Raw genomic sequence first — 52,831 nt, 5'->3', positions numbered from 1 at the left:
GTTACACTGAGGTCTGTCTATTTTTTGCTATTTACAGTGGTACCTTGGGTTACAGACATTTCAGGTTACAGACTCCGCTAACCCAGAAATAGTACCTCAGGTTAAGAGCTTTGCTTCAGGATGAGAACAGAAATTGCATGGCGGCAGCTGGAGGCCCCATTAGCTGAAGTGGTACCTCAGGTTAAGAACAATTTCAGGTTCAGAACAGACCTCTAGAACAAATTAAGTTCTTAACCCGAGGTACCACTGTATTTTGCGTTTCTGTTTATGCGGCTCTTTTTGTTTTGTTTTTGTGACTGTATGGAACCCAGTTCAGCTACCGATTGTGTGACTGCAACACATTGTTTATGGCTTTCATTTTATGGATCAATGATCTCATTAGATAGTAAAATTCATGTTAAAATTGTTGTTTTAGGAGTTGTTTTTAAAAGCCTGGAATGGATTAATCCATTTTGCATTACTTTCTATGGGAAAGCACGCCTTGGTTTGGGAACACTTTGGTTTTGGAACGGACTTCCGGAACAGAGAACCAAGGTACCACTGTAGTTGCAGACAGGGAGAACTCATCCCCTTTAAACATAAACACACACAAACACGAGACAACCACGGAGAAGATCTGGAGGGGGGGGGCGCGCGCCCCGCTGAACAAGGGGCCGCGGTCCCTTTAAGAGTCGAATGGAATGTATCAAAACAAAAAAGGCCGAGCACCCATTGGACGGCCAGCTGGCACGTGAGTCCACAGCTGATTTCCTCGCTTTTTTTGTGTGGTTTTTATTTTTTTGTTGCTGCTGCTGCTGCTGCTGCTGCTGTATGTCAGTTTCAGCAGGAGATTATGACGTCTCTCCCTGGTCACTGCCCTGCACTCTTTCTCAGCTGAAGTTGGCTGGGGTGGGGGGGGGTGGGGAGGCGGTGAAGGGGGAGGAAGACGCAGAACAAGCGGTGGAGGGGGCGGCAGCAGCAGCAGCAGATCCTGCCTAACTATTAATTGCTCCCCGCCGAACATTTCCCCTTTTCCTTTCTTTCTTTCTTTCTTTCTTTCTTTCTTTCTTTCTTTCTTTTGGACACATCTGGCTGGTTTGGCAGGAGCGCGCGGGGAGGGAGGGAGGGGGGCAGAGAAGGCAAGGGAGCAGCAGCAGCAGCAGCAGCAGGGGCGGCCCTTTCGCAGATCGCCCCCCGCGCGCTCACAAAAGAACCGAGCCCACGAAGAGCACGCCGAAGCGGGGCGCCGGAGGGAGGAGGCAGCCCGCCAGCCCGCGCCCGGGTCGGCCTGCTGTGCCCGCGCCACCATGGCCCAGGCAGGGCAGCTCAGCATCCTGGAGCCCGGCTGCCCGATCCAGGTGGAGCACGACCGCAAGAGGAGGCAGTTCACCGTCAGGCTGAACGGTAAAGGCGAGACCAGGTGGAGGTGGCGGAAGAAGAAGGGGCAGACAAGGGGAGCTTGGGGGGTTGGGGGTTGGCTCGTGCATGGTTCCCCTCCCTCCTTTTATTTGGCCCTGTCGGATTTGCTGTGTGTGTCCCCCACCCAAAAAAATACCCCTCCCCACCCCCGCGCAATCTTTTGTTTGGAATGTAGATAGGCGATGGATGCGCTTGCAAAAAGGAAAAAAAAAAAAAGCCTTCCCCGCAATTCTCTTTGGAGAATTCAAAGCAAATCTCTGTGGTTTTTGTTCTTGCGAGGCTTAATTTTTTAATATTAGTTTCTCTCTCTTTCCTTTACCCCCCCCCCCTTATCTTTTTTATTTTTAAAAAAACTATTGCTGCAGTGTGAGGCTGGTTATGCAACAGATTAGTTATGGTGTCAACCTCTTAGCAACTGGATACAGGGAGACTGTGGGAAGGACAAGGAGGTGGGGGAGAAGGGGCTACCCAGAAATTTTATTCCTGCTTTCTCTTCTCTTTCTCCCCCCCCCCCCGCCTGCCTTCTTCCCCTGTGTGAGCTGCGCTCTTTTGCTCCCCGTAAACTGCTGCTACTGCTGTCTTGGTTACTCTCTGGTTGGTAGGGGAACACCTGTCCTCGCAGGATCTATTTTTAAATAAGCTGTGGAGGTTGATACCAGAAGCCCCCACGCCCTCCCCCTTCCGCCTCGCTCTGTGGTACAAACTTGCTTAATTTTTAGTTTGATTGCTGCTGCCTTCTCCCCCTCCCTTTTCTCTCAATCTGCTAATTTTGAGTAAATCATGTGATGGGCAAGATTACTTTTATAAATCCGGTTCCCTACTTATTTTTGCTGCAGGGAACAGTACTTAGATTTTAAGCTGCATCTTAACAGCATGTGGGGCCTGATCCTATGCATAACTTATACCCTGCAGACTTTCCAAAGGGAGTTGCTTTCGCTTGACTACTGAAGGGATAGATTACACAGGGTTCCCCAAACGTAGGTCTCCAGCTGTTTTTGGACTACAACTCCCACCATCCCTAGCTAGCAGGGCCAGCAGTGAGGGATGATGGGAACTGTAGTCCAAAACCATCTGGAGACCCTGGATTTAAGGGGTAGGCAACGAGCAAGGAGACCCCCCTGCCATAAACCTCTGAGCTTCCAGTCAGAACAGAAAACACCGAGCTTAAATGAGCCAATCTTCTGACTCTGCAGAAAGCAGTTTCCCTTGTTTTCATGAGAAATGCTGTTGCATTCAGGCTTGTTATGGGCGTCTGTATGAACAGGACACTGGACTAGAAATGCCTTTGGCCTGATCCTGCAGGGCTGTCATGTAGGCTCCTGTCTGTTTAATGGATCAACAATATAAAGGAATGCATATTTGCTCCCAAAGCCTGTTGCATTGACTTGCATCTTCAGCAATTTGCTGGTGTTAGATATTATCAATACTATTTTGAAAAGTTGTGTGGAAAGGTACAACACCATTGCCCATTCAGCAGATGGGTTATGTGAGCAATGCAAAAAAACAAGTCCATTAAATATTAAGGGGTGGGGAGTCGAAAATGATGAAGTATCTCCTCAGAGTATCATTTGGTTTCAAGATGGTTCTGTGTCAAGTTATAAGAGTGGATAAAAGTGTCTTGCTGATGAATACATAAAACTTAACACCCTGCCCAGTCAGAGATGTGCCTCTGATAGTCGTTTATGACCCACAAATGACCTGAAAGGAACACAGAAAATCTCTTCTCCTGTTTGTATAGGAGAATCTCCTGCAACAGATTCTTGCTCACTGCAGGCGACCAGGCAGGTGCTTATTTCTGTTAACCTCAGCTGGAATATATACTGCATTGCATGGATAACTTTCTCTCAATGAAAATGCTTGCCTTTTCTAAATATATCAAGATATGTTCCATTTTTCCTCTTCTGCTTTTATTTTTAAGCTAAGAACCACCATTTTTGGGTTAAGGAAAAAAGAATCTAAGCGCTTGCTCCTAGTCAAATTGCAGGTTATATTAAAACGGGTAAACAATTTCAAAAATGATATACCCAATAGGAGACATTGTTCATAAGCTACTAAGAATAGTAACACAGAGATTTTGTTTTTCGCTAAGTACCACCACATGCTGTTTTTTTCAGACCTAACAATGGGTGAAAGTAAACCATCAAATGAATATTGCTGGGACAACTGAAGGGCTGCAAAGAAAACAGTGAAGCCAAACAGTCTCTTTAAATAGCACATGGTTAAAATAGTTTCATACTGATGGATTCCCGTAGGAAATCTGCCGAGCCGTAAATCAGTTCAGTTGCTCTTGTTGTTTTTAAAAAGTTGTGTGAGTGAAAAGGTATTGTTGCAGTAGGCTTTAATTTTCTTTAGCTCCGAAAAGAGATCTCGTAAGGGTGTGCGGAACATGATAGGGAAATATTTATATAAGGGTGGAGAGTTTTTGGGGGAAATGAGCGAGGAACAGATGTTAGTGTTCACTCTTTACAATGAAGGCAGGGTGTATAGGGAACACTGTTGAATAAGCTTGCAGCTGGTTTCAATAACATTTTCCACCAAGCACCTGAATGAAATGTGGAACTCTCTGCCACATGATGGCCAAAGGAACAGCTGCATCCCCAGAAGGGCTATACAGGAGATCATGGTGCATTTTAAATATTCAGGTTTCATTGAACAAGTGGTTCCTTTTAGGGAATAGTATGTTCTATTGTTGGACTCTTGTCACCTTTTAAAAGAATTATATTTCCTTTCAGCCCAAGAGCTCAAAGTAGTGGTACAGCCTTGTGAAGTAAGCTAGTTTGGAAGAGTAATTGGAAGAGGGTACAAAGCTATAGCTAGCTATAGAACCAGTTTACTGGCCTTGCAGTGAGGGCAGACATCTGCACCCAAGACTTGCTCTAATGATCAGATGTAACGCTAAACCTTGGCTTGCCTACTTCTCCTCTGGCACAGCTACAAGAAAACGATCAGAAACTTTTCATTTCCACTTTAGATGAACTGCAGTTTAGTATGTCACCGATCCCTAAACTTGATTAATCTTGACTGTAGTTAGTTGAAACAAGCCACTTTCACAAACTATGGCTTAAACCGCCTTCTTTCAACAATCTACTGTTCAGGGTTTGTACGACACACTAAACTGCACTTAATCTGAAATGGAAGTGGAAGCTTAAGGTCGCCTCCTTGCAGTTACATCAGAAGAGGAGAGGGAGGAAAGACAAACCCAGAGCTCACTGTAGATCAACCCCGGTTTAGTACTGCATCCAAACAAAGCCACTATCCCCATTGTAACCTGGGAACTGTAGGGATCAGCATGACTGCAATAACACATGCATAAGAGTAAAGTCCATTGAAGTCAGTGGCGACTGCAGAGGTTCAGCTTGTAAGCGCGCTAAGCTTTACCAAATGATTGTCACCAGCCAAAATGCAACCTTTAGTGTTTACTTGGAAATGCAAATGATCTTGGAAAGAAGTTCTAGGCTTTAAACCCTGGTATGAAGTGGGACTTTCATTCTCTGACTTTCTCCATTGCCAGCCTTCCCCAGCTTGGTTCCTTCCAAGTTTTTGAGCTGCATTAGCCCCCAGCCAATAAAAGGCTGCTCTGTGCTAACCCATCACAAACTTGAAAGCCTCATTATCGCCGCCTTCCCTTGCCAGAGCGCTACAAGTGGTCATAATTGCTGCTGCCCTGAAAAAAAAAGTATTGGAGCTGCACTTCCAGTCCACAACACAGCTGAACAGTAGTTTGCGGGGAGAAGGTAGGAATCTCTCTAAAGTAAAGGTAAAGGGACCCCTGACCATTAGGTCCAGTCGTGACCGACTTTGGGGTTGCGGCGCTCATCTCGCTTTATTGGCCGAGGGAGCCTGCGTACAGCTTCCGGGTCATGTGGCCAGCATGACTAAGCCGCTTCTGGCGAACCAGAGCAGCGCACGGAAATGCCGTTTACCTTCCCGCCGGAGTGGTACCTATTTATCTACTTGCACTTTGACGTGCTTTCGAACTGCTAGGTTGGCAGGAGCAGGGACCGAGCAACGGGAGCTCACCCCGTCGCGGGGAATCCCTCTAGCTTAGCCTTTTTCCTGATACACAAGCTTTGTAGTTTTAGGAAACATTTTTCTGGGGATATATGCCCATTTACAGGGGCGGAGGGCGGGAGTGTTCACATCACCCCAACCTGCAAGTCGGTCCACTCCACTACTTGATCATCTGAGGCCCTTTTTTGTGTGCCTCCTCCACAAGAGGCCCAGAAGCCAACAACACAAGAACAGGCCTTTTTGGGGGTGGCTCCCGGTTTGTGGAATGCTGTCCTTAGGGAGGCTTGCCCCGTGCCTTCATTACATATCTTCAGCCACCAGGCGAAAACATTTATCTATAACCAGGCCTTTCGTTGATTAACATTCTATGGCCTTTTAAATGTGTTTGTTATTGTTTGATTATGTATACATTGGTACCTCGGGTTACAGACGCTTCAGGTTACATACACTTCAGGTTACAGACTCCGCTAACCCAGAAATAGTACCTCGGGTTAAGAACTTTGCTTCAGGATGAGAACAGAAATCATGCAGCAGCGGCACAGTGGCAGCAGGAGGCGCCATTAGCTAAAGTGGTGCTTCAGGTTAAGAACAGACCTCCAGAACGAATTAAGTTCTTAACCCGAGGTACCACTGTATTTTGTTTTCTCATTTTGTATTTTTATGTTGTGAACCACCCTGTGATCTTCAGAGGGAAGGCGGTATACAAATTTAAGAAATAATAGTCATAATGCTTTACGGCTCTTACCATTTGCTCCATGTGTCAGGTATGGGCAACCTTTTGCCCTCCAGATGTTGCCAAACTACACTTCCCATCAGCCCCAGCAAGCATGTTTGTGGCAGGAGATCATAGAACTGTAGAGTTGTCCAACCCCTTGCAGGAATATGCAGGTGGCCCGGATGGGGATTGAACCCACGACCATGGCGTTATCAGCACTGTACTCTAACCAACTGAGCTAACTGCACTCCAGATGATGGGAGAAGTATCTAAGAGACCTCATTCCCTTCCGGAGCTACAATTCCTAGAGTGGTTTAACTATCAATCCCTCTTCACAGGAAGCTCAGGGAGTTGTAGCTCCATGAAGGGAACAGGGGTTGGCTTACAACTCTCAGCACCCTTAACAAACTACACCTCCCAGAATTCTTCAGGGGGAAGCAATGGCCCTTTAAAATGCTATTGGAGACCCTCCAAGTGTCCCTATTTTCCAGGGACAGTCCCAGATTTACAGAAGTCATCCCGGTTTCTGTTGTGATCCCAGAATGTCCTGCTTTTCCTAAGGGTGTCCCTATTTTCGTTGGACAAATGTTGTGGGGTACGGAGCTATGTGCCACCCCCACCCCCACCCCCACCCCGAGCCAAGGAGAAAAGTAACTATACAGCCTTTAGAAGACATCTGAAGATGGCCCTGTATAGGGAAGTTTCTTGATGTTTAATGTTTTATTGTGTTTTTATATATGTTGAAAGCTGTGCAGAGTGGCTGGGGCAACCCAGTCACATGGGTGCAGGGTATAAATTATTATTATTATTATTATTATTATTATTATGGAATAGGATGTCCTATTTTCATCAGAGAAATGTTGAAGGGTATGGATAACATGCTGCTTGTATTTCAGGGGGGCTAGAGAGGACGTCCCCCATTTACCTTTTTTGCTGGTCTCCTTTGTGAGTGTGTTTTAGAAGGCTATTGGGTGTGTGTGAAATAATACGTCTAAAATTAAGGAAAGTGATAGATAGAGCTTGCAGATTTTAATAGGAAACCTGCAACGTTTCTGCCCCATGATTCTTTGTGTTTGCTTTGTCATTGTGGCCTCTTCCAAACTTCCCCAGAAGATGTGAACGCATTTAATTCTTGGCACCGAAAACAAAAGCCTTCCCAGTAACTTTTCTCACTTACGTGCAATAATTGCTGTTGCTGTTTTAATTTGCCCTGCCCAGTTTGCCTTCTCTGATTTGAATTGAAGGTGAATCCCAAAGAGGAAGAAGCTTTGCATTGTCAAACATGAGCTGGCCTGTTTGCCAAGCGAGTTCTCTGGCACTCCTGTGGCTTATGCCCTCTCTCTGTGGTCTGTTTGGCGCTCTCTTTCCCTCTAGTAACATGCCAGTTGCTCGAGTTTGAGGGAAAACAACCCCCTTGTAAACAAGAGTTTTGTCCTGAATCACAAGAAAGCAGCGGCGCTCTCGGAACAAACTGTTCCTTTTAATTCTGCAACCTGCCTGGCCTCTCTGTCTCTCTCCCTTTCTTTCTCTTTCTGTGGGCGCTTGTTCAAACAGCATTCATAGCCGTTTCCTGTTGCCTAGTCCGAAGGCCAAGAAGGAGTCTCCTTATCTGCATTACCTCGTTTGCCTGTTTAAAAAGTGTGAGAGACAGGAAGGGGTGGTATGTACACACCAGAGTGTTAGTGCGCGCGTGGGTTGCACAGATCCAACTTTCCCCATGTGCATTTTTGTGCGTGTTCCTTTGCGTACAATCACATGCAATTGAACTCTTACCTCCATGTTTCCCATCCACACTAGCTATTTCGGACCCTGACTAGGGGGTGGGCCAGACCAGCGGAGAGGCTCCTATATGTTGCTTATCATGTGCAGGCATTTGCACAAGGGCCCTTCCAAACAGCCCTAGCCATCTGCCTGATTCTAAGAACGAAGGAGGTGGGGGAGCATTTATTTGCCCTGCACCAGAACTAGGGGCAACCCCCCCCCCAGCCAGCTTGCTGTAGTTTTTAGCACCTCCACAGGCAGCAAATGCTGCTGTTGCCAAACCAGCGTCTGTTCAGGGCTGGCCCGAGTCATCTTGCGACTTTCTGTAACAACTTCATGGTGAGTTCTCTGAAACTTTCAGTGGTACCTCTGGATGCGAACAGGATCCGTTCCGGAGCCCCGTTCGCATCCTGAGTAGAACGCAACCCGTGACTGCGCGGGTCGCGATTCACTGCTTCTGCACATGCACGTGATGTCATTTTGAGTGTCTGTGCATGCGCGAGCGGCGAAACCCAGAAGTAATGCACTCTGCTACTTCCGGGTCACCGCGGAGCGTAACTTGAAAACGCTCAACCTGAAGCACATTTAACCCGAGGTACGACTGTATTTTTCTTGGGAAAAAGCACTGGTCAGACCATTGGTCTGCACTGCCTGGCAGTGGCTCTGTGGGATTTCAGACAGGGGGACTTCCCTAGCCCTACCGAGAGGCGCTGGGGATTGAACCTGCGACCTTGTGCGTGCAAAGCAGACGCTTTGGCCCTGAGCTCCAGCTCTTGCCTCTTCCATATTGATTCGCCGTGAGCGCAGATTCCTAAAGCACAGCAGAGCTTAGCTAACCCACGGAAGTGATATTTGGAAATGACGTGTCCCCAAAGAAACTTCGCCATGTGGCAGCTCCTTCGCCATTGCAGTGGTTTCAGCCTGGCGACACTGAGCTGAATTGTGTGTCTGACACACTTGGCCTGTTGAGGCTGGAAAAGGCTTAGCTGACTTCCGTCATCCCTTGTTTGGGGTTGTACCAGCCTCTTCCACCTCCCAAGGACCCCCCTCCTGCCCAGTATCTTCCCAAGACTCAAAGCTGTGCCTGGGTGCTATTCAGCGCATGTATGAATTGGGGGCTTTTTATTCTGCCTGGGATGATTGACAGCTCTATGCGGGAGCGCATGTAGTCTGTGCACAGAGCCCTGCAACCCCTCCCCTCTGGCCTGACATGCTCCCATGCCTACAAGATTATGAGTCAATGCAAACCTTTCTTTCCTTTTTAATTGGAGTTTAGTCAGTCCTTACCCTGCCTCATGCGTCCTGTGCGTGAAATTTAAACCGCACAATCTCTGCGGTCTTTTGCGCCAGCTGAAAGAAAACTCGGCCCCATCTGCGCTATGAATCTGAAACTGTGTCCTACCACTTTGAACAGTCATAGCTTCCCCCCAGAAGCATCCTGGGAGCTGCAGCTTGCAAGGGGTGCTGAGAGTTGAAAAGAAACTCCTATTCCTCTCACAGAGCTACGGTTCCCAGAGGGGGTTGCAATCAATTCCACCAGTGTGGTGTAGTGGTTAAGAGCGGTAGTCTCGTAATCTGGGGAACCGGGTTCGATTCCCCGCTCCTCCACATGCAGCTGCTGGGTGACCTTGGGCCAGTCACACTTCTTTGAAGTCTCTCAGCCCCACTCACCTCACAGAGTGTTTGTTGTGGGGGAGGAAGGGAAAGGAGATTGTTAGCCGCTTTGAGACTCCTTAGGGTAGTGATATAGCGGGATATCAAATCCAAACTCCTCCTCCTCCTCCTCCTCCTCCTCCTCCTCCTCTTCTCTTCCCAGGAAGCTCTGAGAATTGTAGCTCTTAGAGAGCCACAGCTGCTCAATTTAGACCAGGTGAGTGGAACCTTTTGGCCCTCCAGATGTTGCCTCGCCGAGCATGGCCAGGGATGATGGGACTTGTAGTTTAGCAATACCCAGAGGGCCAGATGTTCCCTGCATCTGGTCTGGACATTACTGAGCTGGATAAGTGAATGGCCTGACTCAGTGGCTTCCTATCTGCAGATAGCAGGCTTAGGATGTAGAATCATAGTAGAGTTGGAAGGGTCATATAGCTCAACTCCTTGCAATGCAGGAATCTTGGAAATCTGTTGTCTTTTTCTACAATAGTGTTAGAAGAGCACTCCATTTTCACAGTGGCCAACCAGTTGCCTATGTGAAGTGTGCGGTAAGACCTGAGTGCGAAAGCACCCTCCCCACTTGAGACAGCAGACCTACTTGTGGGAGCCTGCCCCAGTTAAGACAGAAAGCAGCTTTGTTCAAACATGCTTATAAGTTGCCTTGATGTTGGCCTTCTTATTTTTTAAAAATATATTTTTTAAAGGAATTTTGCCTTGCCTTTCCGGCTCAAGAGCTTAAGCTACACATGGTGGCTAATGCAGGAAGTGAAAAATGCCTTCGTAACACGTGTACTTAACAACTAAGCAGGTGGATTGCGGAGAAAGTTTTTAGCAGAAAGAGAGACAGCAAAATCAATCCAGAGAAGCCGTGAGAGTGGGGAGTCTCTTTGTCTGGGCAGCCCAAGACATTACCATGCACACTACCCAGTCTTGCGCCCCAGAGAAGTGCTGCTAACCTCAGTGGCGTAGCGGCATTTGCTGGTGCCCGGGGTATGTACAGCCCCGGAGGGTGAATGGACCCCGTTGCACTGGCCCAGCCCTTGTCCCCAGAGCCAAGCAGGCCTGTGCTATGCTGCTTGTCCATCCACATAGGGGGGAGCCTGGCTGGCCAACATGGCCCTTGGTGGGTGAATCTTCCCAATGCCCATGGAGAGGAATGCCAGATCGGGCTACACTGGGGTCACCCCTTGCCCACCTTTGTCTGCGTCCGCTCACTGTCTGAGCGAGGAGTGAGCAAGCGCTAGCTGGGCAGCCATTTAGTGAGGGGGCCAGGGATGCTGCAGCAGTCCCAGGCCAAGCTCCGGGCCCAGCGACCCCTGGTAGCAGGCAGGGCAAGACAGGGATCCCTGTGTGGGGATGCCTGGTTTGCGCCCCTCCAAATTGTGTGCCTGGGGTCCTGGCCCCCCACACTATGCCCCTGCACTCCATTGTCCCTCAAAACAGACAGAAGCTAACAACAACAGTCCAACACTCGGACCAGAACGCTGCACTCCTTCTCCCTCTCTCCAGATGTTCGGCTTCAACCCTCATCACCCCTTGCCAGCATGCCCAATAGTTAGTGCTGATGGGAGTTGTAGTTGAACAACAACTGGAGAGGTATGGGTTTCCCATCCTCGTTTTCCATAAATACTAATCAGCACCCCCCCCGGACTGTTAAAATATTCAAGCTCCCCCCACCTGCAGTCTATTCTCTGTCCATTATGAAGACTGATTCTTTGCTAATGGGTAATACAATTCTCCTGCCTTAGAGAATTATTGAGAAAATATAGTGGTAGTAATGTAATATGAATGTACTGAAGTGCTGTATAAATAGCGTTTAGTACTCTGTAATACTGACCCTAAGATAATGGAAGAAGAAAGATGCAATCGTAGAATTGTGGAGTTGGAAATGACCCTGAGGGTCATCTTAGTCCAGAGCTTTCCCAACTTTTCATGTTGGTGACACACTTTTTAGACATGCATCATTTCACGACACAGTAATTAAATTTCACTAGCAAACCGGAGGCTAAGTGGACCGCTTTCCAGCCCTGGGAGGAGCGTTTGTGCGACACATCTACACGCTGCAGCCAAACACACTAACGTGTCGCGACACACAGTTTGGAAAGCTCTGACCTCGTCCAACCCCCTACAAGGCAGGAATACGCGGCTGTTCCATACGGGGATCGAACCTGCAGCCTTGGCATTATCAGCACCACGCTCTAACCAACTGAGCTATATAGGCATCCTGTGGAGGTCCATCCCGTACAATGTAGGAATAGAGCCTTTAGTGTTTAGTTGAGAGTGTATTAACTTATGGTCTCTGTGTGTGGTTTGGGAGCTGCATGGTCAGGGAAAAAACAATGTTGTCCAGGGTTGTAAAGACTGCGGAGAGAATAATTGGATGCACTCTCCATACCTTGGATTAAATTTATGCTTCCAGGTGTCATAAGAAAGCTGCAGAGATGGTGCGCTCCTCGGAAATGATCTCTTTCAGCTTCTGCCTTCTGGAAGAAGGTACAGGGTTATAAAGACTAGGACTAGCCGCCCTGAGAAACAGTTTCTACCCAAATGCGATTTTGGTTTTAAACGCACTGTAAGGTAGTCTCTATGTGAGTAAGGTAAAGGTAAAGGTACCCCTGCCCGTACGGGCCAGTCTTGACAGACTCTGGGGTTGTGCGCCCATCTCACTTAAGAGGCCAGGGGCCAGCGCTGTCCGGAGACACTTCCGGGTCACGTGGCCAGCGTGACATCGCTGCTCTGGCAAGCCAGAGCCGCACACGGAAACGCCGTTTACCTTCCCGCTGGTAAGCGGTCCCTATTTATCTACTTGCACCCGGAGGTGCTTTCGAACTGCTAGGTTGGCAGGCGCTGGGACCGAGCAGCGGGAGCGCACCCCGCCGCAGGGATTCGAACCGCCGACCTTTCGATCGGCAAGCCCTAGGCGCTGAGGCTTTAACCCACAGCGCCACCTGTGTCCCTTTTTCTCTATGTGAGTATACTGTATTTAATTATGGGGTATCAGAGTTTTTAGGGGGCTAACCAGGCTGGGATAGCTGGAATAGAAGGCTTGTTGGTTTCTGAATGTCTGATGTAGATTTTCAGTTTCGTTGTTCTTTATGGAACAATGACAATAAAGATGATCGTTTCATATTGTAGTGTGGTGGCACTTGCCCCTTTGGAATATTAGACAGGCACTACCTCTGTTGTCCTTTTGATGCCTACCAAAGACCTTCCTCTTGCAACAAGGCATTGAAGATGAGATCTTTCCCAGCCTGCACCTGTGTTGGAATTGTTGTAAAGTTCTTTAAAATCTATTTCTACTGTTGTTTTATCCATTGTTCTTTACTACCCTGGGCTCCTTTGGGAGGAAGGGCGGGGTATAAATTTAAAATAATAATAACAACAAGTCCAGGAGATTTTGGTTCTTGGTTTTGTTCCATATTTCTTGTAAGCGTGTGGATGCCATCTTTTCTCCCGCAGGTTGTCATGATAAAGCGGTCCTGTTGTACGAGTACGTGGGGAAAAGGATAGTGGACCTGCAACACACGGAAGTACCAGATGCCTACAGAGGAAGAGGAATAGCCAAACATTTGGCAAAGGTACGGGTTGCATATGGTGCTTCTACTTGCAGCTCCTTCCCAAAAGAGTACACATATTTGCATAAAACTTGCATCCCACAATAAGTTATACTTAGAGAAGACCCATAGAAACAAGTGAACCTGTTAATAATAATAATAATAATAATAATAATAATAATAATAATAATAAATTTATTTATACCCCGCCCATCTGGCTGGGTTTGCCCAGCCACTCTGGGCGGCTCCCAACAGAATATTAAAAACACTATAAAACATCACACATCAAAAACATTCCCTAAACAGGGCTGCCTTCAGATGTCTTCTAAAAGTCAGATAGTTGTTTATTTCCTTGACATCTGATGGGAGGGCATTCCAGAGGGCGGGCGCCACTACCAAGAAGGCCCTCTGCCTGGTTCCCTGTAACCTCACTTCTCGCAGGGAGGGAACCACCAGAAGGCCCTCGGAGCTGGACCTCAGCGTACGGGCTGAACCATGCAGGTGGAGACGTTCCTTCAGGTATACTGGGCTCACTGATTAATTTTGATAGGTCTAACTCCAAGTAGGACTAGCATTGGGTACAATCCAGAGTTTGTGGCGAGGAACCTGCAGCCATCCAGATACTGATAGACTACTACTCCCATCAGCCTCAGCTAGCATAGCCAGTGGTCAGGGATGGTGGAAACTGTAGTTCTACAGCATCTGGAGGGCTACAGGCTTGCCATCCCTGTAAGAGATGCAAGTTTGGAAATAAATTGTCATAATTTAGGGAAAGCTTTGGGGAAGACTGTGCTATCAGGTGAGTATGCAGCTTTGGGTGGGCCATCCTTTTGGGGGTTGTACTGTTTTTGGGGGACAGGAGGTGGGCGGGTGTGGAGGACTCCCTGGTCCTGAATGGGGTAACTGTGCCCCTGAAGGACCAGGTGCGCAGCCTGGGAGTCATTTTGGACTCACAGCTGTCCATGGGGGCACAGGTCAAATCCGTGTCCAGGGCAGCTGTCTACCAGCTCCATCTGGTATGCAGGCCAAGACCCTATCTGCCTGCAGACTGCCTTGCCAGAGTGGTGCATGCTCTGGTTATCTCCCGCTTGGACTACTGCAATGCACTCTACGTGGGGCTACCTTTGAAGGTGACTCGGAAACTACAACTAATCCAGAATGCGGCAGCTAGACTGGTGACTGGGGGCGGCCACCGAGACCATATAACACCGGTCTTGAAAGACCTACATTGGCTCCCAGTACGTTTCTGAGCACAATTCAATTTAAAGGTGCTAACCTTTAAAGCCCTAAACGGCCTCGGTCCAGCATACCTGAAGGAGCGTCTCCACCCCCATCGTTCTGCCCAGACGCTGAGGTCCAGCGCTGAGGGCCTTCTGGCAGTTCCCTCATTGCGAGAAGCAAAGCTACAGGGAACCAGGCAGAGGGCCTTCTCGGTAGTGGCGCCCGCCCTGTGGAACGCCCTTCCAGCAGATGTCAAAGCGATAAACAACTACCTGACATTCAGAAGACATCTTAAGGCAGCCCTGTTCAGGGAAGTTTTTAACGTGTGATATTTTACTGTATTTTTGGTTTCTATGGAAGCCACCCAGAGTGGCTGGGGAGGCCCAGCCAGATGGGCGGGGTATAAATAATAAATTATTATTATTATTATTTAGTTTGTACTTGGACTAAACTACCACTGATGTTAAAGATACAGTTGTATTGCAGGATACACGAGGATTTGGTTCCAAGGGTGGTGTGCACACACGAAAATCACGCATAGCCAAAAATTACTTTTCCCATGGCTGGCTGGCAAGGGGAGGAGGCCTTGTGGGGAGCCCCCCCCCATTGTCTCTGCTGCCTCCCCTCCTGGCAGAGAGCAGGAAGAGCGATGTCAGCAGAGACAGATGAAGGTAGAAGGGAGGAGCAGAGAGAGAGAGAGATGCAGGCAGAAGAAAAAGGCTGGAATGAAGCTGCAGCCGAGCATGTGTGGTTGAAATTGTGCATGAGAAATGCACGTCGGCTGCGACTCAACTGTACCTTCAAACAGAGGACCATCCTCTGTAAAACAGGACTTGCGGCCACCCTGAGTACTTGTGTGTGTGTGTCAGTGGCTTCTCCTACTGGCAAACTTAATTCTGGGTTTGAAATTATTCAGAAAAGCACTAGAGCAGGCTTCCTCAACCTTGGCCCCCCAGATATTTTGAGACTACAAATCCCATCATCCCTGACCACTGGTCCTGCTAGCTAGGGATCATGGGAGTTGTAGGCCAAAAACATCTGGAGGGCCAAGGTTGAGGAAGCCTCAACTAGAGGTTTCCTCAGCCAGATCTGGAGATCTGGCATAGTGACAGGGTAGGTGGGGAGACAGCGTAATTCGGGGATCGGACGCATGATTTGACTTGGAGAATTGGTGGTGGGAAAAGGTACAGAAAGGTCAGCGTTTTAGGTAGAGAGCTCTGACCCACATCTTACTATTCATGAATGACGAAAATATTTGGGGTCTGGGGGGGCAGGGGGCAAGCTACCTGTTGAGGTGTGGCTCCCCCCGCCCTTGCAACTCTGGTGTGACTTATGCTCACAGAAGATCCCAGGATCAATCCCTGTGGTGGTATCTCCGGGTAGGCTTCCTTTCTCAGACCCTGGAGAATTGTTATCTGTCTGTATAGACAATAGTTAGCTAGGCCTAATAATCTGGTTCTCTATACAGTGGTACCTCGGGTTACAGACACTTCAGGTTACAGACTCCGCTAACTCCAAAATACAGTCATACCTCAGGTTAAAGTAGCTTCAAGTTAAGTATTTTCAGGTTGCGCTCCGCGGCAACCTGGAAGTAACGGAGCACGTTATTTCCGGGTTTTGCCGCATGCGCAGACACTCAAAATTCCGTCACTCGCATGCGAGGAAGCGGCGAAACGTGACCCACAGACACGTGTTATGTTTACTTCAGGATGCGAACGGTACAGGTACCACTGTAGTACCTCGGGTTAAGAACTTTGCTTCAGGATGAGAACAGAAATCGTGTGGTGGTGGTGCGGCGGCAGTGGGAGGCCCCATTAGCTAAAGTGGTACCTCAAGTTAAGAACAGTTTCAGGTTAAGAACGGACCTCCAGAACGAATTAAGTACTTAACCTGAGCTACCACTGTAACGGTCTGGGGAAGGCTTCATCAGGTGGATGTGATTTGGGGAAAACGCGCTTGCAGGCCAAATTGGGATCTAGGCCAGGTCAAATTTAGCTCACAAGTCAAAGGTTCTCCGTCCCTATAACCAGGGTGGGGAACCGTTTTTCAGCTTGAGCACCACATTCTCTTGTGTGGAACCTTTGTGGGGGAGGGGGGCACATGCCAGGGGTGGGCAGGGCCAGGGGCAAAAGTGGGTGGAGCAATTTATACAAATTTATTCTGTACAGTAGTCTTCGTTCTTCACATACTCTATCTCTCTCCTCGTAAGCAAGAGGCATTATCAGAGTTGAAGGACACATTCCAGCTAGGTAAAAATGCTAAAGGAGGGTGTGGAGTGTGGTTGTGTGAAGGATTGTGGCTTGAGGAGAGTCCTGAGGACCAGGCAGAGAGGCTTAGAGGGGCCATATTTGCCCCTCCCCTGGGGCCTGGGGTTTCCCCTCGCTCCTGGGCAAGAAGGCAGCTTTGTGTGCTCAAGCCAGGTGGAAAATGTGCAAGGACTTCGCTGTTATCCGGGGAGCAGGTTGGAGGGGAACCAAAATACGGCAAGGGAAGGTTCGATTGAATGCCGAGCTTGGAGGGTTGGGGGTGGGGGGGGGCAGGAGAAAGCCATATGCCCAATTATAGCCTGCTCTAATAAACCCTGACGAATGTCCGCGTTATCCTTCTGCACTGCTGCCTCCTCCTCTGTCCCCTCTTTAAGCACTGCTTCTCTTCGACGCTTGCCTGCTATTTTTAGCCCTCCTGTTTTCCAGAAGCAGAACCTGGTCTCTTTGGGAGTAGTAGCACCAGGGTGGGCAAGGCGTGGAGACGGAGAAGGCTCGTTTTTGCATATTTGATTGCCCGTGATTTGCCTCATTTCCATAACGAGGGTTGGCAGGCAGCAGATGTGACCTGCTCTCCCTTCCTGATGTCCTCTCTTGATCTTCAGCGTGAGAACAAGAGATGCTCTCCCCAGGGATGGATGGAAAAGAGGCTGCCCACGTCTGTTGGCTGCTCCTCTCTGTTCAATGGTAGCCTGATGTTGACAAATGTGAGGAGGTGAAAAAGCTGGTCGGAGAAGCTTTATCTGCCACATTTCTGCCTGTCAGATTGCAGTTTAAATGGTTTGTTGTTTATTTTATTGCTTGCCCTGCTTGTCTGCAGCAGGCTGGTAGGGAATTGATTTGCATGAATGCACCGTGCTGGCAGCGCATAGTCTACCACCTTTCTAGGGATAGGGGCAAAATTTTATTTAGCTTGCATTTAAAAGCAAACCTACCTAATTCAGACTTCGCAAAACAATACAGGCACAAAACCCCAACCCTCAAAATCTCTGTTTCTTCCAATTTTGCAGTGCAATATTCCAGCCAATAAATATGAACAATTTTTCATTACGTTTTATTTATGGTTTTGGATATTATAACTTAAACTTTCTCTACCACACACACATGCGTGCTCACACACAAACAGGTAAAATGTCCATGAAAATGCCTACATCGATGAAACTTAACATCCAGAAATGCATTATATTGGGAAACTTTCTTTTTGCAAAAATATGTATATTTGGCAAAATTGCACACCAAACTCTGTATATAAGAAAAAATTCTTACCAAAAGGTTGGTGAATTTTCATAAGGATCTTTTGTTAGAAAGAGGGGAGGGGAATCGCAAAGTGATACAGAAATACAGTCGTACCTTGGTTTTCGAACAGCTTAGTTCCAAAATGTTTTTATTTCCGAATGTCGCAAACCTGGAAGTGACTGTTCGGTTTGCAAACTATTTTTGGAAGCCGAACATCTGATGGGGCTTAGCCATGATTTGTTTTTTCAACGTTTTGGAAGTAGAATGGACTTCCGGAACAGATTCCGTTCAACTCCCAAGGTACGACTGTATTGAGAGAAATTTGTTTCAGTTCACATTTAAAGGTGAGTCTAAGTAATTCACCCTTTGGAATTCTGAATTTTGCAGTGCTGTTCTCCAGCCCAAGTAATGTGTACAAAAAGACACATGGTAGAGTAGAACATGCACATATTGCTGAAAATAACATACAAAAATGCATTATGTAAGGAAATGTGTTTTGCAGAAGAAAAATGTCTGCATTCGGTTACATTAGAACTAAAAGGCTGATGAATTTTTGTGAGGCCTTTTCTTTTTTAAAAAAAGAATCACAAATTAGTATGGAAATGAACTTACGATTGGAAAAATGAGAAATGGAGCGAAACCGAAACTGACAAATTTCCCTGCTGGGTTCCCTTTCTACCTAGAACTTGGTTGAAAGCAATCTAACTTTAATATGGGTCTGGAAACAAATCAGAAGACAGTGAAAGCTAGAGGGGGCCAGCATAATACGTTCGTAATGCCCGATTCTGATTCATACAGAATTCCTGCTAGATTCTGTAGAAGAGGACATTTCTAGACTATTTTCAAAGTTAGCTCCTTGTACAACAGTACTGCAGTAATGCAGACAGAATGCTTAGCAGAGCATGAACTGCTGACCTTCAAGTAATCTGTACTCCGAGAGGTTGGTATCTCAGGTATCCTAAGTTTGTAAAAGGCTCTGAGTGCCACTGAAGCCACTTAGAATCATAGAATCATAGAGTTGGAAGAGACCACAAGGGCCATCGAGTCCAGAGTCTCTTGTGTCTCTTGTTACAGTGATGGATCCAAGTGCGTCATCCAAGTGATGAACATGAGTTTTTAGGATAGAGCATCTTTCTTGGCCCCAAGGTCTGAATGTGACAGTGGTTTGAGGGCTGGTCTTCTCCTCCTCTGGTCTTCTCCACCCTCTCACCAGCTTATACACACAATCTCGCACACACTTTTCACATGGGGAGGTTAAGCTCCCCTTATTCCTCAGCTGATTGGTGCCAATGGTCTTCCTTGAGATGTTTCCAATGACTATCAGCTGGGCAGTGATGAGGAGGGAGAAGGTGCAGCATTTGGGGAGGCAGTCTTTGGACCACATGGAAGTTGGCCGAGGGCCGCTTGTGCCCTGTAGGCCATGGATTGGCGACATGCCCTTCACAGCAAGGGCAGCTTCCTCCCAAACAAGGTAAATTGCCACTTATCTCGGCTACCTTTGAAGGTGACTCGGAAACTACAACTAATCCAGAATGCGGCAGCCAAACTGGTGACTGGGAACGATCACCGGGACCATATTACAACCAGTCCTGAAAGACCTACATTGGCTCCCAGTACGTTTCCAAGCACAATTCAAAGTGTTGGTGCTGACCTTGAAAGCCCTAAATGGCCTCAGCCCTGTATAACTGAAGGAGCATCTCCACTCCCATCGTTCAGCCCGGACACTGAAGTCCAGCACCGAGGGCCTTCTGGGGGTTCCCTCACTGCGAGAAGTGAGGTTACAGGGAACCAGGCAGAGGGCCTTCTCAGTAGTGGCGCCTGCCCTGTGGAACGCCCTCCCAGCAGCTGTCAAGGAGAAAAAACTGTTCAACTTTTAGAAGACATCTAAAGGCAGCCCTGTTTAGGGAAGTTTTTAATGTTTGATGTTTTATCATGCTTTTAATATTTCACTGGGAGCCTACGGGCTGTCTGGGGCAACCCAGTCAGATTGGCAGCATATAAATAATAAAAATTATTATTATTATTTTTATTATTATTATTTTTATTATTATTTTTATTATTATTATTATTATTATTATTATTATTATTATTATTATTATTATTAATCATTATTAACCACCTCCTAATAGTGCCCCTGGCTTCATCCAGGCAAAACTACTGCAGCCAGGCATGGAGATCTAATCAGGCACCAGTTGTTTCTCTGCAATCTGAAGCATATATATATATGCAGCGGAATCCCAGAGCTCTTGATTCTCTCTTAGCTGCTCATTCCTGATTCCAGAGCTCTCCATTCTATTGGATCTGCTGCATTTGAGCCTCCTTCACTTCTGCCTCCCCTCTCCCCCTTCTCCAGCATTCGTTCGCTAAATTAGCTAATGATCCAGGAGAACTGTGCAGCACTTATTACATCTGAGCGTTGGAAAAAAGAGGGAAAGGAAAGTGGCATCAGTTTGCAATTTTGATCCATGAAGCTCCCAGTAGGGATTTTCTTATTTCTGCCCACCCCTGACCGGTTTGTGGGGGTTGGGGAGGGGAGTCCTGCTGTTCCTGCATGTGCAGCTTTTCTTCCTCTCCAGTGGTAATCCTGCTCCCTCCCTCCCCTTTGCAACAGACATAGGGGAGATGAGGACAATTTACAGCTTCCTTTGTCTGCATGAGGCCATGATAAGGGGGGCCCAGTCTGTGCCAGGAGGAATTCCTGCCACATCTTAAAGAGATAGCTATTTCACGAACATCAAATCAGAGGTGGCACTCAGAGGCTTCCGTAAGCATCCAGACAATGGCTTTGTGTATCCCTGAGCAACTTTCTTAGTCAAGCTGCTTTTGTCTTTTTTGTTTGTTTTTAAATTCCCATACACAAGCTTGATAATATCCTCCCAGCATTTATCATCGTTATTACTCGTTTTTCCACCCTTCACAGCAAGTTAGAAAGCTAAAGCATAGCTACATAAAAAGGCTCTAAGCATCTTAAAGGTAAAGGGACCCCTGACCATTAGTTTCAGTCGTGGCCGACTCTGGGGTTGCAGCGCTCTTCTCGCTTTATTGGCCGAGGGAGCCGGTGTACAGCTTCCAGGTCATGTGGCCAGCATGACTAAGCTGCTTCTGGCAAACCAGAGCAGTGCACAGAAATGCCGTTTACCTTCCTGCCAGAGCGGTACCTATTTATCTACTTTGACGTGCTTTCGAACTGCTAGGTTGGCAGGAGCAGGGACCGAGCAACGGAAGCTCACCCCGTTGCGGGGATTCGAACCGCCAACCTTCTGATCGACAAGTCCTAGGCTCTGTGGTTTAACCCACAGCACCACCCATGTCCCACCTAAGCATCTTAAAAAACCTTTAAAAAACACACAGAGAGAGCATAACAGCAATGAAAAGGGGGAGGAGAAGAACAATATTTTACAATAAAGACTTCTAAATTCCATAGAAAGACCCGGTAAAAACAGCAGCTGCTCTCTTTGTTGGGGCAATCCTAATTCCCTGAGGTCTAGTAGCATCGTCTTTTCAAATATGTTTTTGAAAGATTAGTGGTTTTTACTTTATGATTTTAATGTACAGTACATTATGCATATTTGTTGTATTTATATTTTTAACCCACCCTGGGACCATTTGCTTGCAGGTGGGCTGTAAATGCAAAGGATTTTTGTATGCCTGCCCTCTAGGAACAGAAGGATCTCTCTATTTTGGTTCTCTGTTTCTCATTTTCCAATATGGAATTCAATTCTCCACATTCAATCTGCACTATATAAATATTTTTTAATCCTCATGAAAATTCACTAGCATTTTAGTGCAAATTTATCATGATGAACACATTTTTGTATGCAGTTCTGACTAATGTACACGTTTTTGCAGGCAATTTTCCCTAATACAATGCATTAAAAAAAATAAATGTGTGAAAATGTTCTTATGAACACTTCCCCCTAATATATTCATTTTTATAAATACTGTTTGGTTGAAGAACCACATCTCAAAATTCAAAGAAGTGCAGATTTCTAACGATGACTGTATTTCAGATTGCTTCAGAAAGTATAACTATGATAGATTTGGCTTTAAATGTAACCTGAATAAAATTCTGTCCCCCATGCCTATATGCCCTCCTTGGCTGACTGGAATTTACACATGTGTTGTTACAGACATTGCTTTAGAAGACATCAGTGGTACAATTATATGATCTTAGGCCACATCATATGCTATGATACTAAACAGTCATGTCTTCCCTCAAAGAATTTTGGGAGTTTTAGTTTCTTACGGGTGCTGTTAGAAGACTCTGGGAGGGAAACTGGAGTAGTCTAACAAACTACAGCTCCCAAAATTCTTTGAGGCAAGAGACGACTGTGCTTTTTTGAGTGTTGTGCGAGTTTGTCCCCCCCCCAAACCCCGCTTTTTTCAGGGGGAAATTGCAGCGTGAAATCGTGTGAGATCAAACTCCAAATTTACCACCATTCTCACAAGAGAAAATGGGATGCCCTAGTTTTTCTGGGACACTTGCAGGGTATGAAATGGGGGGGGGGGGTTGGTTGGGGGGGGGAAATACCACTTTCAAGATGATGTTTGCAACCTGCAGTTTTAGGGTTGATTTGGTGCTTGGGGGGTGTTATTGGTTTGCTTGTATGTTCTTGTTTTTATCATGTATTTTGTGCTTTTACATTGTATTTTTTTATGTTGTGAATCACCCTGAGATTTGCAGTACAGTGGTACCTCGGGTTAAGTACTTAATTCGTTCCGGAGGTCCGTACTTAACCTGAAACTGTTCTTAACCTGAAGCACCACTTTAGCTAATGGGGCCTCCTGCTGCCACAGCGCCACCAGAGCACTATTTCTGGCTTAGTGGAGTGTGTAACCTGAAGCGTATGTAACCCGAGGTACCACTGTACACAAATTCAGTAAATCATAATTGTTGTGACGTGGGGTTTGTGATTTCAGCTCTCTTGACATAATATGCTGGAGACAGTTCTGTAGTAACACTTCTTTATTAAAGCAACAAGACTGAGACCTGAGGAGGGGAGAGCTACATTTATAGGGACAGGGAACTAGCTAGAAAGGATACATTTTGGAGGGAACAATATCAGGCAATCACAGTCCTGCCTTTTGGAGGAAACCAATAAGACAGAGGATCCAAATACAGCAGCTTAAATGAACCAATAGTAGCTGTACCCTCTGGAACCAAAAGGCAGTTACTTTACCCTAATGCAAATACAGACAATAATAATACAGATATAAAATCCTTTGACTCAATACACAACAATAATCATAATCTGCTTTGCATGCAGAAGGTCCCAGGTTCAGTCCCTGGCATCTCCAGGGCTGAGGGGCAACCCTGCTGGAAATCTTGGAGAGCCTTTGCCAGTCAGTGAAGACAATAACGAGCTAGATCAAGGGTAGGCAAGCTAAGGCCCGGGGGCCTGATCCTGCCCAATCACCTTGTAAATCCGGCCCGCGGACTGTCCAGGAATCAACGTGTTTTTACATGAGTAGAATGTGTGCTTTTATTTAAAATGCACCTCTGGGTTATTTGTGGGGCATAGGAATTCGTTCATTTCCCCCCCAAAATATAGTCCAGCCTCCCACAAGGTCTGAGGGACAGTGGACCACTGCTGAAAAAGTTTGCTGACCCCTCAGCTAGACGGACTAATGGTCTGGCTCAGTATAAAGCATTTGCCTAGGTTCCTGACATTAACATGTTAAAATCTGCTGTCTGAATGAATCAATTAAAAATGTGCTCCTGATTAAAGTTTTTTTAAGATAATAATAATAATAATAATAATAATAATAATAATAATAATAATACAGTGGTACCTTGGGTTAAGAACTTAATTCGTTCTGGAGGTTCGTTCTTAACCTGAAATGTTCTTAACCTGAAGCACCACTTTAGCTAATGGGGCCTCCCAGTGCCTCTGCTGCATGATTTCTGTTCTCATCCTGAAGCAAAGTTCTTAACCTGAGGTAATATTTCTGGGTTAGTGGAGTCTGTAACCTGAAGCGTCTGTAACCCAAGATACCACTGTAATAATAATAATAATAATAAATCCATTTAACATTGCAGCCCTGGTTGAGACAATCAAGGTCGTGAGCATCGACAAAAAAATAAAAATAAGCATGGGGCAAATCAGCTTGTAATTTATATTACTGAAAATCAGTATGCACGGTAGGTCATCACCTGTACGGACCACATATTCAACATGCACCAGCAACCTCTATATAGCTTACTTGTTGCACTTTTAAGGTCACATGCTTACCATATGTTGAAAGCACAGGGCTTCTCCCAAAGAATCCTGGGAACTGTGGTTTAAGGGTGGTGGGAGCCGCTGCTCAGGGGGGTAAACTACAGTACCCAGGATTCTTTGGGATGGGAGCCATGTGCTTTAAATGTGTAGGGCAGGCATAGGCAAACTCGGCCCTCCAGATGTCTTGGGACTACAACTCCCATCATCCCTAGCTAACAGGACCAGTGGTCAGGGATGATGGGAGTTGTAGTCCCAAAACATCTGGAGGGCCGAGTTTGCCTATGCCTGGTGTAGGGTATGGATGTGACCTCACTCTTTCTCCAAAAAGATGCTTGCTTGCTTCTTAAGCATTTGTAGTGGTACATCTGGACAGCCAAACCCTATTTAGCCAGAAATTAGTCAGAAATTTGGAACCTTACCCTGCAAACAGCCAGTGTCTTATTCAAAGCAGAAAACTCAGCTGCTACATTTGGGTCTTGACGTTGCAAGATGTTGATGGTGGTTCTTTCGCCTTCCTGTGTTTTCAGGCAGCCTTGGATTTTGTGGTCGAAGAGGACTTGAAAGCCCACCTGACGTGTTGGTACATTCAGAAATACATCAAGGAGAACCCGCTGCCTCAGTATCTGGAACGTTTACAGTCTTAACGCAGGAAGGCTGAAGAGCCTACACTCCTTAAGACATGAGTGAGCCTGGCCTCTCTAGACGGCCCAGTACAGCTTTTGTTTGTGGGCTGACTTGGGACCCCTGAACCGCCCCCTGCACATGCTCAAGAGTTCTTATTTTTGTAAAGACAAACGTGCAACTCCTCAACAATGCTTCCACCTGGCTCTTGCGATAGCTGGTCTCACCTGGATGTTTGTTGTTTACATCGGCCTCCTATCTTAAGGAAACCATCAGGTGTAAAACTAGGCCTTCGTTAGCGTTGTGGCAATAGAGGGGTGGGCAAGCGGGGGTCACCTCCTAATTTTGGTTCTTCCTCCCGAAATAATAAGCATCAAGCAGAATGATCAGAGATCAGGCACCGCTTTCCTTGCTAACGCAGGGTTGGGAAAAGCTGGAAATCTACAACCCTGCAGAGGCGACAGTCTTTTTTAAACATCCACTTAGGCCCTTAAGCACATTTTGCTACGTCGGGATGCCAACTCACAATGCAAAATAAACCGTGGCTGTCGCAGGGGTTGGACTTGGAAAGGAACCAGGTTTTCGGTGCTAACTGCAATAAACACGATGCTTTAGAGACGCGAAAACTGTGTCACTCCGATGTGCTTCTGCAGACGTGAGCAATATGGACTGAGTGAGACAGTTAGCAAGTGTACATGGTGAATTTCGTTCCCCACAACAAGGGAACGGCCTACCTGGGTGGCCACCCAGAGGCGAAAGGTGTAATTAAGCGATCCGGTTCGTTTGGGATGGAAGGCTGAAAAACTTGACTGCACATTGGAGAAGGAAAGGGCCTGTTGTTTTGTTTTCATTTTGGGTTTTGGTGGGATTCTTCTTCCTCGCCCCCTTCCAGAACTCTCCTCCTCAAGTGGCGGGCGTTTCCTCTCACACGGGAGAAGCAATAACAAGACTGAGAGTTTAACGGGTAGCAGGAGGAAGGAAGGAAATGGCAGGGCAGAGGAAGCTGTGCGAGGCAAACAAATCCTGGGCATTTTAACAACAGGAAAGCCAGGCACGATCAGCAGCCACTTTTTAGGGTCCCAAATGGAGACGAGCCAAGGAAAAAGCTGTGGCAAGAAACCTCAACTTTCTGACAGAAACGGACAGTGCGGAAAAAAACACAGGATTTGCTTGGCTGCCTTGGACATAAGCATGTGAAAGCTGTCAGAAAGAAAAGAGGTGGACTTGGTTTGTTCTCTGGCTTGCTCTAAGCAGCGTTTGTGTAGATGGAGAAGTAATTAACACTTGAACCTCATCTCCGCATGCCTGTGGGTTACCTGATCGAAAATGGCAATACCATTTTTTCTCTCTAGTTTTTCAGCACTTAATTTTGGCTTCCCCTTTCCATCATGTTGCCCAAACCCTGTCCCTCTGCTCCAAAGTCCTTGTGTGGAGACTTATACTCAACTTAAGAGCTATTGTAGCTTTCTCAGCAAGGCGGGCTAGGCCAGGCTGCCATGGTGACGGCAGGCCGCAGGGGCTTCTCTGTTTGTTCCAGGCATTTCTCACTTTGAAATGTCCCCCTCTCTTGCCCGGCTTGGTTCTTCAACAATGTAGATGGTGGGTTTGGCTGAAATAAGACCATGAGTCCCTGTGGTAACATTACTCCTTTCAACAGAAAGCTAGGTTGATTGGTGCTTATCTGTATTGTATTTAAAGCAGCAGAGAACCAGTTCTGGCATTTGTGGAGGGAAATCTGATGTATTTCCACTCTCCTGACAACTTTCTCTCTCCCCCGCTCTTTGACGCACACCCCTGCCGACCCCTGCTGACATTTTTGGGTTGGAAAATGGGTAGACCTCTGCCATTTAAGGGCCGAATGGAGCTAAAGCAGATGGGCAGAGGAAGCCACCAGTTTCTTACCGTTCTGTAACTACTGTCGTGTCCGCACCATATTTTTAAAGCACTTTTGTGCCGCTTTCACAGTCACATAGAGTTCAGAAGATTCTCTGGGGAAGCCGTGGCTGTTAAAAGTGGCATAAGAGTGCTTGAAATGTCTGGTGTGGATGCTGACTGTATCATGATTGCCAATCCCCTCTCCTGTTGTCTTGATAAGATCAACATTTCAATGCAGTGCTAGGTATGCTGTCGGGTGTCATGTGGAAAGAACCGAGCAGTGAATGCAATCCTAGTCCCACTACTTTTTTTGTACACTGAGTGTGTGTGTGTGTGTGTGTGTGTGTGTGTGTGTGTGTGTAGGCAGGCATTTATGGCTGTCAGAAACACGGACTTGCATCTCCTGCTCATGTATTCCACTGTTCAACGCAGGTAGAGATTCTGCCTAGGATGACTGCAGTGGAGGGTCCTTCCTTTTGATTTCTTGAGAGAGCTTAGTGAGATCAAGGCCGGCCAACCCTGCCTTAAAAACAAGCTCAGTATTTTGATAGTGCTGCAGCTTCATCCTGAAGGTGCTACAACGATCATTTCAGTCTCTGATCCACCTGAGACGTGTTTTGATAGTATTTTATTACAACACCAAGGGTTTACTGCTGGGTCCACCCCCTTCTCTGTTCTCTGTGTTTTGATATTATGTTGAATAGCAGGGCTTGCCAGTTCCAAGCTGGAGTTTCCAGTTACTCATCCCTTGCCACCAAGAGATTTGCAAAAGCAACTGTGGTGGGGTGGAAACGACTTCTCTCCCTGTCTAGATCAGGGATTGAGAACCCATGACTCTCTGGATGTTGTTGGACTCTCAACTGCCATCACCTCCAGCTGGTAAGGCCAATGATCAGGAGTGGTGGAAGTTAGAGTCCAGCCACAGTTTGGCTCTAGCTTATTTCTGTGATAGGGCATCTCCCTTGCAGTTGCTAAGACAGTTGCTACGGCTTGCTGCTGGAGAACAGAACAGAAGATGGAGACATCTCCCTTACTCATGTGTTGAAGGCACAAGCTATAAAAGCTAATTGGGGAAACACAGACAATTGAATAACTCCCAAAACCACCAAATGGAATATCTATTTATGACTTGTCCTCCAGTGTTGTTTTCCACTCAGTGTGGATATATTTTCATTGCCCCCCAACCCCTTACTATTCAATTAAAAGTGGTAAATAATGTGCCTTTCCTACTCAGGACCTCTTAAAATGATCTTTCTGTTGTTGTTTGTGTCTAACATTATCCTTCCCCCATTTGTCATATTATTAAGGAAACCCGACCCTATTGCATGGTATACAATAAAAATGTGTGGCTAAACCAATTGGCATCGACTTGTCTTGCTGGTATTTGATGGGGAAGGACATGTAACTTAAGAGAAGAGGTAACTTGCGTGGATTAAACTGTGGGCATTAAAAAAATGTAAAGGCAGTGTCTCTAGGAATACATTTCAAACCTCTAAAGTAGAGAGAGCCACCATGATGCTCTCCTTGTGGTTTGACTCCAGCTCTCAGCCCCAGGCAGCATGGCCAATGTTCTTGGAGGTTTAGACATATTCATGGAAGATAAGGCTATGCACTATGTCCAGTATCAAAGGTGTATGCTTCTGAATACCAGTAGGGAGAGGACTGTTGTGGTCAGATCCTGCTGGTGGGCTTCCCATTGGCATCTGATTTGCCACTGTTAGAACAAGATGCTGGACTCAATGTGCTTTGGGCCGGATCCTGCAGGGCTTTAATTATGGGCACTTCCAGATTGACTCCTATTCCTGCCATAGAGCTGCAGTTCCTAGAATGGCTTAACAGTCAATCCCAGGGAATTCTGGGAATTGTAGTCCTGAGGGGAATAGGTCTCCTAACAACTCTTGGCACCCTTAACAAACTACAGTTCCCAGGATTCTTTCAGGGAAGTTGTGATAATTTAAAGTAGCATAATACTGCTTTAAAAGTATAACGCAGATGGAGGCTTAGTCACTTGTGGTGAGTGAAGGTTATTTCTTGGCTTCATCTTGCCCTTAGAGATTACATACATGTTCTCAATACTGTGGAATGACTAGATACCAATATTTATCCTGGCAGATGTCCAGTTCTTGAGGGCCATTTCATATAAACCTTGCACAAGAGCCCAAAGCAATCCTGGCTCAGCAGCCATGGAATGCTGGCTGTTGAGGTATGGAAAATGTTGGGAGAGGGAATGTAATGGAGTGTCCTGGAAGAAGACATGCCCCTCCAAGCAAGAGCATTCTGTGCTGCAACTTTTTGTTGCAGATCCCACTTGTACATTCCAGAAAAACAAACAAGGATCAGTTAGGGCAGAGGCCAAAGAAGGAACAGACCGTTTATGACATTATCTTAATTTGCAAGAGATAACTTAGGTTGCTGATGGCTCATTTGTACACACAAGTTTCATCATATTGTATGATTTGATTGTCACCTCAACTTTGAGGAGAGTCCATTCGCACATTATGCTCTGGTTATCAAGTGGATCAGCCCAAAGCACCCCTGGAATGACATGAACTTCTGTTCAGAGATGAACATGTGTTCCTGCTATGTCACTGCTTGTTTGCATTAATTTTATCAAGACTGGGCCTAGCTATGCACCCACTTTGGTCCAATTCTCACAGCTGTTGGGAAGAAGGGATACTGCTCAGAACTGTTCCACACACCAGTCATAGCACCTCATGGTGACCATAACACATAAGATCTCAGGCAATATCTAAAAGCCATTTTGCAAATACAGCTATGTGAAGCTCTGATTCAGATGCTCTAAAATGCCTTATGCAGCTGAATGGAGGAAGTAATGTTTAGCCCAGAGTGACCACACTGGTCAGGCCACTTCCTCGTACTGATTTCTCCAAGTGTTGTTATTATTTAAATTAAAAATACAGGGTCTGCTGCATTGATGTGAATTGCTACCAAGAAGCAGCAGCAGTTAACCTGGCTGTTCAAAGTATGACATTATGTTCTCAGTGGGGCAGCACCCATGAGTTCCTTTATATGTAGGTTTTAGAGTAGGAAAAGGGAAACGCCAGGTGCTGTTGAACTACAACTCCCATCACTCCTGACCATTGACCATGCTACCTGGAGCTGATGGAAGTTTGAGTCTGACAACATCTAGAAGGCCAGAGGTTCCTCATTTCTGTTTCAGAGCATCTGATCTGGGTCAACATTGTCACCTTTCACTGTTGTGGGTGACTGTTTTTTAATGTTGTATGAGGTGTTAATGCTTTATATGAATTTTTCTCTTGGTATCACGCATTTACGTAAATGTTTTTCACAGCAAGTCCCTTGGGGATCTTTTTAGGTAACGAGCAACTAGCAAGTTTAATAAATAAAAGAATGGTGCCTAATAATTACACAGCATAGACCCACTGAAATTAATGGGCATGGATATTTGGCTTAGGTCTATTCATTTCCATGGATCTATGCTGAGTAAAAGCTAGCTGGATGCAACCCAATATATAATTAAAACTAAAATGCAACCTGAAACCAACAATAACAGCAGCATGAAAATGCATAAAAGCAAATAAAACAGAAATTCAAAGGATCCAAACATATAATAATAATAGCAAAAATGAAATTTTATTTATATCCCGCCTTCCCCAGCCGAAGCCGGGCTCAGAGCGGCTAACAATAGTAAAATGATACATCATTCTAAAATAATTTCATTATAAAATTAATTCAAATCAGATTAATGGCAACATTGGGCTAGAGTTCTGTGAGGATTGCCAAAGGAGGGGGTCAGACTGTGCCCTGGCCAAAGGCCTGGTGGAACAGCTCTGTCTTGCAGGCCCTGCGGAAAGATGTCAAGTCCCACAGGGCCCTAGTCTCTTGTGACAGAGCGTTCCACCAGATTGGAGCCACAGCTGAAAAAGCCCTGGCTCTGGTTGAGGCCAGCCTAACTTCTCTGTGGCCTGGGACCTCCAAGATGTTTTTGTTTGAAGACCGTAAGTTCCTCTGTGGGACATACCAGGAGAGGCGGTCCCGTAGGTACGAGGATCCTAGGCCGTATAGGGCTTTAAAGGTTAAAACCACCTTAAACCTGATCCTGTACTCCACCAGGAGCTAGTGCAGCTGGTATAGCACCGGGTGAATGTGATCCCCCAGCGAGGACCCCGTAAGGAGTCTCGCCGCGGTATCCTGCACCCGCTGGAGTTTCTGGGCCAGTCTCAAGGGCAGCCCCACGTAGAGCGAGTTACAATAATCCAGTCTGGAGGTGACCGTCGCGTGGATCACAGTGGCTAGGTCAGGGCGAGAGAGGTAAGGAGCCAATTGCTTAGCTTGGGGGAGATGAAAAAATGCCGCCTATAAAACCCTATAAAACAGGGTCCAGTCCGATAGGTCAAAAAGATGAGCCATGTAGCAGCAAGGGTTCAGTGGTAAGAACCCATTTTCCATGCAGAGGTTCTCTTCCTCTTCATTTAAGAAGCCAGGTGAAGTGAAAGATCTTTGTATAAGACCCTGGACAGCTCCTTCCAGTTGAAGCTCAGAGCAGACAATACTATCTAGTGATACACAGATGGACAAATTAGAACGTAAGAAGAGCCCCATTGGATCAGGCCAAAGGCTGTCTAGTCCAGCACCCTATTTTAACAATGGCCAAGTAGATAATGTATAATGATCACTATACGTTTATTTACGCCTCAACTTTTCCCCCTGACAAGGGGTTCGAGGCAGCTTACAGCCAAAATAAAGAACAGCTGAAAACTGGGGGGTGAGGAATGACAATTATTTAAAAACAATTCACACACGTATGAATGAGATCTATTCAAAACATACAACCACAAGAAAATCAGCATTGCACCAGCACCTAATTAGATGCTCCAATGAATTAGAAGCCCAAAAGCAGAACCTTGAGCCCAGCAGCACTATTATCCACACTGGTGGATAGCTGGCTTTCAGAAGCATGCTGACCGCCAATTGTAAATCCTGTAGTTTTAAGTACATAATCTTAAGGAAGCTTCTAGCATAGTGTGGGGTTGGTGTCAGACTAGGCCCTGAGAGACCAGGGTTCAAATCCCCCGTCAGCCACGGTACTCACTGGGTGACCTTGGGCCAGTCTCAACCCACCTCACAGCGTTGTTGTGGATTTAAATGAGGAGGGGAGGGGACCATGTGTGCCGACTTTCTGCTGCTTGGAGGAAAAGGTGGAATATAACTGCAATCAACAAATAAATGTATTCCTCTGTGTGACCCAAATGACCTTAACTATGGGACGCTGTAATCCCAGGATGTAAAACTCCTCTAAAAAATAAACGGAAATGGCTGCATTAAACACAATGGGATCGGGGCAGCAGGGCCGTAAACTAAGCAGTTCCTTGGATGTAAATCCTATTACAATAAGTGGCAGCTGCTTTCAAATAAACTCCTTGCAAAAAGAAGGCTTCTTGGCGCAGCTGCAGGACACGAGCGTTCTGAAAGGCGCCGGCTGTGATTGGCCGTGTACATAACAGGGGGCGGAGCACGCTCAGGAGCCTTCTACCTCCCTGCTCTCCTGTGTTGGTAAACGTTCTCCCTCAGACCCACGTGGCTTTGCGAGAGGCGACCGCATGGCTCTCGCGCCCCGCGGCTCCTGGGAACTGTAGTTCCTCTCCCCTCCTACTTTCCTATAAGCTCCCTCCCAACTCGTTCGCATCGTGACTACATTTCCCATGCGTAGCCGCGCTGGATGGGGGGTCCGACCTCTCCCGCTAAACGCCGCCGCGCGAAGCACTCTGGGGCTTGTGGTTCGAGCGCGGAGCGGGAACCTTTCCCGCTTTTTTTTTTTTTTTTTAATCCTCCCTTTCCCTGCCCCGCCTCTCCCCTCCGAATGGGAGCAAGCTCACCTCTCCACCCCGCCGCCACACTAAAGAGGACTACGTTTCCCGGCAGGCCTCGGGACCCTTCCCCCCTCCCTCCCTCCCCCCTTCGCCTCACGGCGCGCGCCCTTCCTTCCCTCCCCCGCCCCCGCCTTCACTTTTGGCGGAGACATTTCCGAAGCGAGTCTCTCCAAGATGGCGGCCTGGGGAAGGAGGCGCGCGGGCCCCGGCAGCTCCAGCGGAGGCGGCGCCGGCGCGAGGGAGAGGTGAGCGGCGGAGGCCCGGCTGGGGCGGCCTCCTCCCCGCCCCGGCTCCCGGCCTTCACGCCCTGGGCCTAGGGGAGCCGAAAGCTGCTTCTCCTCCCCTCACGCCCCCTTAGGCCCCTCAGCTTCTTTCAGGCCTTCTCTTGGCCTTGCAGGGGACGAGGCGGGGGCCAGGCCTCGAGACTCGCCAACGGAGCGCCTCTGTGGGACGGGAGAGCCGGGAAGGAGGGTGCGGGTTGGCGTTGGGGATAAGGGAGGGGATGGCCGGCTGGGAAGGAAGAGGGCTGCTGAAGGATTGCCCGAAGAAGCGGGGGGTGCCGAGGTCATGGGGTTTAGGAGGCAGGAGGGGTTGGGGGGGCTAGAGGGAGGGGAAACGAGGCTTCGGCCTGTGCGGCACAAGGCCTTGGCACAAGTAGAGCGAGGGGGCCACCCCCGGGAGAAGCCCGGGGCAGGAGGAGTTGGGGGCTGCAAGAGTTCATCCTTGGGGAAAGGGGGAGAATGGGAGGCGAGAGGGGTGGGCACGGGATGGATTAGGGGTTGCAGGGCTCCTGGAGGAGGTGCTGCCGAAAGAGAGGTCAAACGAGTGTGTGTGTGTGTGTGATATGGGGGGGGGGGCGCTGGAGGTATCAACGTGTGAAGCTTCTGTGAGCCAGGAGGAATCCAGTTGCCTCACAAGGTCTGGGTTCGGGGTGGGGGGGGGGAAGGTCATGGCTCCACCAGGCTGTGGGAAAAGTAGGTATCCCCTCACCGCAGCTTGGAGAGGGAGGGGCAGCAGGCCTGTGGCAAGGGAAGGTCAGTACACAAAGTCCCTTAACTTAACTTCGGGGTGTTTCACCCATCCCAGATGTTAGACCCGGAGGTGACAAGAGTAGCTTCTGCTTAGACTAAGAATATTCTTGGATGCTCTTAAAATCTATTTTTGAAGGCCGCAAATGCTCCCCCAAAGTCCTCTGAGAGTGACCTCTTGGTGCACAGCTGTTCCTGTTGGTTGAGTGATTTATGTTTTTAGGTGTTGCATTGTTATGGATTTGGAAGGTTAGGGAGCTGGTGGGGTGGAATTAAGCTGGTGGCTCCTGGCTGTGGCAGTTTCACCCCCTTTGGCCATCAGCTCTCACTTTACTTCTATGTAGATAATGGTAGGAGGTGAAACAAAGAATATTTACATAGTTTTCTTGTGGGGTTTCTCCCATTGCTCAAATTAACCCCAAAGGTTTTAACATATTGTATTTTTAGTTTTGAAGTTCAGTCTTTTGTTGTAAATATTCTCACTTTTAAGGGTAAGCTTCTAAAAGATCAGCATTTGCAACTCTCAGTTTAAACTATTGATGTGTAACTCCTAATTATAATTTTGCATCCGGGTTTCAATGGTTTCAGCAAACTTCCCTAACTTCAGTTGTTGCTTGTTGCATTCTCTCCCATGAAGGCAGACTACAGTGGAGAAAGGCATGATTCTTCTTAAGTATCAATGAAAAGATAAATACTTTCAGCTTTATGCTAAAATTGTTGAAGCCAATAAGGAATAGATGAAATGAGCTCTTCCGTTGAAAAAGAGTTTAAGACTTCTAAGTCAATGTAATAAGAAAGTTATCCATATTGAGCGGAGTGTTTGTGAATATGCTAGAGCAGTTAGAACCTGGACCAATCATGTTTAAGGCAGCTAGAGGCAACTGGGGTAAAGAAATGCTCTGTGTTGCATGTGAAGTCTGCAGAAGTGTTTTTCTGAGAGTCTGTTGCTTGGGAAGCTGGTGTAGTCCAAAACATCTGGGAGGAATCAAGTTGGGGAATGCTGACTTAAACAATGGTTATGGATTGGTTGCAAACAAGTGTATGAAACTATGGTTTGAATAGCTCTGCAAATCTTGGGATTGTGCTAACCAAGGTTAAGTTTTAATCTGCAGTGACAAACTGGTAAAAGCAGGTTCTTTGTGCCTTTGCTTGGAGGATTAGAAGCTGGGCTTATTGGAACCTATACCTGCTCTCCAGAGACTGGGTTTAGCCCAACCAGCATCATTGTATGACTGAGTTCTCGATCAGAGCGAAGTCAACAAATCCCAGCGGGAACTAACCATAGCTAAGTGTTACCGGTATGTCTGCCATATTGGTAATTGGAAAACAGTGTATGCTAGTTGGTAATGCGGCTCATAACAGGAGTTGACTAATATTCCTGTTTTTGTAAACAAGTAGATCATACCCAGAGTAGACCCATTTAAAAATGGTCATAACTAACTGAGTATTACTTACTTTGATGCAACCCATGGTAGGGATGATGGGTGTAGTTTTAACCCCTGTTTACATGCAGCTGATTCAAGAAATGTTCCAGTTCTTTGTTTCTGGCTGAAATAATTATTAACCCCCTTTGTATTATGGCTTCTACCCTTCTCTCTACTGAGAAGCTGGAAATGTATATGTCTGTTTTCTGCCCATCTTTTTTCAGTGTCCCCTTCTGAGTAACATCTGTGTGACTTTGGCTGCCAGGAATGTGTTTTGGACGCAGAACAGATCTAGTGTTCATCAAGTAACCACAGAATTTGTGCAGCTTTCATGGTAGATGTATTTCCCTTCATTTGTCAGTAGGTTATATCTGCTTCCTGCTTCTTGGATTTCCCATCAATGAGCTTTTTAAAAAATATGCTTTCAGGCTATTTTGATGCTAGGCAGTTAGCTTAAAAGGGAGTCTTGTTGACATGAGAGGGTTAATGTTGGGTGAATAACTAATGAATAAAATATTGTCTGGCATGATGGAATATGGTCAAATTTAATAATATAGCAGATACCTCAAACCAGTCAGAAGCATCTCTTTGAGTCAGAATTCCAGTAAATTGTCTGTTCAGACTGCCTCTTTGACAGACTGCCTCTTATATTACGATGTTTGACTGTGGTTGAAATACTAATGAAGGCATGGGGCCTACTTTTTAGCTACATCACACTGTCAGCTTGTTAGGGCTTCTCCTCTTCCCAGCTTTACAGGGGTAGTAGAGCACTTACTGCGCATGCAGAAGATCCCAGAATCAATACCCGGCATCTCTAGGTACGAGTTGGGGAAGTCTCTTGTCTGTAATCCTGGAGAGATGATGCCAGTTAGACAGTACTGAACTAGATTGATAAACGGTCTGACTTTATTTACAACTGATTGCTCGTTAGGGGCAGGTAACCACTGACAACTTCAACCAGCAGCTGTTTCTCCATCTCATCCGTCACCCTCATCATGATCTGGGGATAATAGACTACATCAGTTAGAGTAGTAATGGTTTCTTTAGATCAGGCATTGGCCCACATTCCCTCAATGGGCACCTTTCCAGGGATCACATGCCACAGGAAGAGGCAAAAGTCGGCTGAGGATGGATGGATCTTTCTCCATTGTATAGCAGGCTTCATTCCAGTCAGGTTTCTACATACACTCCCTCTCCATTCAGGGAAGCAAGGGCATTAGCACAGTTCAAGGGCGCATTCCAACCAAGCAGGAGCATTCAAGAAAGTGCTGAGCAAGGCTAGGGAGGGGACGCAGCCTGGAAGAACCAACACAGGGGCCTGAGGTTCCCCACCTTTGGATTACGTAGTGTCATCGGCATATCTGGTACAGTATTCAGCCAAAATATATAAGTGCATTTGGGACAGATACCTACACTCAAAGAAGAAGGAGGGAGGAATGTTGGCAAATGCAGTTGAATGTCTTAAACCTTTGTTATAGTTAGGAATGAGGATTAAAGGAGTAATCCAAATACTATGCAGAAGATATGGATTTTGCAGAGGAGAGTGGAGGCACCACATTTGTTTGGGGTTGGAATTCCATGCCAAGGATGGAATAAAAAATGACCAGTCTTGGAAGTACTTGGAATGTTCAAAAGTGCTTATAAGCATGTTTTTTTTAGCTTGTGTACTAATAGTGAACTTAATTCTCCATGCAATGATCCGTATGAAACCAAAATGGCATCATTCACACACAAGATGGAGGTATTGGCAGCCTTTTACTAGATTTATACAATGCAACTTCCTCCAAAGGAATGCATGACAGAAAACATATCAATACTAAATACAAATAAAACTTGTAGAAACAGTTTGGAACAACCTTCTAAAAACCAGTTTAAAATGCCTAAAAGCAATTGTCTGCTCTCAAACTAATAATTTCAGGATTGCCAGGGACATGACTTTCAGTCATCAAAGGCCTGACTAAATAATGTTTTGAAATTTCTCTTAAAAATTAATAGTGAGGGAGACAGATGTGCCTCATTAGGGGGACATTCCACAAACATGGGACACGCCACTGGCCAGGCACCTCCAAGTAGCTGCAACACCAGCAGGTTCTCCCCTCGTGATTGTACAGACTGAGCACTGTTCAAAATTCACCAGGCGCATTATGCGGGGTCCAGTTGCGACCACGTGGAGAACTTTGGCTGTTGGCGACTGACATCTCTTGTCTGGCTGGTCCTTCCAGCTTTCTTAAGCAGGTGAGCAGAAGAGCTTGCTTATTGCATTTATCTCCCACTTTTTTCTGAAAGGAGTACATGGTTTACCTCCCTTCTCAGTTAATCCCTCCAACCACCCCATGAGGTAGGTTAGGAGGCTGTGACTGGCCCAAGGTCACTCAGGGAGCATCATGACCGAGTGGGGATTTGAACCCTGATCTCCTAGGTTCTAGGTCCGACACTCTAACCACTGCACCACACTGGCTCCCTAAAGTACTTATGCTCTATTACTAGGTAAATATGGCGAAAGCCAAATTCTTTTAAGAGAAGGATCTGGAATATTTTCCTTGAAGCTTGAATTTGTTATGTTCTGGATTGTTTTATTTGATGTTTTAATGTGTTGTAAACTGCTTTGACATTTTTTTCCTTTAAAATATAAAGTGGTGTAGAAATGAAATTAATAACAATAATTGATCCCATTGCAAAAAAGGGCACCTAGACACTCCATTGTGACACCATAACCTAGGTTTAAAGTGCTATTTGGCAATTAGCTTGTGTATCAATGAGTTTCTAATGCTGGGCCCGAGATGGCTGATACTATTTTAAAAAACCGTAAAGACAGAGTGAGGAGTCTGCAAGGTGGGTCCCATGAGGAATGGACATGCGCAGTGGCCATAGAGCACTGATGAATATCAGAGGGGTGGAGGTGAAAACTGGGTGGGAAGAATAGGATGGAGGAATACTCCACTGCAGCATTTTGTTGCAACCTCCACTTGTTCCATCTGTTTCAGATATTCAGGCAGTGAGAGTGCCGTCGCATATATAGCCAGAGCGGTACCATCCACAAGGCAGAGGGAGGTGTCAGCAGGCTCGGAGGAACCTTGAGGTTTGCAGAAGTACAATAAACATTTGGAGAAACTAGCAATTTACTGTGATTATATGATCTTGTGATTGTTTTCTTGTGTGAAACACTAGGCGCACATTCAGCTGTGTGACTCTTCAAGTTGATCAAACACAGTGGACAACCTACTTTTATTCAGCTCTGAAGTTTTGGCTTTTCCATTCTGAGTGAAAATCTGCTGGGCCACTTCACATGTGTTGCTGTCCTTTCTTTTGTTTCATGCGCCCCTCTTCAACGCTCTCTTGAGCATGGCTTCGCATCAGGGGGCTGATATTAATGGTAATACCTAGACTACATTACAGTGTGTGTGATTAGGCGTTCTGGGGTGGGCATCCTCTCCATTCAGCTCTGATCTCCAGTTACTGCCCTGTTGTTGCAACTCTGAGGTTTCCCCAGCAATCTTGTCAAACCATGTACAGCCTTGGTGATACTGAATTCTTTAACCATGGTTAGCATTGAAAGAGTTTGATACACATAATACATGCTTGTCTTCGGCTGTGCCAGAAAGTGCTGACCCTAGCGATTAGACTTGGGACAAAGTGATCCAAGACCCCTACGGTGTGCGGCTCTTGGTATTTAATGGCATTTGAAAGATCATGCAATTATTCGGATATACCCTTCTATACTTGACACACCATGTGACGTAAACTTTGCCAGTCGGCAGTGCAAGAATTCATCTTCTTCCAAGAACCACTTCTTTGTCCTCGTTTGATTTAAATAACATATTTCATTTCTTAATAACTGACACGGAGAGAATTTGATATAAAAAATTGTCCAAAAGGCATTCAGAAATGCTTGCACTCTACAATGTTTATGGTAGTACTTTGGTTTTGGTATTCCCTTCCAAGGCATCTCTTGAACCTAGGCTTCTATCATTTAGGTGCTGGGTTAAAACTGTATTTTTACTTTGGCTTTTAATTGAATTATGACCTGCCTTTTTTTAACAGGCTGCTGGTTTTCATTGGCACAACTTTTTATTATTTTTATGACCTGCGTTGCAACTTTATATTGTAAGCTGCTTTGAGCATATTTGATGGAAAGGTGAGATAGAATGTGGATTGTCAACTGATTGTTTAGTTGGTCTGCTGTGCAAATCACCAGTTGATTATTAAATGGGGATGTTAAAGGTACCTCATATATGTGCCTTTTGTGACACAGAAGGTGTAAAAGTGTAAAGCTGTAAAGCAGTAGTTTAAAAACTGCTGCTCATTGTTGGGACGGAAGGTCATCTTAGTATTTCCATTCATTGCCTATTACAGGAAGGCACGAAAATGACATCAGAGAACAAACATGTGCCTTTAGCTTGCATTGCAGTGGATTAAAATTTGCCCCCCACCTATTAACGAAAGGATTAGTTGAGTGATCAACCAATTACAGCTTGCAGCAGTACTATGTATGCGTGTGAATGTGAGGTTTTCAAATTCCTATGCAGCTGAATGCAGGAATTTCTCCTGCTGTGGGTGTGTATACACTAAAGCTTGCAGTCTTGAAACATAAATTTTTGCTATTGCTAGATCCTCCCTCTCCTGCCCCTGCCCCCCCCCCGACCCCCTGCTGGGCTGTCTCAAATGTATGAAGAGGCAATCCTGTCCCAGCTGTAGGTTTATTTGTGCTGTACTTTATATGCAGGGTTCAGACTTAATCTCGGGGTTCTTGGGTGACAAGTGTACAGACTTTCCTCTTCAATGTATTGAAGCCCATGGATTTTCGCAACTGGTGAATGCAGTGTTGTTGTTTTAAAAGGAATTCCTAATGAGGCTGCCACATGATGGATAGCCTCTATGGATTTCTCTACACGCTTCTCGAGATTCTAATCCTTGCTCTGATTTAGAGAGAGAATTGGGTGTGCCGAGCTTTTTTGCAACAGTGCTAAAATTTGCACCCCCTCCCAGTGTCATCGGTGGGAACGTTATTCCAGGCAGACGCTAAACAAACTCCACACCATACAAAGCTTCCCTTTGTTCTGGATGAGAGGGTCTAGAAAAAGAATGTGTAGAGTACACAGCTGCTCCAAAGCTTTGTTCCATCCCATTTTGAACAAAGGTGTCCTTTGGCTATGTGGTCTGGAAAAAGCTTTCCCCTGCCGTGGTGGCTTTAAAATGGGCTAAGTTGATCTGCGTCTCAAGCACGATACTAGCAGGGTGCTTCAATCCCTGCTTGTTATAGAAAGAGGAGAGTACGTTTTAAAGTCCCTCTTCAATAGATTGCTATTTACTGGCTTTTTGTTCAGAATAAATCCTAAAGAGGAGATGGGGGATGTGGCAGTCATATTCCTGGTCTTCAAAACTGAGGTACCTTTTAAAAGAGTCTACCCCCGTCCAAGTCAAGTAAACAAGATTGCTCCTTGAATCTTGTTTTGCATGGTGTACCTCACCGCAACATCAAAAGTTTTAAAATTTCAAAGCAGCTTGAAATGTTTTGTCCAAATTGACTGATAGCCATTTTGCAGTGGGCTTTTCTTGGCTTCCCAGGAGGGAATGTGGAAACTATTTCAATAGCACCCCCCCCCCCACAAGCACTTTTTGATTTAGTGTGTATTGATCTGCCCTGCTGATGTTCTCAGACATGCTTTCAGTAGCATCCAATATCTTAATCCTTGCTCATAGTCTGCTAATGAATACAGCAGTGTGTCCTGTTCTGGTTGATGACTTCTTAACGTTGCCTCTCTTGCTGCTTGTGTTTCTGGAGTTCCGCTTTTACATTTGCTTTGGACCATGCATATTGTGATTGGGAACTGGTTTTGCGAATACGCATTAGGAAGGCCATCAAGGTGTATCAGTTGTGGCTCTTCCTTTGAAACACGTGGGAGCAACAACAGGGAAATGACTGGATCTCCTTACCATGTATCTTGAAGGGGGAGGAGCCGTAGCCTTGTACATCTGGGGCAGAACAATCTAACCATAGGAGGCCAGTGTCATTTATGCAAGGGTAAATTATGCTGGTGTAACTGACCCGTATTGCAAACTGCTCAGGGGTGGGGCTGAGCCTAGCAGTGGGAAAGGAAGAATTTAGAAATGGAGTTTGACTTAAACCACTGTTTTCATCAGTGTAATTTGTGCTGGGTTGCTAGGTAATGTGACCAAGCTGAACAGAATCTGGAATAGAGGTAAATCTGCCTGAATGCTCCTTTTTTGAGACAAATTCCAGCTGAGCTGGGTTGGAGGATGGACTGGTGCATCTGTGACTGAGCTGGAATGAGGGGCTTTACCTAGCTGAGCCCTGACTCAACTGGAGATCCACCTATTCCAAACTCCTGGCAGATGAGATCTTGGGTCTGGATTGCTCTCGAAGTGTATCTTGATGTGAGGAATCACTTCCCTAATGCAAAATATATGTATGTTCAAGTCATTACACTAGTTCAATTCAACAGGACCTGCAGGAGAGCTGGCAGTGGCCACCCACCCACAGTGAGACAAGTAGAATAAAACAGCAAAATGTTCATGGTAGAACACTGAAAGGGAGCAGGGAATGTGGTGCAATGTGGCGTTGGTAGCACTGCTTTGTGTGTTGGGAGTGAACCAAAGAGGATCTCCCCTTCATTTATTTGTCTTCCTCTAGTCACAGACCCGTGAAGGATCCATAAGCAAAACTGCAAAGTACTGCTGGTTCAGAAAATGTTCTGAATTTCTAAACTTGAAAGAGGTAGGATCTGTTTCCCCTCCCAGGCCCATTAATTTTGAGTGTGAGTGTGGATTGGTTAATTTCCAAGCTCCATGTAGCTAAATGGTCCCACTCTCCAGGTTGGTGTTTTGGAAACCTTCCTCAGGAAAGCTTTTTGCCTTCAGAAACTGGCCTCTGAAAAAGTAGGTACACCTTGCTTGCAGGAACAGTCCTGTGATGTTAATTCTTAATGTCAGCGGCCACCTTCAGACTTTGGCCAGGTATACTGATAACACACACACTGCTTTATATCACTGGAAAACGTGGTCAGGAAAAGAGATAAAAGGATGAAGCTGATGTCTAGGGAGGGAAAGACAGTGAAAGTCAATATCTAGTTGCCACTACTTGAGGGTTTAAAAGTCTTGTTTTGTGTAGACTGTGTCCAGTAGCAATCCCTAGATCTTTATCATCACCAAAAGCAACACCAAAATTTTGTGAGAGATTTCTAAACGGCCCTTCATCAAGGGGATCTCAGGAACTCAATATGGAAAATTCTCTGGAAAGGAGCTCAGCCAGACCCTGATATGGTGACCTGCCATCATTTTTGAAGCATTTGGTGCAGAAGTTCCTATCTAGCCCATGTGATTAAGGAATAAAGTTTGAAAACATGTGGCTAGTGCCTGCTGTGAAGGCTTAGTTACCAAAGGGATTTTTGGACAAGTCTTCCCATCATAACAGGTTTCTGTACCATGTACTATGACGCGTCTCCCAAATCAGTTGATAATTTTCATGAGCTCATGTTACCTGGCCCTCTAATGCCTGAGGTCATGTTGGAACAAGGCTAGGAATACTGTGACTCAAACAAAATTTGTATGGGTGTCCTTAAATTCGGAGCACAAGATGTTGACGTCCTCAGTGCACTATAACAGTAAAATAAGAAGTGCAGAACAGGTTTATGACCACCAAGTAAATAAGACCTGAACTGCTACTAGGCTAGTAAAAAAAAGTGAGTGTGTGTGGTTTCTATGAAGGGGGGTCAGTTCCCTCTCTGCTGGACCACTGTGGGTCGTGTCCCCCGTCCCCCCCCATGCTGGTTGTAGAGCCTTTTCATCCTCTGCAGTTAGTACAGAAACCACACAGAGGAGGATCAGTCATCCTTCCTTCTACTGCCAGGCTTGCTTGCCTAGAATTCTTAATTTGGCTACAGCCCCTAGGCAAGCTTATAGGTTGTACTGATGGGGGGGAAGGCACGGAGCAAGGCCAGTTCACAACCCTCAAGTAACTCACTTGCCTTTTCTTCCGACAGGGTCACCTTGTCTGCCACGGACTGTTACATTGTTCACGAAATCTACAACGGCGAGAATGCTCAGGACCAGTTTGAATACGAGCTGGAACAGGCCTTAGAGGCTCAGTACAAATACATTGTGATTGAGCCCACGCGCATTGGGGACGAGACGGCCCGCTGGATCACTGTTGGGAACTGCCTGCACAAGACGGCCGTGCTGGCGGGCACAGCCTGCCTCTTCACCCCCCTGGCTGTTCCCGTAGATTATTCCCATTACATCTCTTTGCCTGCTGGCGTCCTCAGCATAGCCTGCTGCACCCTCTATGGGATCTCTTGGCAATTTGACCCCTGCTGCAAGTACCAAGTGGAGTATAATGCCTATAAACTCTCTCGCCTGCCCCTGCATACACTCACCTCCTCCACTCCCGTGGTTCTGGTGAGGAAGGACGACCTGCACAGAAAGAGACTGCATAACACGATAGCACTCGCTGCCCTGGTGTACTGTGTAAAGAAGATTTATGAACTTTACGCCGTATGATTGCGGCAGAGGAAGGAGAAATCCGCAAAGACAAAAAAAAAAAAGTGTATTAAGACTCCCACAGTGACATTCAACTTTTCTTCTTGAAGTGGTGCCTGGGAAGCAGTTTGGTTTATCCATATATTTTATTTTATTTTTTGTTATTTTTAGAACAAAAATAACATGTCACTGGGTGCATCAAGGGAATTTTCAGTTTTCTTACACCTCAGACATGGATCTGCCGTGAAAAGGAACACTGTGGGAGCTGAAGTCAATAATGGAATGTCAATGAACGGAAAGATACCTAAGAGGGAGTGTGGGTTTTTTGTTTTTCCCCCAAGAAACCTTTAAGTATATTGTTTAATTGTATTCTACAGAACCAGCTCAAAGTTATCACTGACCATTCATTAAAGGATGAGAATTTCAAGTGGTTTGCTTTCTTTTGGTGCCAAAGTTGTTTCTAGAGGAATAACTCTTAAGGAAGGCTATAATCATACTAACTTGTGAATTTGAAGTGCAGCTTTTGGTTATGAGTAGATGGCCTCCTTGAGGAGGGTTCACAGTTTACGGCAACAAGAGGAGGTTTGCTGGGTGCTTCCTTCGTCAGAGCAAGCCCTTGATGTTAACTTGCCCAATATTTGTACTGCTGGAACACAGAAACATAAGCCATGCCCTTTTGCGTGGAGCTTACCTGCCCTCAAAGCTTAGTAAGCCTTGCAGTGCAGGAAAGTAGCAGCAAAACTTAAAATGTTAACTAAGACAAGGCTGAATTTGCAAATTCTGCTGGATTTTACCTGGTGTTAAGATTATGCTGTTAGCATGCAAAGAACAATTCTTCCCTTCATGTAATTGTACAGGGATTAAAGAACCTTTATAATGGACTTCAGCCCTGTAAAAAGTAGCACTTCAGGCAAATTTAAATATCCTCCATAGCAGATTATAGTATAACTGCCCTATTGTAAGCACTTCTCCAGAGTTTATTTTTTATTCTGAATACTAATGCCCAGTGAAGCATGTGCTGTTTGAATGTCTTAGTACACTGTTAAAGAACAGGTCTGTTAAGTATCTCTTTTCCCCTTTTCTGTGTTTTATAACACTAAAACTCATTTGGCGCATGCAATTCCCCCCCCCCCCCAAGTACAAGTGAAATTGTAGGCAGACCACTTGCTCTTCTATAACAGGACTTTATTTCAGTCATTATTGCATGCACCCTCTTTAAACCTTGCTGTTATCTGGCAGAAAAAAAATCCATGTTATGTTCTTCCCTCCCTAGCATCTAGTTCAACCTATCTTGGATCCTGCGCCTGCTACCCAGTGATGGGGAGCTCAGGGATGAAGCCAGTGCTAGCCACACTTAAGAGTTGACCCACTGAAATGAATGGGCCTCCTCTGAATATCCTTGGTGACATAAGAGTGTAATGATAGTTGGGCATGAGGTACATTCTACTTGCCATTATGGATGGGGAACTTGAGGCAGAGCTGCCCTTCTTGCAGTATTTAGTCAAATCCCCTGCTCCTTTTAACTTTTCAGTGAACTCTGGATTGTGTATAAGTCTTCATTTCCTAGTTGGAAACAAGAAGTCTTGCCTCTGATCACATTTTAACTGATAAATCCTAAAGGGACCCCTGGGTATTTTCGCAAGGCTCTGGGAAAGAGTAATAGACTGTTGTGACTTCCAGTACAAGCTTTGAACTTGTGAATGGAAGCATGTGAACATGCTCAGGTCATGTACAGGTATATGCTCTTGCTTAGCATGATAGCTGCAACCTGACCTTTGTGCAATGTTTAGTGACCTTGGAATGGCATCCCACAAGGGCAAAGCCAGAACTCAGTGCTATCTTTAGCCCTTGGAATCCAGTACAGCAAGCAGAGAGCTTGCTGCTGCTTCTGTTCAGTAGGTCAGTTTGGCCAAGGGTTGAAATCCTGCAGCCTTCTGGTCACAGTATCTGTTGAGTGCGCCAAGCAGATTCCTGTAGCTGTATTTGCTTGCTGGAGACCAGGATTATAACAGGCATTCTGCAAGTAACTAATGTAGAAATTCCCTCAAATTATAAACCAGAAGGGTGAAAAAAGCAAAAATATTATGTAAAGTGTTTTAGCTTCTGTTGGTACAAGCAATCACTAATGTTCATTTATTTACTCTCAAGGTTAAGAATTCCGAGAACCATCTTGTTAGTTCTATGGAGTTGTGTGATTGCTGCAAGGAATCTTTGAGTTACAGTGGTGCCTCGCAAGACGAAATTAATCCGTTCCGCGAGTCTCTTCGACTCATCTTGCGGTTTTTTCGTCTTGCGAAGCACGGCTATTAGCGGCTTAGCGGCTATTAACGGCTTAGCGGCTTTAAGAAAAAGGAAACAAACTCGCAAGACGTTTCGTCTTGCGAAGCAAGCCCATAGGGAAATTCGTCTTGCGGAACGACTCAAAAAACGGAAAACTCTTTCGTCTAGCGAGTTTTTCATCTTGCGAGGCATTCGTCTTGCGGGGCACCAGTGTACCTGCCTTATCAGAAGCATGGAAACGGCATCTGTCTACGAACAATTCTGCTTTCAGGAATCAGGCTTTTGAATTTGCCATTAGAGAATCAGTAAGACTGAATGGGGATGGAGGCTGGTACTACTATCAGGCAAGGATGTTCTTTGCGCACTAGATACTACATTCAGATGAGCTGCAGAGCGAACAGTATATGTAGTTCCTCTTTCATGTCTATTTTAATAGCAGTTAGCAACTCGGATCTGCCTAAGGTAGGTAAGCTGCAGCATCCCCCCCCCCAATGTAAAGGGGGGGGGGACAACAGCTTTCTGATACTTGGATGTGCTAGTGGAGTTACCTGTAGTTCCTACCCAGGTGAGAATACCAAGCTAGGCTGCTAGGAATAAGGGTAGTGGAGGTGGTGGCTTTTGAGGGACGCAGGTGGCGCTGTGGGTTAAAGCCTCAGCGCCTAGGACTTGCCGATCGAAAGGTCGGCGGTTCGAATCCCTGCGGCGGGGTGCGCTCCCGCTGCTCGGTCCCAGCGCCTGCCAACCTAGCAGTTCGAAAGCACCTCCGGGTGCAAGTAGATAAATAGGGACCGCTTACCAGCAGGAAGGTAAACGGCGTTTCCGTGTGCGGCTCTGGCTCTGGCCAGAGCAGCGATGTCACGCTGGCCACGTGACCCGGAAGTGTCTCCGGACAGCGCTGGCCCCTGGCCTCTTAAGTGAGATGGGCGCACAACCCCAGAGTCTGTCAAGACTGGCCCGTACGGGCAGGGGTACCTTTACCTTTACCTTTAAAAATGCAGTAAGTGCAGTTGGGCAATGCATGTGCAGCACAAGCTTATTTAATTTCAGCTGCCTGCATCCCTTCTCTCCACCCTGGCAAAAAGAAGCAGCCTGCAACCACTTAGGTTTTTAAAGAGAATGATATTGGAGGCAATGGTAGTCTTTCGTTCTCCCCCAATAAGTATTTTACATTCAGCTGATGAGAGCCTAGGCCAGAGGAAAGTAAACATAGTAAGCTGCCGGTAGCCTGTTGTCTTGTGGACAAGCCCAGATAAGACGAATGGGAGCTGTGGAGGTGTGCAGTTCCTAACTCCTTGCAGATGAAGCCCTTTGTCCCAGGGAGCCAACAAAGCTGTAAGTGGTGAAAGCAGCTTTTCAGATGCCATCAGTGATGTGCAAGCAGCACAAGCCTGGCTCCAACTCTTCACAGCAAGCGAGAGATGCAACTTAAACAATCCTGAAGTTCATGCTTCCCCCAGACCCTGGACACATCAGCTGGTAGCTTCTGGTTTTAAACCAATGGTTTAAAATGAACTCCAATTGGTTAAGAATCCTTGGCTTTCCTTTCTTTCCGGGCTCTAGATGCCATAAAGTGGAAGAAGAGCCTGGGACAGAGTGTTCGCACGTACACGGCCAGAGAAGGCATGAAGCCAGCAACCAGCACTTCCTTCTTCTTCTCCCCAACAGCACTCAGAACCACCTGAGCCACCTCTGCAGCTGCCTTGCCTTCAGAAGTTGACTTGTCCATTACTGAAAAGAACAACAAATTACTACCTCCCTCTAGAGATTATTTTCTGTTGGTGGATCCAGGAGGCTCAAGATTACAAATTAAGCCCATAGATCAAGAGATGTGCAGAGGTGAGACTCTGCAAACAAGTCTGTGACCACTGAACATGGGCCACTAAAGCCATTGAAGATTATCCAACTTCGTTAAATGTGCTAGTTTTTATATTGGGCCTTTTCAGTCAATGCCAAACTTTGAGAAACTGGGTTTCCCCCTTTCCCTCCACTGGCACTCCCTGTACGCCAACAGATACATATAATTTACACAAGCAAAGCTAGTCCTCACCTCCATACTGGGATCCATCTGCTATTACGGCATTAAGTGAGAGATTTGTCTGAATGTAGCCGGGGCTCACAACTGTGACGTCGACGTCGTACTGCTCCACTTCTGCTCGTAGGCAGTCAAAGAAGGCTTGGGTGGCATGCTTAGAGGCAGCATCTAAAAACCCCGAAGGTGACACAATTTCAGTTTATTTCCAATCTGCAGCTTCCCAGTCAAAATGCATAGCTGCCTTTTGCACGAGGCGTGTAACAGCGTAAATAGCTATTAGCTACCAGAACTGAATGCAGCCTATTCCAAGGCAGTAGGCTTTTGCTGGGGCAGGCAACAAGGGCGATTATGTCTGATTCTGCTCTGCTTACAAGATTTCCAATGACATCTTGCCAGTGTTGGAGCACACAGGCCCTTGGTCCAGCCCAGGATGGGTAGACTTTAATAGTATGCCAGCTGCTGAACAGCTTCTCATTAAAGGAAAATTTGGGAATATCATAAAGGGACTTTAAGAATTCAAAATCAAGTTGTAAACTTGCATGAGTCTCTGCAAGGATCTTCATAATCATGTGAAAGAATTTCTGTTTTAGAGAGGGGGAAATTGAAGGTCAGCTCCAATGTGCTCTTTGCTGAATCAAACAAGTTTATTCCAAACAAATGAAGCAAGAGCTTTTGAGCATGGTGTCTTTTTACAGGCCACGAACAATGGCACTACCCTGTTCCTTTTCCAATTTCTTATTTTAGGATTGGAGGGTTAGATTTCAATATATGCGGAGAAGTTCCAAGTCTGTTAGGTTAGCATGAATGCTATAATCAGATTCAGCACAACTACCTAGGCAGATTTTGATGGCAAAGTTTGCATTCTTATTGTAAATGTGATGTAGGGGGAGGAATACCTGGGCAAGGGCAGTGATTATCCAGAATGAAGTTGGGCATTTTGGACCACACGATGCAAGACATATTGTCAGGGAACTGCCATCGGAGAGTCAGGTGGTGGAGGGGCTCACGGAGGCTAGGAGACCCTCGGATGCAGAGGAAGGAACCAGCAGGGGGAGAGAGAGAGCTCATGGAGAAACTCAGTCGGAGGGATGGCTCCAGGAGACTTCCAGTGAGAACAGCGGGGAGGTCTCAGGACCTCCTCTGGGTATACCTACCCCTCGCAGGAAGCTGTCACGCCGAGAATCCCGAAGGAGAGTTTCCGTTAAGGAACTCTTATGTTGGCGCAAATTCCGGAAACGCCCACTGACAGATTCTGCCAGCGATTGAGGGAGTCATGCCTTGAGGGCTCCCGTTAAGGCAGAGCTTTGAAACCTTTGCAAAGCTCTGAGGGATTCAGCTTTTACGGACAAGCAGCTCATTATCCCATCACACGTATGCTACCTTCTGGTGATGTAGAAGATACCAAAGCACCCCACTAAAATGGGACCCTGCATTGCTGGCACCCGTAGAAATTGAGTTATTTGTGCAGTAGGACTGGCCCTGTGGAAGTCACACCCAGCTCTGGAGACAAGCAAAGATGAAGATAGGTAGAGCAGAAACTATTCTTCCCAATGTTTGAGGTTCATCTAAGCCAGTGTTTCTGAAACTTGAGTCACCTGCTTTTGCTGGACTACGACTCCCATCATCCCTGACCACTGGTCCTGCTAGCTAGGGATGATGGGAGTTGTAGTCCAACAAAGAACAGGAGACCTGCGTTTGAGAAACACTGGCCTGAGGCTCCCCTCCCTTGAGCTCTATATGTGCTGTATCTACTATAATGTGTTGGATGCCCCTTTCCGGTGAGCTGGTGGTTCCAGAGTAGCCAACCCCTCCCAAGCCTTGTGAAGAATACTTACAAGCCGAGCGGTAAGGAATGCTAATTTTGCCTTGAACGCTGCTGATGGCGACAATGTGGCCTTTTCTCCTCTTGATCATGGAAGGCAGAATTGCTAGAGAGAGGAGGGAGGGGGAGAGAATGAGAATGCAACTCCACAATCTTGCCATGAGAAATACTGTATTTTTTGCACCATAACACTCACTTTTTTCCTCCTAGAAAGTAAGGGGAAATGTCTGTGCGTGTTATGGAGGGAATGCCTATGGGTGGCATGCCTACGGATTTTCCTCCTCTAAAAACTACGTGCGTGTTATGGTCGGGTGCGTGTTATAGAGCGAAAAATACGGTAATGTGTACTTGGATCCTGGGAGACCAGGGTTTCTTCCTTATGCTGATACCTAGAATCGTGTGTGTGTGTGTGTGTGTCTTATGCAAATGTATTTCAACTGCCTAATTTACCCTAGTCACAATTTCTTGGGGATTCCTAGCAGACCTTGAAGTTGCAATATTTGTAGAAATGCTTCCTGAAGAAGAGAGGCAAAATAATCACACTGGGATCCAAAAGGTGACCTTGCAGTTACTTCTTATCCAAGGCAGGAATTGTTCCTACCCTGATGCTGAAAAACTCTATTTGGAACAAAGTTCCACTGATTTCAGTGAAAGAAACGAGTCCTTTTTTCTTAAGAAATCTACTTGAACATAAAATAGGATGCACATTGGAGAAGGGTCAGCTGGCACAGGTGGGTCCCATTTTTACTTACTCAGAAGCTCAGTAAGGAAGGTGGCAAATAAAACTACTGTATCCCTGTATTATATAGACAAGCCTTTCTCAACCTTTGGTCCCCAGATGCTCTCAAACTGCAATTCACATCATTCCTGTCCACTGGCCATGGTTGCTAAGGGATGAGAGTTGTAGTCCAAAAACATCTAGGGACCCAGGGCTGAGAAAGGCAGACACAGACTATAAGCAAGGAATGTAAGACTCAGTGGAGCTAGTGGGCCAACGTTTCCACCAAGCAAATGCTGAGGGGCTGCATCTACATTTTCCACACCAGTGTAGTGTGTAACAGCCAATTCCCCAGACCTCTTTCAGTTTCCTGCTGCCCTCTAGGATTTTCTCCATGTAGAGAAATGCTACAAGGGCGGGGAGAGTTGCTTTGAAAAAGGGATCAGCAGCCAAAAGTCGACTGCCTGATGCCTGTCCGCTTTGCTTTTCTACAAGCTCTCCTCCAGCTCAGGAAGATATTAAAATGGCAAGCAAGGACCATTGTAGCTTGAAAGTAAGCCTATGGTTTGTGTCACCACGGTCATTTTCAAGACTGTTACATGAAGCACGTCCCACAGGCCTTATGAAGAACTCCAGGGTGGAGGGAGAGCCAGACAAACGTAACTCCTTGTGCCCTTAGAAGCCTAGCTGTAAGCCCTCTGAGCAGCACTTAAGTGGTCTACATAGAATCATAGGATTGTAGAGTTGGAAGGAATCCCGAGGGTCATCTAGTCTAACCCCCTACAATGCAGGAAGCAAATCTAGAATATTGCAGAGGTGTAACTGCTAAATAAGTGGAGCACAGTAACCACTGCAGGAAATATTAGGATGTGTGCAGAAAGACACAGGAGGAGGCTGTTACAGTGTACCTTTTGTCAAAGCAATTGGGCCAAAGTAATTGGTTTCCATCACTTTCCTGTCCACTTCCATCAGGGTGTCCACAATTGTGCCGCGGTAGCTGATTCCAGCATTGTTAATCAAGATGTCCACATGGCCTGCACACTTCAAAATCTCCGCGGCAGCGCCAACGACTGCTTTGATGTCAGCGAGGTCAAAGACCACAGTGTGGTGTTTATGGGGCTGTTGAAAAAGAAAAGAAAAAAGCAGTTAATAGTATCTGAACCTACTCAGCTGCAAGGTTCATCGGGTAGCCTTGGTGAAACCACTCTCTTAGCCTATCCTCTCTCACAGTGTGATAGTGGGAAGATAAAATGGCATTATATACATGCCACAGGGATCTAGGGAAATGTTTATAAATCAACGCATGCTCTGGACATTTGGGGGCAACGCCCTCCCAAAAAAATATTGGGGAGGGGGCAAAGGGCTTGGCACCCCTGCTACCAGCACGTTTGGAAGGAGCAACTGGCTTATATGGCTTAAAACAGGGCAGCTTCCTGGTTTTTGTTTAGGGTGGGGAGGGGATGGACCCTGGGCAAGGTGCTTTCAGGCCTAGTTAGCTTATCTCATTAACACACAATACAGAATTATCAAGGACCAGGCTTGCAGAAGACATCTGAAGGTAGCCCTGTTCAGGGAAGTTTTTAATGTGTGACATTTTAATGTATTTTTAATCTTTGTTGGAAGCCGCCCAGAGTGGCTGGGGAAACCCAGCCAGATGGGCGGGGTTCAAAATAATAATAATAATAATAATAATTGCAGAGGTTGCTGCTCCTCTTGCTGTTTGTTTGCTGGCTTGCTTGCTCGCTCAAAGAACAGATCAGCCGGCAGCAGCAGCAAGGATGGGAGGCACCAGGGATTGGCAGTGGGACACAGGCTTCAGTGAGCATTCAATGATGCTGAGCCTTGACGCTGACCCTGGCTTTTTGACCCAGCAGCACACAGAAACAAAACACATTGCAACCAACCATGCCCTGCACCCTCTGGACTCTTGCACTGCCAGCAAAACAAAATCCCTGTGTATGTGATGCTGACACAAAAGCTCTGCAAATGTACCATGTAAAAGAATGACATTTTACTGTCTTCCCCTTTCCACCACACTCTCTCTCTCTCTCTCTCTCTCTCTCTCTCTCTCTCCACCTCTCCTCTTCCCACAACCCCATAAACCTGTGACCTGCATGAAAAGCATCACTGACCTACAGTCTCTCCTCCTCCTCCTCCCCCCTCACCCCCTAGCTTACGTTCTTTGGGTGGCCAGCAGCACTGGAGAGCTCCTGCAGAAGGTCTTGAAGTCTCTCTCTGCTCCTACCACACAGCACCAGTTCTGACCCAGCAGCATGGAAAGCTTTGGCACATTCTTGGCAAAGAGAGAGAGAGGGGGACAGAAAAAAAATGCCTTTACACAACTCTTTTATGACCACACTTGGAATGCTCTTTTGGGTGAATGCACTTCGGAAAGGATACTGGTAGATCTAGAATCAGTGGAGAAAATGGTCAAATGATCAGGATTAAGTTAGAGACTGCTTTGGTTAGGAAAAGAAGAACTCAAGTGGGCGGGGGGGGGGACATGATTGCAATTTACAAAATTATGCATGCTGTATTGTGCGGAAATGGATTAAAGCCCCCCTTCCCAATCATTGTAAAACCCAGGCTCAGCCAATGAAGCTGACTTTGGATCAGTTACGGGGTGAGCGACCTATAGCACAACAACAT

At 46.3% G+C, this 52,831-nt stretch overlaps 3 protein-coding genes across 7 annotated transcripts in view; 2 read left to right on the top strand and 1 right to left on the bottom strand.

The window, feature by feature from the left end:
* The first annotated feature begins 542 nt into the window (after positions 1 to 542).
* Positions 543 to 27,888, top strand: LOC307203326 (protein NATD1). 3 transcript variants are annotated; one of them, XM_079954096.1, is made up of 3 exons: positions 543 to 1,383; positions 12,998 to 13,116; positions 23,081 to 23,534. In XM_079954096.1, the coding sequence occupies exons 1-3, from the start codon at positions 1,287 to 1,289 to the stop codon at positions 23,162 to 23,164; spliced, it is 300 nt and encodes a 99-aa protein (XP_079810222.1). In that variant the 5' UTR covers positions 543 to 1,286; the 3' UTR covers positions 23,165 to 23,534. The 3 variants fall into 3 exon arrangements, with proteins under 3 accessions (XP_079810222.1, XP_079810221.1, XP_079810223.1); XM_079954095.1 differs by lacking the exon at positions 23,081 to 23,534 and adding an exon at positions 24,562 to 27,888 and having other exon boundaries at positions 607 to 1,383; XM_079954097.1 differs by lacking the exons at positions 543 to 1,383; positions 23,081 to 23,534 and adding exons at positions 7,004 to 12,031; positions 24,562 to 27,888.
* A 4,469-nt stretch (positions 27,889 to 32,357) lies between these two features.
* TMEM11 (transmembrane protein 11) lies at positions 32,358 to 43,757 on the top strand. 2 transcript variants are annotated; one of them, XM_079952936.1, is made up of 3 exons: positions 32,358 to 32,627; positions 35,059 to 35,168; positions 42,835 to 43,757. In XM_079952936.1, exons 1-3 carry the CDS (start codon positions 32,373 to 32,375, stop codon positions 43,349 to 43,351), a joined length of 882 nt encoding a protein of 293 aa, XP_079809062.1. In that variant the 5' UTR covers positions 32,358 to 32,372; the 3' UTR covers positions 43,352 to 43,757. The 2 variants fall into 2 exon arrangements, with proteins under 2 accessions (XP_079809062.1, XP_079809063.1); XM_079952937.1 differs by lacking the exon at positions 35,059 to 35,168 and having other exon boundaries at positions 32,476 to 32,627.
* A 2,952-nt stretch (positions 43,758 to 46,709) lies between these two features.
* DHRS7B (dehydrogenase/reductase 7B) overlaps positions 46,710 to 52,831 on the bottom strand; it is a 17,597-nt gene continuing 11,475 nt past the window's right edge. For both annotated transcript variants that reach the window (XM_079952939.1, XM_079952938.1), the window contains exons 3-7: positions 52,360 to 52,475; positions 51,091 to 51,301; positions 49,478 to 49,570; positions 47,658 to 47,810; positions 46,710 to 47,338 (exon numbers count right to left, since the gene is read on the bottom strand). In XM_079952939.1, the coding sequence (XP_079809065.1) occupies positions 47,133 to 47,338; positions 47,658 to 47,810; positions 49,478 to 49,570; positions 51,091 to 51,301; positions 52,360 to 52,475 (779 nt within the window). In that variant the 3' untranslated portion in view covers positions 46,710 to 47,132. The remainder of the gene's footprint in view (positions 47,339 to 47,657; positions 47,811 to 49,477; positions 49,571 to 51,090; positions 51,302 to 52,359; positions 52,476 to 52,831) is intronic.

This window comes from Podarcis cretensis, assembly GCF_951804945.1.
Source record: "Podarcis cretensis genome assembly, chromosome: 14".
In the NCBI taxonomy this organism is placed as follows: Eukaryota; Metazoa; Chordata; class Lepidosauria; order Squamata; family Lacertidae; genus Podarcis; species Podarcis cretensis.
The sequence above is the reverse complement of the archived record's forward strand: the minus strand, read 5'-3'. Positions and strand labels throughout refer to the sequence as shown.

Excerpts from the sequence above, each read along its gene's own strand:
- LOC307203326 (XM_079954095.1), top strand. The coding sequence starts at position 1,287 with ATGGCCCAGGCAGGGCAGCTCAGCATCCTGGAGCCCGGCTGCCCGATC. Across the intron at positions 1,384-12,997 it reads GTTCACCGTCAGGCTGAACG|GTTGTCATGATAAAGCGGTC; the intron begins GTAAAGGCGAGA and ends TTTCTCCCGCAG. Across the intron at positions 13,117-24,561 it reads TAGCCAAACATTTGGCAAAG|GCAGCCTTGGATTTTGTGGT; the intron begins GTACGGGTTGCA and ends CTGTGTTTTCAG.
- TMEM11 (XM_079952936.1), top strand. The coding sequence starts at position 32,373 with ATGGGAGCAAGCTCACCTCTCCACCCCGCCGCCACACTAAAGAGGACT. Across the intron at positions 32,628-35,058 it reads GGCGCCGGCGCGAGGGAGAG|TGTCCCCTTCTGAGTAACAT; the intron begins GTGAGCGGCGGA and ends ATCTTTTTTCAG. Across the intron at positions 35,169-42,834 it reads GAATTTGTGCAGCTTTCATG|GGTCACCTTGTCTGCCACGG; the intron begins GTAGATGTATTT and ends TTCTTCCGACAG.